This window comes from Helianthus annuus, chromosome 3, assembly GCF_002127325.2.
Source record: "Helianthus annuus cultivar XRQ/B chromosome 3, HanXRQr2.0-SUNRISE, whole genome shotgun sequence".
Taxonomy (NCBI): Eukaryota; Viridiplantae; Streptophyta; class Magnoliopsida; order Asterales; family Asteraceae; genus Helianthus; species Helianthus annuus.
Genome location: NC_035435.2, coordinates 169,133,889 through 169,205,977, shown reverse-complemented (window position 1 = coordinate 169,205,977; position 72,089 = coordinate 169,133,889). Strand labels below are relative to the sequence as shown.

The 72,089-nt window shown below is 33.1% G+C and overlaps 5 protein-coding genes across 6 annotated transcripts; 1 reads left to right on the top strand and 4 right to left on the bottom strand.

Moving 5' to 3' along the window:
• Window positions 1–6,296: 6,296 nt before the first annotated feature.
• On the top strand, window positions 6,297–8,276 carry LOC110930734 (60S ribosomal protein L37a). The gene is made up of 5 exons (XM_022174096.2): window positions 6,297–6,414; window positions 7,429–7,468; window positions 7,681–7,769; window positions 7,877–7,959; window positions 8,047–8,276. Exons 1-5 carry the CDS (start codon window positions 6,412–6,414, stop codon window positions 8,108–8,110), a joined length of 279 nt encoding a protein of 92 aa, XP_022029788.1. The 5' UTR covers window positions 6,297–6,411; the 3' UTR covers window positions 8,111–8,276.
• A 932-nt stretch (window positions 8,277–9,208) lies between these two features.
• Window positions 9,209–12,857, bottom strand: LOC110930735 (phosphatidylinositol 4-phosphate 5-kinase 1). Its single transcript, XM_022174097.2, has 3 exons — window positions 11,834–12,857; window positions 9,990–10,230; window positions 9,209–9,605 (listed from the first exon to the last, which is right to left on the bottom strand). The coding sequence occupies exons 1-3, from the start codon at window positions 12,760–12,762 to the stop codon at window positions 9,435–9,437; spliced, it is 1,341 nt and encodes a 446-aa protein (XP_022029789.1). The 5' UTR covers window positions 12,763–12,857; the 3' UTR covers window positions 9,209–9,434.
• A 19,858-nt stretch (window positions 12,858–32,715) lies between these two features.
• On the bottom strand, window positions 32,716–35,318 carry LOC110930737 (coiled-coil domain-containing protein 97). Its single transcript, XM_022174098.2, has 2 exons — window positions 35,039–35,318; window positions 32,716–33,584 (listed from the first exon to the last, which is right to left on the bottom strand). The coding sequence occupies exons 1-2, from the start codon at window positions 35,199–35,201 to the stop codon at window positions 32,857–32,859; spliced, it is 891 nt and encodes a 296-aa protein (XP_022029790.1). The 5' UTR covers window positions 35,202–35,318; the 3' UTR covers window positions 32,716–32,856.
• A 3,157-nt stretch (window positions 35,319–38,475) lies between these two features.
• LOC110930738 (decapping nuclease DXO homolog, chloroplastic) lies at window positions 38,476–45,658 on the bottom strand. The gene is made up of 13 exons (XM_022174099.2): window positions 45,050–45,658; window positions 43,568–43,818; window positions 43,379–43,444; window positions 43,212–43,290; window positions 43,027–43,106; window positions 42,918–42,941; window positions 42,670–42,794; window positions 41,855–42,071; window positions 41,617–41,670; window positions 40,332–40,378; window positions 39,857–39,941; window positions 39,691–39,754; window positions 38,476–38,919 (listed from the first exon to the last, which is right to left on the bottom strand). Exons 1-13 carry the CDS (start codon window positions 45,504–45,506, stop codon window positions 38,816–38,818), a joined length of 1,653 nt encoding a protein of 550 aa, XP_022029791.1. The 5' UTR covers window positions 45,507–45,658; the 3' UTR covers window positions 38,476–38,815.
• Window positions 45,659–47,546: 1,888 nt separating this feature from the next.
• Window positions 47,547–52,948, bottom strand: LOC110930739 (calcineurin B-like protein 9). Of its 2 annotated transcripts, none has more exons than XM_022174104.2 (9): window positions 52,821–52,948; window positions 51,545–51,692; window positions 51,347–51,429; window positions 51,191–51,250; window positions 49,982–50,090; window positions 49,539–49,591; window positions 49,348–49,428; window positions 48,372–48,484; window positions 47,547–47,922 (listed from the first exon to the last, which is right to left on the bottom strand). In XM_022174104.2, exons 2-9 carry the CDS (start codon window positions 51,621–51,623, stop codon window positions 47,859–47,861), a joined length of 642 nt encoding a protein of 213 aa, XP_022029796.1. In that variant the 5' UTR covers window positions 51,624–51,692; window positions 52,821–52,948; the 3' UTR covers window positions 47,547–47,858. The 2 variants fall into 2 exon arrangements, with proteins under 2 accessions (XP_022029796.1, XP_022029797.1); XM_022174105.2 differs by having other exon boundaries at window positions 52,817–52,900.
• Between the last annotated feature and the right edge of the window lie 19,141 nt (window positions 52,949–72,089).

The following is a 72,089-nucleotide window of genomic DNA, read 5'->3' as shown; positions in this document are numbered from 1 at the left end:
AATTTGACAATCTAGATTGCTACTCTATATATTTCATGCAGTTTGTATTTACATGTAGTTGGTAGTTTCTACGGACCTCATAAATATTACATTTCTGAGAAACATAACAACGTTAATGAATTTTCTAGATCTCTCCATGAGTCTTCTATAATATGTATTTTCAAAATTACGTGTAAAAAATTCTTTTAATGGACACATCGTCGAATTTTTTTGTGCTTTAAAAATACACATCCTCTTACTCATGTATATAAGTTAAGAATTTTTATGTACAAGTTTAAAATGATAGTAACATCTTTGGCTATAACTTTTAAAAGTTAGTCGTTAATCAGACTCCAGCTTATTTGTTTTCTTTAAACATGTTATAATAGTTTGATAGGGGACCGCTAAAATGAGAACCACCTCGAGTTATAAGAACTGTGAGAACTACACCGTACGGGGCGAGGTGGACCAAATTTTTTTTTCATAAACGTAGATGCGTGTATTATAAACACATTTGTAAAAAAAAAAATTCAAAAAAAAATGTCGTGTGTGTAGTTTTGAGCACCACAAGTTTGTGTTTACGGGTACCGTAAATTAAACTGGAAAATTTACGATACCCGTAAACACAAACTTGTGGTGCTCAAAACTACACACACGACATTTTTTTTGAATTTTTTTTACAAATGTGTTTATAATACACGCATCTACGTTTATGAAAAAAAATTTGGTCCAACTCGCCCCGGATCAAGTAGTTCTCACGATTCTTACAACTGGAGGTGATTCTTATTTTAGCGCAATTCTATTCTAGTTTGATAAACATTAAAAAGTGAATATGTTACAAAACAAAACAAAATTAAATTTATAAACGTTGTTGAAGATAAATTTACGACAATAGTTTCTCTTATAATCAAGTGGGATATATTAATATTTAAATTTTATATCAAGATAGTTGGTAAACATGCAACAAGCTGCGTCGCTACCCATTTTTTAATACAAAAACTAAGTCTTTTAAAAACTACGTCCATAGATCTCGGGTCATAACATTACTATGTATGACCATTTAAACTCGACTAAGTTGGTTCACAGTCTCTTATTAAAACTAACATACAATGTTGGTGACACGATTTACATCGGTAAGGATAAAGGAAGATCTAATAAAAAAAACTCTTATGTCTAAAGTAAAAGGACTAGCTAAATTCTTTAATAACAAATGTATTTGACATCCTCACTTTCTTTTTTAGTTTTGTTAAAGTAGTTGAGTTAAAGGAGTTGAATTGAAATGGTGTTTGATATGTTTCTTTTTTAACTCTCTTGAAAACTATAGTATTTGATAAAAATGCATAATGCAAAATATGTGGACTCAACGGAGGAGAGTTAATTCGTTTACAAGGATAATAAAAATGCCTCTAAAATATCCGCAATGTGAGCCAATGAGATGGTGGTGGAGTGGTAAGTGAGAGACTTGGTGTTTTAAAGAACTCAAGTTCGATTTCTACCCTCCGTATTATTTTCTACGGCATCTGGTGATGATGGGAGACTAGGCGAATAGGTAGAGATCGCTAGTTTGATCCTTGAACTGAGCGGTCTTTACCTCACCGCACTGTCGTGCCTTCGGGCGAGTGTTCACGGGCTTCGGCCCTAGGTGAAGGTTTTCCCTGGCTCGAAGGCAAGTGTATCCCGATATGATGAATTTCGTCAGTAGTCCATTTAGAGAATTCGTTGGCCGTTAAAAAAAAATACCCGAAATGTGAACAAAATAATTGAAAATGGAAGATACGTCAAGGTCTTCCTAAAGTCTACGTCAAGGCTCGCTCAAGTTACTTTATTTGGATTCTTTTTGAAACAATTATTCAATAATAATTTTCTTAATGTGTTTTCTAGAACGTAATATTGAATCACATACAACATATATAAACTTAAAATTCATTTTTCAACGTAATAAACTAAAATCCGTTAAGAAAGTATTAAGAATACAATAGGTTAAACAATATATAAAAAAAGTTGAGTAACAAAAAAACCATTCCAAAAGTTTGATAAACATTAAAAAAGTGAATATGTTACAAAACAAAACAAAATTAAATTTATAAACGTTGTTGAAGATATATTTACGAAAATAGTTTCTCTTATAATCGAGTGGGATATATTTATATTTAAAATTTACATCGAGATAGTTGGTAAACGGGTAACAAGCTGCGCCGCTACCCCTTCTTGAATAGCAAAACTAAGTATTTTTAAAACTACGTTTATAGATATCGGAGTCATAACATTACTATCCATAGCCCTTTGAACTCGACTAAGTAGGTCCCGACCTTTTATTAAAACCAACATACAATGTTGGTGACACGATTTACATCGGTAAGGATTAGGGGTGCAAACGAGCCGAGCTACTCGAGCTCGGCTCGAAAAAAAAGCTCGAACGAGCTGAGCTTAAACGTGCTCGCGCTCAAGTCCGAGCCTAAAAACAAGCTCGTTTTGTAAACAAGCCCGAGCCCGAGCTTCGCTTATCGAGCTCGAGCCGGCTCGCGAGCCTAATCGAGCTTTCTGTTTATATATTTTTTATTAATATATTAAACATATATTTATATAATAATAATTACCATTTATATAAATATAAAAAAATAACTAAATTATATGTATAATAATAATTATAGTTAATATAAATTAATTAATAAATACTAAACGAGTCGAGCCCAAGCCGAGCTCGAGCTTGAAAAATTACCTTCGAGCCGAGCTCGAGCTCGAGCTTTCATATGTTAAACGAGCTCGAGCTCGAGTCTGGTCAAACTCGGGCTCGGCTCGTTTGCACCCCTAATAAGGATAAAGGAAGATCTAATAAAACTCTTATGTCTAAAGTTAAAGGACTAGCTAAATTCTTTAATAACAAATGTATTTGACATCCTCACTTACTTTTAGTTTTCTTAAAGTAGTTGAGTTAAAGGAGTTGAATTGAAATGGTGTTTGATATATTTCTTTTTTAACTCTCTTGAAAACTATAGTATTTGAAAAAAAATACATAATGTGAAATACTAGTTAATGCACCGTTTGCGTTGCGGGGCGATGACTAATAATTCTCAATCAATTAAAAAAACACTATTATAGTTTTGTTAGAAAAAAAATAAAACAATGACAAGACCGTAGTTCTGAGCTCAGGGAAAAAGTGTAGTTTGTCAGGATTAATGAGCGAGTGTTAGGGAGCTCCTTGACATGGAAAAAAATTAAATCCAGTCAACTAATAAAAAACGCTTTTATAGTTTTGCTAAAAAACTAAAATGATAGCAATACTGTAATTTGAACTGAGGGCAAAGTTGTATTTGTTGACTTGGGTAAAATCGTAATTTGCCAAAAGTTAAAGTGATGGCAATACCATAAATTTGAACCAGAGACAAAATCGTAATATAACTTTGCACCAACGACAAAATCATAATTTTAAGCTGGGGACAAAACTATATTTTTAATTTGAACTGGGGCAAAACCAAAATTTTGAATTGAGGGAAAAATCGTAATTTTGAGTTGGGGGGGGGGGGGCAAAAGCATACTTTAATTTTAAACCGGACAAAAACATAATTTTAAACTGAAGGCGAAATCATAATTTTTGAAACATGGCGAAAATGCGAAATCATCATTTTTAGTTTGGGGCAAAAGCAAAAATTTATTTTGATCTCGGGCCAAGAATGTAATTGTAATATGGGGATGAAATCATAATTTTGAACCGATGGCAAAATCGTAATTTTGAGCGAGAGACAAAAACATAATTTTATTTTGAAGTGGGGGCGGAAACGTAATTATATTTTAAATTAAGGACGAAACCGTAATTTTAAAACGAATATAAAACAATAAAACGGTTGGTCGAATAAGGAAGTGCCACGCAGCTGCGTGACACTATTCCCCCAAACTTTGTTTTGTATATGTAGGTAATGTGGACTCAACGCTAATTCGTGTACAAGGATAATAGAAATGCCTCTAAAATATCCATAGCCAATGAGGTGGTGGTGGAGTGGTAAGAGAGAAACCTGGTGTTTTAAAGTACTCAAGTTTGATTTCTGCCCCCTGCATTATTTTTTGCGGCATCTGGTGATGATGGAAGACTAGGCGAATAGGTGGAGATCGCTAGTTCGATCCTTGAACTGAGCGGACTTTACCTCACCGCACTGTCGTGCCTTCGGGCGAGTGTTCACGGGTTTCGGCCGTAGGTGAAGGTTTTCCCTGGTTTGGAGGCGAGTGTATCCCGATGTGGTGAATTTCGCCAGTAGCCCATTTGAAGGATTCGTTATACGTAAAAAAAAAAAAAAAAAAAAAAAACCGCAATGTGAACAAAATAATTGAAAATGGAAGATACGTCAAGGTCTTCCTAAAGTCTACGTCAAAGGCTCGCTCACGTGAATTTATTTGGATTATTTTCGAAACAATTATTCAACAATAATTTTCATAGTGTGTTTTCTAGAATGTAATATTGAATCACATACAACATACATAAACTTAAAATTCATTTCAACGTAATAAACTAAAATCCGTTAAGAAAATTTTAAGAATACAATAGGTTAAACAATATATAAAAAAAGTTGAGTAACAAAAAAACAATTCCAAAAAAAAATATTTACTTTCTGTTTTAATTAAAATAGTAACATGTAAACAAAATATAGACACATGAAAACAAATATATAACACACGCAAGAAAATAATGTTAAACTTGATTGGCTCACATGTCTCTATCTAATGATAGTCATGACCTAATAAGTTGAACCAACCATTCCGTAATCTTCGTGTAAATGCCTACATTATCATTCAATGGATTGGATTAAAAGAAAAAGTACAATCTACTCCCCTATATATATATTTTTTATAAACATATTCTTCGGATATGATTAAATAACATAACTTTCGAAGATATAAGAACTCTCTGATAACTTTCTAATGATTTCATTAAGATGTTACATTTGAATCAGCCAATATTAAGTGTGTTTGGTTCATCACAAAGGCACCTCCGAATTATACAACAAACCTCTTACCCATTAACAGTGTGTTCTCGAGTTTTCCTTTCATTTTCTTTTTTTCCTTTCTTAAGTGAAACTCGGGAACACAACTTTTTTTATTTTCCTTTCTTTTCCTTCCTTAAATGAAATTCAGGAACACAAACATATTTTTATTTTCTTTCAATTCCTTTCTTTTCCCTCTTTAAGTGAACTCGGGAACAAAATGTAAGTTTCAAAATGATGCTAAATGAAAATTTTACTCGTTTGTCCCTTCAATTGTGTTCAAAATCCTCACTCGACCACTCACGCACCACCTCCTTAACCCACGATCACTTCTTCTACCACCACATCGGCGTACTTTTATTGGTTCAGCACTTAGTAGTTTAGAGTCTTTTATCGAGTCAAACCTCTTACTGTCGTATTTGACATAACCAGAGAAATGTCACCCAAAATATGCTTGTAACAACCAATACAACATGCAAAATGTTGTTGATAACCCTTTTTAGTTGTTCCTGTACGAATAAGAAAATTAGTTAAACATAGGTACCCAAGTCATAGTGGTCCTGGGTATTCCTGAAGCATCAATATACGACGCTTCATGTAAGCACACATCCTTATTTTCCTCAAAAACTGAATATGCTACTTCCTTTAGTTTTGCTTTACAAATTTTAGTTTCTTTTGCTAAAACTGTTGGTTTACTCACAATGTTTGATTTAGAAACTAATTTTACTATTTAAATGAGTTGCGTTTGTTTTTAGCAACATTCCAATCACCATCGAATGATTTAATTATAGGATGGGTATTTTTTATTGCCATAGGTTTTTCAACCTTCATTGGTTTCAAATAAAATTATTCCCTTACCCTCTAATTTTTCATATAATAAGGCTTATAAGGACTATGAATGCATGGTTACTTCTTTGCGTAGGGGGCAAAGCCTGAACTTTCTGACCACGACGATGATGATGAATGTGAATGATAAGATCAGTCATTTCTGAAATGATTTTCACATCTTCTGTTTGAAGCATTTTCAAACTTCCTGTTCTTCTGTGCACGTTTTTTGCTCGTACCTTTTATTCTTAGGTGACACGCATATTTCTCAAACAACAAACTTAGTTTTTGGAACCTTGTTGGCGTTCCCATTTACCCTTCACTCTTTCATGATGGGTCCTAAGAGCATTCACATTCATTCCTTTATACCCATTCATATAATTACACTAAAAATCATTATTTTTTTTTAACCTTGGCTAGTTATACCCAAAATTCCAAATCAGCCCAAGTTACTTCGGGCCAGATAGAAACGGATTGCAGCTGCAACAGTCCTTGGGCTTCTTTCGGCCCAATAAGAAAAACCTCCATAAATTTGTATAAAACGAAGAATTTAGGGTTTCAGTTCATCGTCGCCGTCAATCGCCGTTGCTATCATTCTCTGCAACTTTGTGCAATCGTCTTCCAATCTAGCGAAATGGTACACTCTCCTGATTACTATTATTGTTATTATTCTGTCAATTTTACAACAGAGTAACTTGTTTGATTTATTGATAGGGTTTTAGAACGTTTATATTTGGCTACAGTTAGATTTTGAAGATTTATTATTTTGATATATCTAACCATCATATTGTTGAGTTTCTGAAAGAAGTAACAATCATCTAGGGCTTAGACTTTGTAAGAAGGACTGCAAGTAGAATCATTTGATTTGGATTTGTATTTATGATCATCCCTCTGATTTATAACCCTAATCTTGACTTTGATTTATTATTTTGATCTTGACTCTTGTTCATAACCTTGATTCTGACTTTGATTCCATAGTTGTCAATAGCTATAGCGAATAGCGTAACGTATAGGTCGAAGGTCGCTCCAGGGTGCGGGATTTCATTTTTTTTTTATTTTTGAATATGAATAGCGACTAAATATAGCTATAAAATAGCTGGATTTTAGTTTTTTAAAAAATATATATGTAAAATAGCGTACATACCAGGGTATTTTGATATAATTTACATATAAGAATATTTTAAAAAAATTTGTAGTGTATCGCTATTTATAAAATAGCGTCCGCTATTTATCGCTATCCGCTATGTAGCATATTGGTACCTTATAGCTATTTGTCGCTATTTGCCATTAACAACTATGTTTGGTTCATAACCTTGATCTTGACTTTGATTTATAATTTGTGTTTTTGGTGTTAAAAATACATGAACAACAATTTTTATATGTAAACAGTGAAATTTTTTGGTGGTTTTTTTAAAGTATATTTTTGTCATTCTACATGTGTATGCATATTAAAGAAGGTAAATGATACATCTTGCTTAATAAGGTTTGTTCTTTCTAGACATGATGTGTTAGAATGTGATTTCTTTAACTTGTCTTCTACTTTTTTTGTTTTAAATTTCTAACAATTTACTTTGTCAATTTATATAAGCTCGATACATTTTTCTTTATACTAAACGAATTTTGCTTTTTTACTTGCAACTTTTTAATGTAGACAAAGAGGACAAAGAAGGCTGGGATTGTTGGAAAGTATGGTGAGTCTCTTGATTTATCGGTCAAATGAACATGCAAAGTGTTTAAGAAGATTTGATTTAGCTTTTACATATGTTAAAAAACGTAGTTTATGCATTGACATTGCTGCATCATATACTTTTGATAGGCTGTTAGGCACATAATTGCACAAAAACATTGTAGTTGTTCTTGTTTATATTTTTTTACCTTTCTGAACTTTTGCAATCTTATTCAGGTACCCGTTACGGTGCTAGTCTGCGAAAGCAGATCAAGAAGATGGAGGTCAGCCAGCACAGCAAGTTTTTCTGTGAATTTTGTGGAAAGGTAACCCTACTATACCTGCATTATTAAAACTGATTAAAAAGACGATTTTCTTTTAAAAATGTCCGTTCTTTTTGCTAACCATGTGCTTTTAATGAAATATTAAACAGTACGCTGTGAAGAGGAAAGCTGTTGGCATTTGGGGCTGCAAAGACTGTGGCAAAGTCAAAGCCGGCGGTGCATACACGTTGAAGTATATATCAAATCGTCACTTTTTATTCAGTTTATTTAGATCACATATGTTTCCATCTACTGATATTTTTGTTGTGTTAAATAACAGTACTGCTAGTGCGGTCACAGTCAGGAGCACAATTCGAAGGCTGAGGGAGCAAACCGAGAGTTAGTTATAACTTAAAAGTGTTGATGTTTTTTCTCAATATTGTTAGTTTCATCAGTTTTGTTTAATCTGTGTGCAATTATGAATTATCCAAGAACACCTGAATGTTTTATTTCGAATCTTTTGATATCAACTTTTGCAGACATGGAATTATTTGTCAACTATATTTAATATCCGCCGTGTTTCTTGTACTTCGTTTAATCAATACTCACCTACAGTTTTGCCACTGCAAACTTTAATGATAATTTTTCAACCAAGTTGTATATATTTACTATTTGTACTTGTAACAGGCTGTGTTCAATGAACCAGTCACCTATTTTTATTAATGAAACGCGTAGTTGCGTTTAAAAATAGGCTCCTACTAAATATACACCAATTGGATTTTTTATATACGACTTGTATATCTGTATATGAGTTGTATAGTTCACAGTGGCGGATCTGGAAAAAACCTAAAGGGGCAGCGTTTCTATAAAAAGGGGCAGCAAAATAAAAAAAACGTCAATTTTTTTTCAAAATTTACACTAGTTTTACACTACCGCCGTTGCCCCTTGTTCTATGCTAGGTCCGCCCCTATAGTTCATATAGAAAAAAAAATATATGAGTTGTATACGACTCTTATACTTGTCACGGTGTCAAAAGATTCATCAGGAGCACGTCCCTAAGCTAGGTCCGCCCCTGATAGTTCATATAGAAAAAAAAATATATGAGTTGTATACGACTCTTATATCATAGACCGGCTACTTATTTTTTAAAACAATAATACTAACGATTTTAAACGTTTATTTAAAAGCAAGTAAACTGTTTCGGCGGGTCTAACCAACCTGGCAAGATTGGTCTGTCGCTTGTCGACTAGTCGGATTGCTAAGATATTCATGGTTATTGAAATGTCTTATATTTCAGATAGTGTCACTGTCAGCTAAGGTTGTTTTTTTAAGGAAATCCATAGATTCACAATGTTTTCTTCCTAGGATTCGTTGTACCAAAGACTCACGAGTTGCTAAATTCCTGTGTCGTTAGCTCATGTGGAAGTGATACAATACAAGCATGCATTAGGTTCCATTGTGGGTCCACCATCACGAGCCACATGGGGATTAATAATTATTAATTAATAATTAATCAACTGTTATTAAATAAATATCTGGTGCACATGTACTCATTACAAGCCAAACACACATTAACAACCACTATGTTAAATTACAATTACAAATATATATACACTTACATTCAACTTTACACATGAACCTAAAAACCAAAGCACTTTGGTGCATAGACCTAACGATACAGTTATCTCGATCGCTAACTGGGTTAAACAAAAATTCCCGACAAACGGTTCAGACAATGACTAGCGTAGGATCATCATGGTGGTGCACACGCCGCTGCACCGCCTTAACTGCCACCACCCTCGCTGCATTTGCCGCCCTGTTGGCTGCTGCCACCGCTCTATTCACTTTCTCATCCACACCGGTTTTAGCCATTGCTTTCTCAGCTATTCGTCTGGCTTCCTGACAAAACAACAATTAAAGACGATGAAAAAACTTGCGCCGGTAATGTGATTTGGAAAAGAAATAGGCTATGTAGTTGATATCACTGATATATCGGTTATTGGTCCCCTGATGAGATATCAGTGCAAAATATCGATCAGAGTATTAGTACCGATATTATCAGCGATACTGACCGATATTTGACCAATATATTTCCGATTTTCCCGATATCAGTACCTTTCTTCTTAGGAGAGTATACTGAATTATTAGTGTTAAATTGCTATATAAATTCAGCATGATATTAAATTACCGATATCCCACCACGATTACGATATCTCAAATATCGGTCCTTGACCGATAACCGACTTTTTTGCTGCATCAACTACTTAGGAAATACGAAATTACCTCAACTGCTTTAAGAACTTTGGCATGACAAGCAGGCATAGGATACTGTTGATTGGTGCTAAGAACACCGTCTTCCCAGTGACCAGACTGAGTGTCGCCGTGTCTGAAAGTATACAAACCGAACCCTTGTCTTTTTCCTTCATGCCAACCACCTTCATAACGATGTCCATTTGCAAATTTATATACACCGAAACCATGCATTCTGTCTGCAAAATACTCGCCAGCATACTTGTCACCGTTTCTGCATTACCATGTAATCACATAAGCTCAGTCAGTATTTTGTATAGGAATATTCTTTTTTGAGTTAATTACTGTTTTCGTCCCTGTGGTTTGTCAAAAATCACTATTTCAGTCCATTAATTTAAAAACTGCGATTTCAGTCCCTGTGGTTTCGCTTTCATAACCATTTCAGTCCACCTCGTAACCATTTCAGTCCCTGTACTTAACAGAATAATGGATTGAAATGGTTACGAAAGTGAAACCACAGGGACTGAAATCGCAATTTTTCAACTAATGAACTGAAATAGTGATTTTTGACAAACCACAAGGACGAAAACAGTAATTAACTTTTTTTTTGTGTAATAATTGACATAATGTGAAAAAAGAAATAAAAAATTGTACTTGACGCTTTTGTACAATCATGATCACTTTTAAAAATAAAAAAATATTATTACAAGTGTTTGAAAAGTATTACCTTTTTTAGGAATCTAATCTGAATAGTAAAGATCAGGCACCACTCAATTATATCTTTTCACAAGGACTATGAAATTTAAATGTCAAATGACAGGTGAAAATGGTAAAATAAAGAGTAAATTACGTTTTTGGCCCCTGTGGTTATATCACTTTTACTATATTAGCCCAAAATAAGAATTTTTAACATATCTGCCACCATGGTCTCTATAACTAACCATTTTGGCCCCCATGGTCCCTATAACTAACCATTTTGGCCCCCTTGATCTCTAGACTTAGGGGCCAAAATGGTTAGTTATAGAGACCATGGGGACAGATATATTAAAATATAGTAAAAGTGATATAACCACAGGGGCCAAAAACGTAATTTACTCTAAAATAAAAAACAATAAAGTTTGTGACATCAAGCTAGTTGAAAGTTGAAACAAACAGAAAAAACATAGATGCAAAAAACATGACAATACTATTGACAATTTTGTCTAAACTTGCTCATTTATTACTATGAAGCATTTTTGTCATATTTTAGCAGGAACCATGGTTTGTTAGTTTGCAAAGAATTGTCTAGACCGAAAAGACAAGGCGTTGTACCTAATCTACCAGGTATATATGATAAATGAAAGAAACCGTATGTTTGATATCGCTTACTAAAACCGTGTATAGGCTTATCACATTTAATACAACAGATAAACAAGATTATATATGCTTGTTCAAGGGTAGCGTATGGTATCTTGTTCGGTAAGTGTTCATGAACACGTATATTTCCTTAACAAACGAACACGAACAAGTTACCGAACGTTCACAAACATAAATGAACAAACGCGACCTCTGTTCATGTTCGTTCATTTAACCAAACGAACGAAATTTCTTGTTCGTGCCCGTTCATTTATACCGAACGTTCACAAACATAAATGAACAAACGCGACCTCTGTTCATGTTCGTTCATTTAACCAAACGAACGAAATTTCTTGTTCATGCCCGTTCATTTACTAAACGAAAGAACATCATGCCGAACAGTCACGAACTGTTCGCTGGACGTTTGGTTCGTTTGCAGCCCTACATCTCTTCGTTGCTTATTCGAACTGATTATCAGATCTGCACCTCAAAAATCTTTAATTTTAGCCAAATCAACACATAAACAAATTCTAAAAATTTACCTGAAATGATAATGACCAAGCCCATGTTTAACACCTGCTTTAAACTCTCCAAAATACTTGCTACCATCTTCACAAGTATGAACACCATACCCATGACACTGACCCTTAACCCATTCACCAGCATACATATCTCCAACATAAAACCTATAAACCCCAAACCCATGTCTCAATCCTTGCCTATATTGCCCTCTATACCTGCTCCCTTTAGCCCATGTTTCAACACCATAACCATCATACTTCTGGTCAACCCAATCACCTTCATATCTACCATTCATGTTGTAGTAATACACCCCACTTCCAGAACACTTTCCTTTATAAAACTCACCCTCATACACATCCCCATTGCTGTACACCTTCACCAGCAACCCAGAAACTGTGTTCTCCTCAAACCGGTTCTTTGAGCCAATTGACCAAACAACTGGTGTGCGTGTTTTTGATGCGTTAAAAAAACTCAAAATTGGGAAACTTCTAGCCGCAAATAACCGAATTGAAGCAAGATTAAGAACAGATAGAAGACTAATGGCAATGATTATCAAGAAAAGTAGATAAAGATAGAAGATTTTGTGATAATTTAACGAAAAAAGGTAGATTGAAGGAAAACAGAGGAGGATAACAACTCTTGAAGGGGTTTTAAGCTTCAAGAGCTTTGAAGCAACTGCCTTTGTGGCTAAAAGAGCTTCGGAAGATGAACAACAGATTAAAGACTTGTGGGTTCTTCTATTATGGTGGTTTTTCATGAGGTTAGATTGATTTTGATGGTTGAAAAACAGAGGTTTTTGCATTGTGGTTTGTGGGTTTTGAAGTTCATTGTAATTGGATGAGAGTTTGATTTGGGTTTTGAAATTGGGGTTTTTTGAATCGGAATAATGTTGTTGTTGTTGTTGTTGTTGTTGTTCAACGAATTGAATGATGGGTTTCTTCTGACGCATTTACAAGTTAACAATCATGTGTTGATCTGTGTGTGACTGTGTGTGTGTGTGTGTTTTGAAGATGGGGACGAAGAGGCAAAAACACAATGCACGAAAATGGACGGTTGAATATATAAAGTAAAAAGATGAGGGGTTTCAAGTCATTTCATAGAAGTTGACGGAGTCAAGTTTGTGATTTTGAATTTCGAGAATGAGTTTACTTTTGTTTTTGGGTAACACCTTGGTTTTTATGGTATTGACTAAAATGAACCTTGTAAGTTTAGGGATGAGCAAAAACTAGTGATTAGAGCGGTCTAATTAGACCATGGTTTTATAAACTGGCTGGTTGAACCGGTTAACCCGGATGCTGGAAGCTTGGTTGACATGAATCATACTGGTAAATTGAGGGAACGACAAAGAAGTTATAGCGTAGGTAAATTGGGTTATACTTATACCGGTTTAAACAGGTATGACGGTACCGGACCAAAGGTTAAAATTTGGACTTTTAATGTTTTATGCCCTTAAAAAGGCGACGGTTTGACTTCTTAGTAAAACCTAATACCCAAAAAGGTAACGGTAGTGATTTTTTGGATTATTTTTTTTATTATGGATTAACTTCTGGGATATTATTATTATAGATTCATAGGGCTAATTAGTCAACCCGGTTGAACCATTTCTGAGTCTGACTGGTATGATTTAAACACTGGTTTTTAAAACATTGAACTAAACATGTATAATTAAAAAAAAATGGTCTTTCAGTCACCTCCCAGACTAGAAGCTGGCCGTGAAGGTTAGAAACTGGACTGAGCGGTGTATAGTGTATACTGTTTAGTGCTTACATCACATTCGTTGGTGGGTAAAAGTATGTGCTTATAAGGGTGTATATAACCTGTCTAAATTGATAACTCGATTACTCGAACATCGACTATGCGTATGATATTCTGTCGTCGACCATAAATATTATGATATGAACACACTTAAAATGTTCTGATAAAAGATGTCAAATTTGCTTTGTAACCAAACAAGTTATTATAGCCAAATTGTTTCGTTATAACTTATAAAGAATAGAAAATGAAAATTGATTTTTGTTTTAGTTTTGGTCTATAACCGACCTGTCGATTCATACTCATCCCTGATTGCAAACAACTAATTTCTTTCAAATAAATACAACTTTTGGTTTTAGAGGGGGCTTTTTAAACATTTAGAAAACACCATTAAAGTTGCATTTATGGGTGTCCGGGTTCAATTTTCAAAAGCAAACTACAAGTTAGACATTTTCAAGGTTAAGATTTGCAATCAACTAACTTTGTCCAAGGGTGGTTGGTTTTTTAAGCGAAGTCAAAGTTAGTTGATCTAAATAATTTTCAAAAAAAAATTCAAAAGCCAAATTAGAAGATTTCTTCATTGATACTATATCTTTTTCAAAATATTTTGCTTCTCATCATTTGGTTCACATACCGACCATATTGAGCACCAAAAAGATCATAACCACCACATACACACATAAAACAATCACAGGGTGTGCTTAAAAGCAGTGGCGGATCCAACCCTGTTTTATAGGTTCATATGAACCCACTCTGTAAAAAATAGAAAAAAATAGTGAGAATCTTATATCATATCATATGAAAAATTTAGTGAGAGTCTAGCAAAACGAACCCACTAAGACCACCCGTAGTGGGGCATTATTTGGGCATTATTTTCAAAAAAAAGCCCCCCCCCCCCCCCCCCCCCAATTACATAGGGCGTTTTTGGGCATTATTTTTGAAAAAAAATTGGATTGGCGTTTTTAAAACAACGCTCAGTATGGAAGAGAACATGTTGACTGGCCAATGGGAGTGGTCCACTAGTAGTTTCTTTTTTTTTTAACCTCCTCTCTATAAAAAAAACAATTGTTTAATAACTGGAATGGGCGTTATTGGGCATTATTCCCACTACGCCACTTTTACAATAACGCCCAATAATGCCCCATGCTGACTGGACTGCCACATGTCGCAAAACGCCCCATGGTGGGGGCATTATTGAGCTAAACCACTACACATGATCTAAAAAAGTTTCTAAATTCGCCACTGGTTAAAAGAATTCCACTTTAGTGATATGATAAAGAGTATATGACACATGAAATCTAATTTTGATCAAACCCATCATACCAACTTCACCATCGATCCATATGATAAAAAATAATATCAAATCAACACATTTGGGGTATAATGTTATATAGTTAAGGATTAATATCATAAAAATCAAGTATACTTTTATAATTTTTTTAAATGGTAAATGTTACTCACTCTTAAACCACACCGAATTATTTCCATCTGGCTTGGGATTGAGGGCATGTTCGGCTAAGTCTTTTGAAACAAATTATTGACTTATTGGCTTTTTGAAAAGGCATAAGCTACAAAATGATGTTTGGCAATGAGGGTGTATGTGAGGGGAAAAAGTCAATAAGTCAATAAGTTGTTTCAAAAAGCTTAGCCAAACATGCCCTGAACCCAAGACCTCTAACTAAGAGACAAGAGTCTTTACCAAGTAAGCTAGCCCCACATTAACAATTTTACATTTTTGACGCAAAAGTTCCTCAACATAATTTGGGCAAATGAAAGTCACTTCACATGTAATAAAAACTAAGAAAGCACCGACCCATTTTTGTTATATTAGAGTTTCTATACTAGTTTAGAATGCATGTACTTGTAAATGGTATTTAAATTAATTACTCGTTACCTCTTAAATTCGTCATAATAACATTGTATATTAATTATTATGACGAATTTTTCACTATACGTGAACTTTATAAATTAACTATCGCTATACAATGTTTTATGTTAACGTGAGAAATTTTTATTCGCTAAATCTGTAACCTTAATGACCTGTTTTATATTATAAGTTAATTTATAAAGTTCACATATAGTGAGAAATTTTTATTCGTAAATCTATAACTTTAGTGACTTGTTTTATATTTTAAGTTAATTTATAAAGTTCACGTATATAATAATTACAAACTAAAGTTACCAAACATAAAATACATATTTTTAGTAGAACATTGGAGTGACCATTGTACATTCTTCAATAATATTCAATTCATTTCATGCATTAGTTTTTTGACTCTGGAGTTAGGACTTTAACTTAAGAAATTTGAACGTGAGAAGGATGCATAAATATTTTATTCCTTTTCCTTTTTGGGAAAAAGAAAGTATTGTTTTTAATTTGAAAAAAAAGTATTTTTTAATTTGAAATTTGACCCAAGTTTACTGAGTTCCAAGGTTGAAATTACAAAGTTCAAAATAGGAAAGAAACCAACAAAACCCACTAATATTATATGTACCACCACATACATCTTTATATTTGGTGGTAGCATCTTGCTACAAATAATAAAAATTTTGTCGGCCGTTCCAAAAAAAAAAAAACCACATACATCTTTATAAAGGGGTGGTGATTCATTGGTAAAGGTAAAACCTTTAAACACCTTGAGATGGGGAGGTATTGGGTTCAATTCCCACAGACGATAAGAGTATGAAATTTGCCATTAAAAAAAACTAGTATTAATGTATTATATGTATTAACACATACATGCTATTCGATTACTTTGTAAAGTTTATGTTAATAATTTTTAAGAATTTGATTTTACATTACGTATTTTATATCACGTACAATAGAAGATCGTAAAAATATTTATTTTTTACTATGTTTTACTACTATGATCATGTGGGGTCAGAAATTATGTCCTTATTAATCCATCATGTCTTTCTTGTCCTCTTTCGGAAGTAAACCAAACAACTTGTTTAAGATCACATGTTGAAGAATTTGAAATATCTAATAAAATGACACAAGTAAATTAAAAAGAACATCGAACCACAATAAAATATGAAAAAGATACATGAAATTACAGATAGTACGTGAGCTTGTGTCACGCATTATTATTGCTTCATCCCAAAATGACGCATTCACTTGATACACGAGTGAATATATGAGATGCGATTGATGATCATGTATGTAGATACATTTATGTATTCATACTCGAAAGAAAATTTTACACACAAGCACAAGACTCTAAGGTCACGTATCTCATCTCTAGAGAGGTGATTTTATATATGTTAATTCATTTAAATATTATTATTATTATTATTATTCATAAAAGCAGTCATACTGAAAACTCTTATTATTGAAATATCAGACGTCTTTGTGAAAGAATTTTTTAAGTAATTGTATATATTTATTTTCTTTTAAACAAAAAATTGCAGTATAATCTTGGAAAACTATACAACTATCCCAGCTGGACAATTATTAAAATTATCATTCTAAAGCTAGATGCAATCACACTTGGAAAATATTTTTATTCAGGGGAAAATGTACCTTCACAATTAAACAATTTTAAACTTTTAAATTAACATTAAACAATCTTTGGTAGCTATACAACTACGGTTTTCTTTCATAAATGGAACATATAGAAAACATAAGTCTCTGACAATCGTCAACGTAGAGATCCATCCATCTAACAACTTATGTTTAATCTTATGATATTATATGTACAAGGTATAAATTATTCATCAAATATAATTATTAAAAAATGTTTTAAGTTTTTCTTTATATAATTATAAATGGTGTTTACGGTTTGTTGTTTGACAGTTTTCATTTTTCAGGGTAAATGGTGAGTCAAAATCGTCAGTAACAATTTTTGGTTATTCGTAAATAAAAAAAATTACCGTTAAAAAATCAAATGAATCGAACCAAACCAAACTGTTGCGATTTCATGATATTGTTATTTCATATTTGAATTAAAACGATTGTTCATTAAGATATCAACTATTATAAACTCATGATTGTCTATGGTATCTCTTTTCAGCTCAAAATCAATTGAGAAAAAAATCACGATTTACGAAATCACAAAAGCAAATCACACAAATAAAATTGATCTTAATGATTGTATGCTGTACGAGCAAAAATGCTAGATGGTAGTTCCGTTAAGCTTAATCTTATGTGAGCTCAATTCTAAATATAAGTTTAAATTTTTGCCCATTCTAAATGTTAGATTATGTTTTATATAGCTGTCTTTCGGTTTAAACTGCAAATCAAATTGTTATCTAACGTTATACTTGCAAGGATTTGAACATACACCATTTTATGAGGGGAAACACCAAACCACTCGACTACTAGTTCAAGAGTGTTGATGTGTGTGTGTGTGTGTTTATAAGTTAATGTACAAATGGTCTTAATATGCAAAAAATCTTAACGTGATACGTGAAGGAGAGATTTCTTTTTTTTTTAAATTTTTTTCCCATCTTATTAATCACGTATTTTAGTAAAAAAAACGTGATTTTACACTAATAGAGTAACTCTACAATTTTGTAAAGTAATTATAATTACTCTACAGAATTAGATAATTACTCTACTACTGTAAAACCACAGTTTTTATATATTTTGCAATTAAACATAATTCTTATGTAGATAGTGGAAAATAAAAAATTTCCAACACTTCTCACATTAGATTATTTTGTATGTTAAAAAAAGACTAATTTCTGTTTAGTCTTTACACAATATATTTATTTATATTTATAAATAAAGAGTCAAGATCCATAATACATGGCGATGACCGTTTGAGATTAACTACTCCATAAACACAGAATATTCCATTGGGTGTGTTCTTTCTTTTTACAGAAAGTATCACGTGCCATACATGTGTGCGATGTGTTCCATGTTTTTAATTTATTTTCTTTTAGTTTTTTCCCCAAAAATAGGGTTTATACATAACATTGTTGTTAAACAGGGAATTCGTGATTAAAATTTGAATTTGCCATCTCAAGTGAATATAGTATTGGAAGATTTTAATATATAGTGTTGTTTAAATAGCAAATAACCGACAAGGGATGGTATAAACATCTCTTAGACTCTGAGGCTTAAAGGATTCAGCAAAACAACAAACTGTTAGCCTTAATGCAGGAGGGGGTCTCCCGCATTTGAACTCCGATGTGAGAATAATTTAGTAGATGTTCATGGGGAATAATCGGAATTGAGAGAGTGTGATGAGTTTAAGTGGGTGAAGGAATTCTGGAATGTTACATGAGACGCCCAAAGCATCTATATATATATATATATATATATATATATATATATATATATATAGTACGTGGACCCTTTTCAGCCCAGCTGGCTTGGGCGGCAAGCTCAGAGGCTAAAGGGGTTAAGAAGGAATTCTCATTTTCGGGTTGAACAATAAGACTTTTTTTTTTCATTTTTAGGCGAGTGAGGGTTTTATCTACCGCATATTAGATCTTCCTTACTCAACCATGTGTTGCAACAAACATGGGGACTCGTATTTGGTGGTCAGAAGACATAGGATGTCACTGTTGACATGGAATGTCACTTTAGACACGTCTCACCATGATGGATGATTTTGAGCCTTTAATCATTCGAGCTTATGAGGTAAGCGTTAGAAGCTGGTAGGCCTACCTACGTCTTCAAGTGTAGTTTTATTTTTCTGATAATATTAATTATTAGTAAAAAGTCCGAAAATATAGTTATGGTTATTTTTATTATCTATATCTCGATGTGTATTTTGTTGAAAACTAGGTTGTATCTATAACAAGAATATTATAATATTACGATACCAAATATAAAATAAGGTATTTTTAATATTGCGACACCAAAAATGATTTATTTTGGATACAACTCAGTTTTTGAAAAAACTATATTGAAATATAGGTAATGAATAAACAAAAATGTGTATCTGGATTTCTAAATTTGCATGAGAAAAAACTAACTTATGTGTTGAATAAACAAATAAGAAAAAACAGAAACAAAATATGAATGTTACTCATCTATATTATATAATAAAAGAAACTATTTGGGAGACACTTTTCATCATGTTAGGTCATGTATTTTTTGATTTCCCGTCAATCTCTTGTGGATAATTATTATTTAGTTTAATCTCTACTATTTAATTGTAGATAACTCTCCTACTAAATATTATTTAGTTTAATCTTTTATACTTAGTTATTGATAATTATTATTTAGTTTAAATTTAATGTATACTTCTCATTTATAACATTATTTATTTGATATTCTATATCATACTATCTTCATTGTTTATATTAACTAACGTGTCATATAACAGCTAGAATTTTTAGTTTGCTTTTACCCAAATTATTATTTCTTTTTGTCAGACACCTACCTTTTTATTTGGGGTAAATTACACTTTTCGTCCTTTATGTTTGTAGCGGATTGCAATGGATAGCCTTTAACTTTAGTAATTACAGGTCCTTTATTTGGAAAACATATTGCACGTTTCATCCTTTACCTAAAACCCAGTTAAAAAATTAAGTTAGTTCTGATCACGTGCTTGACACATGAGGGCATTTAAGTCCATTCACCTACCAACTACCCCACCATATAAATTTTCCCTTTTCTCCCCCAAATCCCTCATTAGGTTTTTATCCTAACCTCTGCAATTCCTAAAAACAAAACCTAGACACACACAGAACACAAAAGTCAGGTGAGGAGAATCAGAATCATATCAATAATGCAATGGATGCTCAAAACGACGTCGATATGATGGATACCGACGCTCCGGCGATGCCACCTCCTCCTTCGTCAAGTTCACCGGAATCTTCTTCACTTGAAGTCATTAGAGGATTACTCACAGTGGCTCGCCAACTCATTAATCAAGGCAAACCTTCTGAAGCTCTTCAAGCGGTAATTTCTTATTGATGTTCACTTCATGTTGTTTGTTTTCTCTGATTTGAATGATATATGTGAGTGTTTGTTGTTGAAAACTTATATAATCTGAGTGTTTGATGTGACTAAAGAACATGGAGTGATGCAACCTAGTTTTTAGGAGTTGCAGGTTTGGATAAAAACCCTAGGGATTTTGGGTGAGAAAAGGGGGAAATTTATATGGTGGGGTAGTTGGTAGGTGAATGGACTTAAATGCCCTCACATTCCAAGCACGTGATCAGAACTAACTTAATTTTCTAACTGGGTTTGGGGTAAAGGATGAAACGTGCAACATGTTTTCTAAATAAAGGATTGTGATTGTAATTATTGAAGTTAAAGGCTATCCATTGAAGCCCACTACAAACATAAAGGACGAAAATGTAATTTACCCTTTTATTTGTAATATACAACTTTACTCTTATTCTTTTCGATAATATAATTATTTCTAATAAACTTTAAACTTTTACCATGGTAGGTAGAGGATCCTGTACATTAATTTAGAAGTGTGAGAAATGTATTATAACATTATATATAACACTATATAACACCATATAAACACCGTATAATACTATGTAACACCATATAACAACATATAACACTATGTAAAACTATATAACAAATATAACACTATATTTTGTCTGATAGCATGTCTATGATAGATGTATGGTGTTATATATTGTTATACAGTGTTATATAGTGTTACATAGTGTTATATGGTGTTATATGGTGTTACATAGTGTTATACGGTGTTTATATGGTGTTATATAGTGTTATATATAGTGTTATAATACACTTCTCACACTTTTGAATTAATGTACACTATCCCTACCCTACCATGGTATATATAATGCTAGACATAAAATCGAAAAAATATTTTGGATGGCATCAATAACTTAAGAGATAATATACTTATATGTATAATATGCACTTTTTAATAAAATAATACCAAACAAAATTACAAATATAAAATCATTGATTTTAGTAACATTAACAAAGGCTTCATTTATTTAAAATAATTAAAAAATATATAACTAAAAACATATGACATTATAATACAGTTAACCGATTTATCATCATACAACCTCCCAACTATTCAATCATAATATTTTTTATATTATATTAACTAAATAAATAAAAATTATTATTAAATCTTATCCTACTTTAAATGTCGAATAGAATACTTCTATTTTTCTAATAAAATATTATCCTTAAATTTAAATATTTAATTTAAGATATTTTTAAATAACCAAATTATTTATCACCAAAACCAAACTTTGTATTAATATATTATTTATTTTTATTTTCATTATTAAAAAAATTATATCGATTTTATTACATAATTTTTAAACAAACTGAATATAACTTTCAATATTACTTTATATATAAAATTTTATTACGGTTTTTTTAAATATAATTTATATTTTATCACTCAGATGGCTGTCTATTTGCTTTCAATACTCATCTCCGCAATCACCATATCTATCGCATACTGAGTATATCCGTTAGTTTTTTAAATATATTTTTTTATTATTTGGTATAGAAAATCATATTTATTCAACCCGTTTAATACACAGGGAGGTTTAAAAGATAACTTTTTTTATTATTTGGTAAACTATATTATATTTAATTATTTATTCAACCTCTATAATACACACGTTTTAAATATATAACTTTTTTATTATTTGGTATATAAAATTATATTTATCCAACCTGTACAATACATATGATTCTTATGGATATAACTTTTTTATTATTTAATATATAAAATTACATTTATTCAACTCGCGCAATAAATGAGATTTTTTAAAGATATATTGTTTTATTATTTAGTATATAAAATTCTTTTATTCAACCCGCGGAACATGAGGTTATAACCTAGTTTATTATAATTTAATTTTTTTTTTCAACAATAAATTTTTCCACCAACGCCTTAGTTTCATTTCAATCTTGCATTTGCAAAAATTTGAACCCACAACCTCATATTTATAAAAAGGATAATTTAAATACTAATAAGTTTTTCTTAAAATAGTAAACACCCGAAAAAAGTGCAGAATCTATCGATAGAAACACCAATTTTGTAGAAGAATTCTTTCCTTACTACATCACATAACCTAACTTTATCTAATTATCTCTAGATCAAGTGGTAGAGGGCTTGCATTTCTCTTGAGAAATACAAGCTTGACTCTCACTTGGTGCAGAGTGAGGCACTGGTGGGCAATGATAGGATACCCAAGGAAACCTGGGTTAGATCCTTGAGCCAAACGGGTTTTACCGGTAATTCTACTGTCGTGCCTACGGGCGGGTGGGTTACCGGGTTTTCCCCGGAATTGGTGGTTGACTCGGGTTACTCTCGGAGTACTCCGTTTGTTTAGTGGGTGCCCCGAGAGTGCTCGGGATTGATTCTGTTAGCCGTTAAAAAAAAAAAAAAAAACATAATCTAACTTTGATGCTCTAAATCATCGTAGTATTGTATAGTAAGAAAACCTTATCTTTTTTTTTTTTTTGAAAAACAGAAAACTTTATGTCTTCATCTAACTTTAGCTTTTCAACGTAAAATTCTACAAAGAATAAGGTCTGTGGCATACCTAGATATTTTTCTATTGAGTCAAAAATGGTTTAGTTGTTTATCGTCAATATTAAAATTTTCATATGTTTCGGATCACGTTAAAAAAAGATAAAACTATATCAAATTTTAAATATGCAATAGTTTTTATTTTTGATGATATTTTCGTAGTTTTTTTTTTTGAACGTAGTATTTAATGATATATCTTTTTGGAAAACACGTGATTTGAATATATATTCTCTTGGATTTTAGAATGCCTTTTTGTCATCATATGCTTTAAATAGTGATTTGGGTTTGTGTTTTAGTTGAAAATCTGATCATTTATGTTTTCTGGTCATTTATCTTCAAAATTCTCTTGGAAAATACGGTACCCAATCCATTATCTTTTACAAGTTAAATGGATAGTGAGCTTAGGGAAAAAGCCTTGTTTTGTGGGACACTAATTTGGGTATATAGCTTTTGAAGAAGAAGCCAAACAGACATGGGTTGAAGAAGCCTCAACACATGGTTTTGGTCTCCGGTTATAGTCATATGGGGCCTCATAAACACCAACTTATATAATTACATTAAATCACATCTCAAGAAATTATGTATTTTGTTATCATGACATTTGATCTATTATTAAACATAAAAGTAAAAGATTGAAAGTCATATTTTTACTTCTTTTTTTAGAAAATCATAGCCATGTTCTTGGGGAGATATATTTATTTATGTATGTCAAAGGAAAATCAGAACTATGGTTATGTGATACCAACCCAACCCCCCCCCCCCCTCAATGGCTACAACACGTGTTTAGTTTTACTCGCATATCATACTTAATATTAATGCTTGCTTACATAAATGCATGTTATACGCGACTATGATCTGTGTATAACATGTATTAATGTGAATAAAGCCTGGTACGCAGTTAAAATGTACTAACACAACGTTGAGATAAAAATTATCATGACTATGATGATTTTTGTGTTACATCACTGTAAAGTTGTAACACACATCACATATTTACTTCTACTCGCCGATCATACTTAATATTCATTCCTGCCTACATAAACGTACGTTCTATGCGACTATGATTTGTGTATAACATATATTAATGTGAAAAAAGTCCAATACGCTGTTAAAAAGTAACACAACGTTGAGATAAAAATTATCATGACTGTGATGATTTTTGAGTTATATCACTATAAAGGTGTAACACACCATGGAAAAATAACCACTTTTGTGATCTTGTCTTATTTTTTAAAAAAGAATACAAACCATTTAAATGAACTCTGTGTAAGGGGTGCTCACCTCTTAGGTGAGTCCCCCCTCTTACACATAACCAACCCGAAAGTGCCACGTCAACTCCCCTCTAACACTCCCCTAATACCCCTTTTTGATGGCGGCACTCCCCTCTTAGGTGAATTGGTTTTTTTTTTTTTTAAAAAAAAGGAAACTTTTGATTGGTCAAGCTCTCCCTCTATCCTCCCTCTCTCCTCCCCCCTCTTCGGCAGCTCCCCACCGTTTTTTGGCCTCTCTCTCTTCACCGAACATGATGGCGGCACCTTCACCTATGCGGCAAGAGGGTTACCGAATGGATTTCGGTGGGCACCCCGCCCACCCTTAACAAACATAGATTCGTTTATCATCTATTTATATTTAATATATAAAACTGTTAGTTCTTTAAATGTTAAAAGGCGTTACTAAATTAATAATTGATATGTTATGAATGAAAAAGTGATGGTGAAAGTTGGAATGTTTTTCCTGAAACAATATGATGAAGTAGACAAGTGACAGGCAAGTTGGAATGGCTTTTTCTCTCATCCTTCTACATCAAGGCTGAGTAGATATCCTCTTCTTTCTCACTTCCATAAAGTTTTCACACAAACAAAAAGTTGTTTACTTATTTTTTTTATATCTTTCTTGAATAAGAATAAAACTACAAGAAGAGAAAATTCGTGTCATGTCACCCACAATATCTATCACCTATGAGTCTATGACCACCATGGTCGCTAGTTGTCGTCCACCACCGTTCATCACTCTTTGTCACCGCCCATTGCCAGACAACTTTTTAACTTTCTAAAGACTTTGTAATCGAGTTTTATGTGTATTTTTCCCGGAAATAAGTGGGGTCATATATAATATGTCCTTATGCTTACTGTTTTGACGTAATTTAATTTTTGAAACGAGTCGAGTAAAATATAATACGTTTTCATGCTATTTTTATATATGTTTTTAGTTATACGTTTGACATTAATTTTTATCGGAACGCTACTGCAATGCGCGGGCAATTTACTAGTTACTTTAAATATAGAAAGGAAAACGTGTGAAAAAATAAATTAGAAAAGTAAATAAATTTCATCGTATATGAACATGTGTTCTTTTAACAAAACCAGTTAGTTAAAATCAGAAACCGACAAGGTCATTGGTTTATATTCTCCAGCTAAACCGTCCTCTAACAAACAAGAACCATGTTGAATCCGATTTAATAAGGATACATGTGTTTTATTTTATGGATTGGAAGAATCTCAAGAAATTCAACACAAAATTTAAACGAAAGAACTAGCTACACAACTTGAGAGATCTGTCAATTGCCAACCGGCTGACAACTTTATTTAGTAATTAAATACATCATTATCAACTATTACTCGGTAAATTCTACCAATAACAAAACAAAGGTAGGGTCTGAGGAGGGTAACATATAGACAGCCTTATCTTTACCCCATTGGAATAGAGAGGTTGCTTCCAGTGAAACCCCGGCTCGATAGTAGTTTTGCATCAAGCCTTAGACATAAGACACATAACACTCAGAAATTGGGACAAAGACCGATTAGTGCATGTACCCCTTTGTTTTTCAGCTATCAACGCAACCACATGATGCATGATTAACCATACTCAGCTTTTAACGTTATTTTCACGAAATTAGTAAAATAACGTTAAGAAACTCCACACAAATATATATTTAGATACACATAGGGTGTGGATATTTTGCAAACCACCTTCAATTGAGCAAACCATGTAAACTTTAGGTTTCGAAACTTTTTTTAAATAGGCATGTAATATAAATAATTTTAAGCATTTTGAGCCAAGAAAATTAAAAATAGTGCCGAGTAAATATTTAAAAAAAACAAAAAAAATGTTACGGTTTTAAGGCAAAATAAATGTAACACTAGCAAGTTACAATTTTTTTGCCTGTAACCCGTTACATTCTTAAAGGAAAAAAAAGTTCGTTTTTTTAATATGTACTTGGCGCTTTTTTGATTTACTTGGCTCGAAATGCTTAAAATTATGTATATTACGTGCCTATTTTTCTCATAAAAAAAGTTTCGAACCCTAAAGTTTGCAGGGTTTACTCAACTGGGGATGGTTTGCAATTTAGAATCAGCTGATACACATATACATAGTTACAAATATGTAAATGTGTAAAAGCTAAACAATAAAACTGTAAATTAATCATACACATAATGCCCATGACATTATAGCCTGGTGGTATCTTGGGGTGTGATAAGGCTTATGACAATTAGGTCATGGGTGGTGGATTTTTTTTTTCCAAATTTATTGTGTTTCCTCCTAAATTAGTGTATAGACATTATTGCCTAGTTTAAGAGTGAATTTCAAGGATTGTCCTTTATCTTGATACCCATTTTCAGGCGCTGTCCTTTTTGTTCAAAATTGACGAGTTTTGTCCTTTATGTTTTCATATCATACACGTTTTGTCCTTTAGGCATAACCCTGTTAGTCTTTTCAGTTAAATTTGGTCATATGCTTTGCACATAAGGGCATTTTTGTCAGTTCAAAGGTTGTAGAAGTTTTGAGCTGTAAATTTGCCATTGAACTTACCTTTGAATTGACAAAAATGCCCTCAGGTGCAAAGCATATGACTAAATTTAACTGAAAAAACTAACTGGGTTAGGCTTAAAGGACAAAACGTGTATGATATGAACATATAAAGGACAAAACTCGTCAATTTTGAACATAAAAGACAACGTCTGAAAATGGGTATAAAGATAAAGGACAATCCTTGAAATTCACTCTTAGTTTAATGAATATGACCAGGTGGTTCCACTAATAGCACGATGATAATCCAGTGGTCTGTCACTAATTCAAATTTGTTGTTAAAAAATCATCCACATAATATTTAGAAATTATAACAGAGAAATAAACAAGTTCACAACAATATAATAAAACAAAAAAAAATGTTATTATTTAAAATTCGCCCAAACTCGTTGAAATGTGACGATAATTTTAATTTATGACTTTATTTTTTATACATCACATCAAATTATGCATGGTTCTACACTTCTACACTACACCGTCAATATCGATAAAAGTGAAAAATCTAAAGTTTCCATTTGACCCATGAACCATCAATAACTTTTTTTTTATCAAAGATGATTAGACCATGTGTAGTGGTAGAACCTTATAATGCCCCCACCATGGGGCATTATACGACACGTGGCGTCCTAGTCAGTAAGGGGGCATTATAGCAAAAGTGGTGTAGTGGGTATAATGCCCCATAATGCCCATTCAATCATAAAAAAAAAAAAAAAAAGGAAATCAAATGTCAGCCCCACTTGGTCCCTTTCTATTGGTCTAGCCCATGTACATGTCAGCCCATGCAAGAGTTTTGGGCGTTTTCTTCAAAACGCCGGCACCTTTTATTTTTCAAAAATTTTGCCTTATAACGCCCCATGTAATGGGGGGTGGGGCGTTATAGGGCGTTTTCGGGCAAAAAAATTTACAAAAAACGCCCCATTACGCATGGTCTTAGTACTTATAAGTTATAACAATTATATATTTTTTCTCTCCGAAAAGTTATTGTAGCTATAGAAGTCCAAATGTTTGACCAATTTAGATTAGAGGTCTTAACCATTAAGTGATGAACCATTAAGAGCCTGTATAATGTTTAATCGTTCAGAGGCAAATGTCTGACCAATTCAGATTAGAGGTCTTAACCAATCAGACTCTGTATAAATCTTAACAGTTCAGAGGCAAATGTCTAAACATTCAGACATCTGCTCGTGAAACAAACAGTCTGAATCATTAAGTGTTGAACCAGTAGGAGGTCTGAACTATTAAGAGTCTCATTAAGAAGTAAACAAACAACCCCTTACAATCACAACCGGTTAGAGAAAGATGGGTCAAATATTCAAAATCTTTAAACAATATTGTCTTAATTATTTACTTTTGGTGGTAGAGGTTCCTGTAAAAAAAAAGGGTTTTTGTGAGAAGGGTAAGAAAGAATATACACAATTAGATATTTGATCTAATTGTTGAGATCATAATGGCAAAATTGTAAATAATGTTTACTATTAAACATATAGATTTTCTATATTAAGGGTATATAGGTAAATTTAACATTTTTAAATTAAGAAACTAACATTAATGCACATGTAACTTCCCCCCGTCTTTTTTAAACGTCAATAACTTTTTATACGTAACTTTTTTTTAAAAAAAATTACATCATAATAACGAACGTTTTTTATATTTAATATGAGTACTATATTGCTATACTTATAGAGAAAAAATATGTTTCGATCAGATGTTTAGTCCATGAATGGTGTTATATACTTACTGAATGATGTTATATACTTGCTAAATGCTGTTATATACTTACTGGATGGTGTTATATACTTGCTGAATGGTGTTATATATTTATGGAATGATGTTATATACTTGCTAAATGGTGTTATATACTTGCTGAATGGTGTTATATACTTACTGAATGGTGTTATATACATGCTGAATGGTGTTTATAGAGATCTTTTAAAAATACAGTTACGGTTATGGAAAGTTTTTAATTAATTGAATTAATAATAAAATTACTTGTTTACCCTTTTGAATTAATTTAGATTTAGGACACATGTCATCTCTACAATATTTCTCACCTTTCTCACACTTTTAACCTTTTTTACAATAACCTTACCCTACTTTCGGTTAAGTATGTATGATATTTTCCTTTATATATATAATATTAATCCTAAAAAGGGTTATATATATATATATATAGAGAGAGAGAGAGAGGGGAATGTTAACGTACATTACGACTTAACGTACATCACGTACGACAGGTAATTACGCACGTTCATTTTAAAATCACGCCCGTTGTAACTCAAAAATCCAAAATCACGCATGTTGAAACACAATAATCACGCATATTGAAAACATTAATCACGCATGTTATAGAACAAATCACGCACGTTGTTGTACGTGAAGTACGTTAAGCCGTAATGTACGATATACTTTTTCTATATATATATATATATATATATGGTAGGGTTCATGCGATAACCACTGCGAGAACCCCGCGAGAACCAATGTGAACACAACAAAATAAACCCATTATACCACAAAAAACCTAAAAAAAATCACCCCCCAACCCAAGCTAAATGCTAAAAACTAAAGCATAAAGCTAAACCCCCAAAAGACCTTAAAAAATCTAAAAAACACACAATTTTTTTTAAATATTTTTTTTACAAAAAGCGCTAATTTTAGTATCCAAAAAAATGTAAAAAATTAATTTTTTAAATTTTTTTATTAACGAAAAGTAGCGATTTTTATAAAATATATATATATACATATATTTATATATATATATTGTGTTTTTTAGATTTTTTAGTGGTATTCACACTGATTTTCGCAATAAAGGGTGGTTCCTGACGAATTTTTCTCATATATATGTGTGTGTGTGCCAATAACAATAAGATTAAGGCAAACAAAAAAAAAATTAGGAAAAATTGAGGTCTCAAGAAGAAATTAAGAAATCTATCTATATCCCTAAAAGTCCATAGTAACGAGGAACTGAGTAAATTACAACTAGTGTCCTTTACGTTTCTATCAAATTACAATCGGTGCCCTTTAACTAAAGAAATCACAGGCTCTGTCCTTTATGTTACTGGTTTTTAACACGTTAGGTCCTTTAGACCTAACCTAGTTAAGTTTTTTTTTTTGTTAAGCCTTACTATGTGCCTCTCACATGAGGGCAACATGATCTTTTCATTTCAATTTTATATTAAAAAATAAAATAAATAAATCTCTTTTATCCCCTCCATTTTTTCAGTTAATTCAAACAAAAATGTAATGCATGTTTTGGAATTGGATTATAATCAAAGTAAAATATTTAAATAATGTGTAGTCTTATCTTATCTTTTCATTACCCGATGAAAATGAAACGATATTTTGGAATTAATCTTTGTTTTCTTATCAAACCAATCAAAAGAACTGACCATTAGAATGGTCGGCTCATATGCAAACAACTTCTTATAAAAACTACGACGGGATTAATAAACAAAGCTACAATGATGTTGGAAGCTTACTATAAATTTCATTGATATCGTTTTGTACTAGTGCTTGTCGTATGTAAAAGGCACCCATTGCAAGGTTTGATTTCATTCCTTTTTTCTGTCGAGTTTTTTGATCAAAGTTTTGAGAGATATAGATATTAGTGATAGTTTCTTAAATGAATATGAACAATAAGATGTTATAAGATGCAAGGGGGAAATCGAAATTCATGTTAAATTGAGAACAAAAGACCATGTTGCCCTCATATGAGAGACACATAGTAAGACTTAGACCATGCGTAGTGGTTTGATGAATAATGCCCCCATCCTGGGGCGTTTTCTGCCATGTGGCAGTCCAGTCAGCATGGGGGCATTATTGGGCGTTTTTGCAAAAGTGGCGTATTGGAATAATGCCCAATAACGCCTCATCCAATCATTACACAATTATGTATTTTTTTAAATTAAAAACTTAAAATACTTCATTAAATTAAAAAAAAAAATTACAATACTAGAAAATTACATTGTAAAATTTTAAGTTTTATAAAAGATCCAAATGAGGCATTTAATAACAAAACTTTAGGGACTGATATAGCATTTTTGAAACTTGAAATATTAAAGATATTGAAGTTTAAAACCATAGGGGCCTAATGTGTCAACTGAGCAAAGTTTTAAAACAAACCACCCGCCTCCATCCCTTTTTCTTCTTCTTCGTGATCTGCAACTTCTCCGGCTGAAATTCCGGCAAACCCCAAAAAATCCGGCAAACTCAAACCTCAAAATTTCATCTCTCTCTCTCTCTCTAAACCCACATGCTCTCATCTGATTGGCCAAAGATTTTCCATTTCGGCGTGTTTCAAAAAACGCCAACCTCCTTTTTTCGCGAATAACGCCACAAAACGCCAAGGGGGCGGCACCCGGGCGTGTTCCGGCATGTTTGGGCAGCTTTTTTGACAAAAAACGCCCGATTACGGGTGGTCTTAATAAAAAGCTTAACTAGGTTAGAGCTAAAGGACATAACATGCTAAAAATTGGTAACATAAAGAACAAAGCCTGTAATTTCTTTAGTTAAAGGACACCGGTTGTAATTTGATACAAACCTAAAAGAACACCGGTTGTAATTTTTTCTATCCTATTTGCCACTCCCATCCCATCACTCTTGTGAACGACATTAATAATGTATTCGTTAAAAATCATAATTCAGAAGTAAAACGAGAACACAGACATCTCGACAGCTAACAGAATTTGAAAATCATAATTTAAAATTGAAACCATTTAAAAGGATAGAAATAAAATCTCAACCACCACACAATCTAGATTCGAATCACTTATGTATCATTTTAAAAGAAAAGGTCATCAATATTGTCTTGATTTCAAGAAAAATCGTAAAAATATCTTGACTATTCAGAGCAGAGCACTAACATTGTATTCGATTTTTTTTTTATAAAAAGGAGGATTGAGATTTGAGAACGAAAAAAAAAAGTTGAATTGTTATTAAAATTTGAATTTGCCTTTTGAGACGGTGAGTTCAATTTAATATATTTGTTTTAAAAATTGTAGTTGTGGTGTAGTAGCATTTTGTTATTTGCTAAAAAAAAAAAAAAAAAATTTAAACTTAACATGAAATTAACTAACAATATCTAGTACTTAAAAAAAAGGTAATTCATTTAAACTATGTATTCGATGATAGAAAGGTTGAAATCAAAAAAAGACGCGTTTCTTTGGTTAAATAGCAAGTCCGAGTATATAATGATATTTTCTAGGAACGTTGGTGCGATTTTATTATTCGAGACGTGATTATGTATCTTAAACCTAGCAATAAAGAAGCCAAATGAAACCAAAGTTTCATGTAGCAATTTATGTATATTAAATCTAGCAATTTATCCATTTTTTTATATTCGAAACGTGATTATGTATCTTAAATCTAGCTAGCCCGTTTTTCTATATTTATTTATATCAAAGTTTTTGCCGTTAAAAAAATTATATGTATTTTGGTATTTTCTAAATAGAAATATTAAATGCCAAGAGTAAAAATTGAGCAAAAAATATTATCAAATTGAAACATAAACTAAAAAGAAAATATATAAGTTGATTACGCTATCTAAATATATAAGAAAATAAAAGCTTCTTTCAATTTACACACCTGAATTCGTGACACGAGGGTACCCCAAATCGGGTATGCTTATCTATAATTGATTTCTTCTGTGTAATATTAATCGATAGGGCCTCATTGGTAAGTGCTACAAGATCTCGTGCATTGGAACCCATGGTTATGGACCCGAATCCATTAGTATGGAACATTTTCTTTTCCAAGTGAAATCCCCTAGTATATGAAAGAGTGAAAAAGTGCTTTCGTTGTTGTGGAACAAGAAGCCTTCGTATCTTAATGCACGTATTTAATTTATTCGGAGCTATTAGAGCGGGATCCACTTTTTGGGGAATATGAGTCGAAGCAATAACAAGAATATTTCTACTTTTGGGGAATATAAGTTCACTACACACTAAAAAAAGTTGTAACGAACGTTGGCTAAGACGAAAGTAATTACAGTAGCATCAGATCAGCACAAATACGAGACTAAAAACCTTGATATATCAAACATCAGCAAAATACTTCTCTTCAGCATCATAAGTAGCTTCCCTCATCCAGTGATCATCCAATGTCACATCATCATCAATACTGGAGTAATTAAAATGTTCATCATCTTCACCTGCAAGAAACTTCTGTTGCATCACATGCGTAAATTGCTCCATTCGATCTTGCATCTCTTCAGCTGATAAACTAGTACCCCCCATCGACCGTTCATTTACTAAACTACCCTTGTCGTTGTTAACCTGTTTCCCGTCTTCGTCATCATCTTCCTCTTCCTCTTCTTCCTCCTCCTCCTCTTCTTCTTGTTCTTCTTCTTGTCGTTCGTTCCCAACCCATTCCCGCTCATCAACGCCCAATCTCTGCTGTTCCCGTCTAATCTTTTCGACCAACTCTGCTTCCTCGGCCCTTCTCAACAATGTCTCGGACCATCGTTCTCCGGGCCGAGACATCTGTCTTCCACTTTGGTCTTGAAATTTCCCGACAAACTCATGGTGCAAGTAGGGTTCTCTATCCCTCATTGACTCTTCAGAAAAGAATTTCCCATCGAACATTAATCTATCCATGAATGCACGCCTCCGGTTCTTAACCTTTGCGGACCTTGACTTCAAATCCTCGGATGTTGGATTAATTAAGCTTCGTAGATGATTTAGATGCCAGTTGATTTCATAATCGTCACTTAGTGTATCGAATTCTTTAAGCTCCTCCAATGTAAGTAGTGATCCATAGCGCTCTGCATAGATCATTAGCATATGTGAATATGAATACTTGTAAATATAAGAGTTTGTTAATCTCACTAATGGGTTTGAGTAAGTAACAAACTTGCGAGTATAAAAAGACAACCAAGTTCGATAAATCAAACCAGTCACGAAAATATTACTCTAATTTCGGTCACACACACACACAGCCTCTTACAAAGACCAGAAAAGAAATGAAGAAACAACAGCATATCAGGATCCGTTTTGCTCATCAAGGACACAGACACACACACACAGCCTCTTACAAAGACCAGAAAGGAGATGAAGAAACAGCAGCATATGGGGATTTTTTTGCTCATCAAGGACTTGCGGATGAGTTTTTTTATCTACTATAGTTGTAGTACTGATCATCTAGCTACTATAGATATTACAGTATCTTTCAAAAGTATATCCTCTGCATGAGTCATAACATACTTCATCCTATGAATTTGTGAGAAGGATGGTTACGAAGATGTATCTCAGATTCTCAGAAGTACGACAAAGCCAGCATCTATTTCTTCTTCCATCTTCTTATGACCCATATCATACAATCAATGTTTGTAATGAAGAGGGATATAAGTCATCCTAGTAAAAACTCAACAAAACATACTATGTAAACGAGGCTCCTGCTAAAAAAGATCTGTCGATTTCGGTTATTGACGAGGCGCCCCCTCTAGTGACAAGTTATACTTCTAAGAATTCCCCTCCCGATGTCACAACACAAAAACAATATGTATTCTTCCTGCAGTCACTAGACGGGTGATCAGTATTATTTGTTGTGTTTGGGTTCAACCGGCAACCATATCTGGAAGAATGTCAAAATCAAACACCTCTCTTCTATCTTATTTAATTCTAGATGACTTTCGAACGTAATGTACTAATGTGTAGTGTGATAGAGAGGTTTAACATCTCATCCATCCCTATGTCCTTGATAAGCATCATAATAATATTCTAATGTTTCTTTCTATCCTTTTTGCCCTTCCTAATAGGTTGTGTCACTTCAAAACCACTATATGATTCCAAAAGAACACTTGAATAATAATATCTCATCAATCGTGTAGAATGTTCTATCTAAACAAATCAAGCTGCAGCCTGCATGATCTATTCAACCAAACAATAAGATATTATTGGCTTGATACTCTTCAAACAGTACATAATCTAACCACAACTTACACACCTTACAGTATTTTACCTTTGAACATCAAAACCTAATAGAATTCTATTAAAAAAATAAACAATAAGCTTCAAATTCGAGGCAATCTATATTCAATCATAGACTTTAAGCATGAGCTAGTGAGCTATAACAAGTGAACAAATCGCAATTGCTAGTCGCTAACGTCATGCACGTATTATTATATCAATCATAAACAGTTAAACACGAAGAATCAACTCTCAATTAAGCGATACTAAAAGAGAAAACTGGAATTTGATAAAGCGAATTAGAAAATACCTAAGAAAACAGGGACGTTACGAGAGTAGAGATCACGGAGGATAGATTTACGTTGCGAGGGAAGGAGAGCGGACGGTTGTTGAGCCCTAGGGAAGTAGAGGTTTTCCAGATGCGATAATCTCTCCATGATTGACTCCATTGATACGCTGCTAGTAGCATCCATGTTCTTCGTTAGGGTTCCACCGTATGTAATTTAAAAAACTCAACCGTTTGATCGAAAAGTTACATGGATTGAAGTCGGTTTCGTGTTTGTGTAAGTCGGTTTATGGTTAACTAGAATTGGTCAAAAGACACAAGCTAAGCGTGTGTAGATTAATAATTTTGTGTATCGAGTTAAAACTTAAAACGTTTTGTTATAGTTTCACATTTTTTTACCGTCACGTTAAAAAACGTATGTATTGTAATTGTTTCACATTTTTTACTAATCATCATCTATGGTAGAGGATCCTGTATATTAATCTAAAAGTGTGAGAAATGTATTATAACACTATATATAACACTATATAACATCATATAAACACCATATAACACGATGTAACACCATATAACACTATATAACAAATGTAACACTATATTTTGTCTGATAGCATGTCTATGATAGATGTATAGTGTTATATATTGTTATATAGTGTTACATAGTGTTATACGGTGTTTATATGGTGTTATATATCATGTTATAATACACTTCTCACACTTCTGGATTAATGTAGAGGATCCCTACCCCCATCATCTATTAAATTAATATTTATGTTGTATAGGTTAGAAAAGTGTGTATAAGGATGATTGGTTGATTCAAAAAGACTTTTTCTCTATCGGGTTTCCTAAATTAAGTAGTATTAAGCACCCCGCGTTACGGCGGTAGCGAACACCAATGCCACATTATTGTTAGCGACCACCAACACTGAAGTTGCGGCGTGTTAATGCGAAGAAACTAAACCGAAACGTAAAACATATAAAAGAATAACTAAGTCGATCTAGGACCCGCGTGTTACGATGAACCTGTCTAATGGGAAAAAATAGACGACGTAAAAATGTCTAACCACACACGCACGTTGCGCTTTGTTAACTCGCAAAATTTAGAACGAAATGTAAAACAAAAATTTTGCGAAAAACGAAAAGTATAGAGGACCAAAGTTGATAGTAAAAAAAGTTGTGAGGTTAAATTGCAAAAGAAGAAAAGTTATGAGGTGAAAAGTAAAAAAAACAAATAGTTTTGGATTAAAAGTAAAAAGTTCAAAATTTTTTTGAAAAAACCCCAAAGCATAAGTTACAGCGCCTTTATGCCTAAACATGTTGAAAATTATAGTATTGGGTAATTCAGACTCCTCAGAAGGGTACCCCATCGGCTCCTCCTCATGTTGTGATCCCCAAAACGACCATGCCCTTTTCATGGTGAATCACGTCCCTATGTGGGGTGTTCAACGCCCCTCAGGGTAGTTGGTATGGCTTCGAGGAGGGGAGTTGTCGGGCGGGGAATGATTCTGGGTAGTGGATCGGTGAGTGTGGAGTAGGAGAGAAGGGGTGTGGGCGGTGAGTATTCATCGAAGTGAAGAAGAGTGATGAAGGAGAGAGATAGAGGGGGGAATGGGCAACCAATCAAAGTGAAGAAGAGTGGTTGTTTAAACCATTCTTAGTGTTTGATTAGAAAATGGGGAGTGAAGGGGGAGTTGACATGGCATGTGATTATTAGGTAGAGAAAACTCAAACACCCTAACTCAACCCAACTATACCGTCCACCCTCACGCATCAAATCCTCCACGTTGGTTGGGGCATTGTTTCATAACGCGTAGACTTATTACTTGTTATAGTCTTTTTATAACAACCTTATCACGTCAATTAAGAAACACAACGCATTTTCTTATTAATATTCCATGTGGATGAAATTAAAGTTGGGTAACTAAAAGTTTGAGAATTACTTGTTTTATGGGATAGGATTAAATACATAATTTTCTTAGAAAGTCATAGGAAGAGTATCAAACGGACTTCGATTGAACTCATTCAAACGACATCGGAATCGTCTCATCAATTCTAGAATATGAGATTTTTGGTTTTCGGTTTTGAATTTTTAGCTTGTAGGTTTTAAAATTTTTGTTTAGATCACTGTGTCTTTTTATTTAGCATTGTGTCATTTCTATACTTATGCATTATGTCTTTTTTTTGCGACTCATTGTGTCTTTTTTCCTCAACATTATGCTATATTTTTCAGGATTTTGTTATAGTTTGCTCGACATTGTATTGTATTTTGTGATCCATAGTATCTTTGTACCCTTCTCAATTTTAGGAGACTTTATATTATAACTTTACCCTTACTTTATTAAAGGTTTTCACGTTTGTCTAATATGATCCAAAGAAAAATGCTTATAGATGAATTTAATACACTTATTTTTTTTAAATAAAAGAGTAAAATACTATTGAGTTCTTGTATTTTGGTGATTTTAACAACTTGAGTAATACACTTGTTTTTTTTTTTTTTTAAATAAAAGAGTAAAATTTGAGTCCTTTTATTTTGGTGATTTTAACAACTTGAGTTAATTCTCAAATTTTTTATTATCTGAGCACCTGGTTTTCTAATTGCACATATTTGAGTCAAATTAACTAACTCTATTAGATTTTGTAAAATGACTAAAATACCCATACGATTAAAAAACAACCGGATAAGAGTTGTGCATCCAAGAATTGTACCTATGTGTAAATGACTGAAATACCATTATAGTTAACAAATTTTTTTAGTGGTGTTAGTCAATTGGACTCAAATAGGTACAATTAGGAAAACAAAGTGCCGATATAGTTAAAATTTTGAAAATTTGACTCAAGTAGTTAAAATCATCAAAATACAAATACTTAAATAGTAATTTACTCCTTATAAATAATCCGAAACTAAAACAAAAGTTTATGAAAATATTTTAATCTTACAAGTTAAACTCCTATTTCTTTGATGAATATAAGGCACGACTCATGCCTAAAATAACATATTTTTAGCAAGACCAAGTCAATAGCTTTTAAAAAAACTGTAAAAATAAAATATGAGCCACACTATAAGTTGTATACTTGTATCTAAAATATAAGCTCTTGACACAAGATAAGTTGCAAAACACTCTTTGCCTATTAGTCTAGTGGCACCAGTCGTTTATCCTTGTCAAAATGATATGAGTTCAAGTGTCACAAAGTGAGCAATAGATGAATCGTATCGTATAGGTATAGTTTAGAGGGTGGTCTTTGCCATTTAAAAAGGGGTTATTGGATTTTATCACCCCCAACTTTCGACCTTTTCTTAGCCGAAAATCTAGCGATACAGCTTGCCTCATCGCAAAATCTTGCGATTTCCTTTTTCCAGCCGGTAAGAATCGCACAATTCTTTATTATAAGCGGTCCGCCGGTGTGAAACACGTCTACATGCATAACTGAAGTGCACATACACTATAAATAAAAACTAAATAAACCAAAACACAAACAATGCAAATACTAGCAGAAACAGCAGGAACAAAAGTTAGATTCGCCGTTACAAGTACATTAAAAATGTCATCAGATATTCGAAATATCAATAAGCCGTTATCCTATATGTATCTCTATCCATCCTGCTAAAAATCGACACGCCCATAACTGAAAAAAGCCATTTTTGGCTTCAGGGCATTCTTCGATATATAGTTATTTTTCCCTTAATGATGATATACAACAAAAGAGTTGCATACGGTTCGAACAAAAGCCTTAATTTAAGTAAACATTTTCTTCAATGTAAAATCCAATCAAAGACCACGGTAACTTGCATAACGGCAAAATTCACAACTGCTGAACATGATCGGTTATTTCTTGTGGACAAGATTGCGCCTGTAAAAGCTCCAAACGAGTAAACGGTGCAGCGAATTGTAATATATAGTCTTCATCTGCAATGCCAAACGATAGGTTGGAAAGAGTTGACGATAAAACATACCAAATTACGAATAAATATCTAATATCTAACTTATAATAAAAGACTCCAAATAATGCCACATGGCATTCTCTCCTTCAACCTAATAAAATTTATTTATAATTATTTAATTACATTCTTTTAATATTAATAACTAATATATAGATACCATTTATTTTTATCCTTATCTTTATCTAAGATTAATAAATAACTTCAATTTTGTAATTTAGACCCTTTGTTTTTTTACTTTTAACCCAAAGCTTTTCATCTTTTGCAATTTAATTCCAACTCTTTTTTATTATTAATTTTGGTCCACCATACTTTATCATCTTTCCCAAGTTTTTCGTTTCATTATAAATTTTGTGAGTTAATGCACCGCAACGTGCGTGTGGGGTTCAACATTTTTTTCGTATATTTTTTCCCGTTTGTCTGGCCCGTCGCAGCACATCTATTTTTCTCCGTTTAACAAGTTCGACCAACACGCAGGTCCTGGATTAACTTAGTTATTTTTTTTCTATGTTTTACGTTTCGGTTTAATTTCTCTGCAACGAGCGTTCGTGATTCAAAGATTTTACGTCTGCTTTTCGCTGGGTGTTATTTTTTCGTTTTTATTTAATTTGTTCTTACGAGCTTTTCCGGTGTTGGTGATCGCTGACAGTGGTATAACATTGGTACTACTTGACACAGTTTTACAACAACCGCTGCAACGCAGGGTCTTAATACTAGTAACGAAATAAAGAAATCTTACTCTCTTTAACGGTGCCGTAAAGCCAACATAAAACCTCATCAGCAAACGCTAAGCAGACTCCTCCCTGTTGATCAATATTGATGTCACGACATGATTGGGGCCCACCCTTAAATTTTTTGGATTTTTTTTTAAATCGTACTAAACTATTTATTAATAAATCGCTTACCTGCCAGTAATTTTTCATTTTTACCCTGTGGGTTATATCTTTGGTTCTTAACCTCTCTGTACGCACAAGCCGGCCAGCATCGTCCCTACAAGACGATAAAACTTTTAGCGACAGTCTTGAATGAAAACTTAAGCTAAATATATTTTTTAGTAAATTACGTTTTGGCCCCTGTGGTTATATCACTTTTACTATATTAGCCCAAAATAAGAATTTTTAACATATCTGCCTGCCCCCATGGTCTCTATAACTAACCATTTTGGCCCCTAAGTCTAGAGATCATGGGGGCCAAAATGGTAGTTATAGAGACCATGGGGGCTAAAATGTGGTTAGACTTAGGGGCCAAAACGGTTAGTTATAGAGAACTTGGGGGCAGATATGTTAAAAATTCTTATTTTGGGCTAATATAGTAAAAGTGATATAACCGCAGGGGCCAAAAACGTAATTTAGTCTATATTTTTATATCAGCATAATGTACCTATATCCAATGACGATAAAAGGAACGCCCGCAAGAAACGACTGAATCTGTAATGCAATATATAGATTTAGTTGTGCGAGTAGTAGTAAACCATGATAGAAGCAAAAATATCAACAGTTCGATTTTTTTCGAACCATTAACCAAATGTTTTAAATACCCTTCAATAATAATAACTTTAAAAAGCTAACATCAATATAATCGACTTTTATAATGATCATGTGCAAGTAGTTTTTAGCTTTAAAAAGTTTAATAAAATAGTTCACGATTGTCACCGAAGGAAGTGAACATCATTGCATCAAAGTTTGATACCCATACCGATTCTCATTTACGAGATATGTGAACATTCTTTACAATTACATATTCTACCACCCAAGAGTAGTTAATTAGCGTTAAAACTACCAGGGGAAGGTTCATTGGGGAACACTAAAAAAGTGGGGAACAACGGGGAACCGACTCAAACGAACTCCGATTGGACTCGTTCCAGCGGCGTTGGAACATGCTCGTCGAACCCTAACTAAGATCTCTTAACCCTAAACCCTAACTCATAAACTCTAAACCCTAAAGCTAAAAAAATAAGGCTAAAACCTAAGCTAAACCTTAAAATCTTAACTATAAACCCTAAAAGCTAAACCTTAAAGGCTAAACCTAAAGCTAAACCCTAAACCCTAAAACTAAACCCTAAAGCTAAACCTAAGGTAGACCCTAAAGCTAAACCTAAGGTAGACCCTAAAGCTAAACCTTAAAAGCCAAACCCTAATATATTTAGGGTTTAGGGGTTATGATTTAGGGTTTAGGGTTAAGAGATCCTAGTTAGGGTTCGACGAGCCGGTTCCAACGCCGCTGGAATGAGTCCAATCGGAGTTCGATTGAGTCGGTTCCCCACTGTTCCCCACTTTTTTAGTGTTCCCCAATGAACCTCGCACAAAACTACCATCCTTGCAATGAAGTAGTTGATTTACTAACAATTTCTCTAGAATTCCCCTAAGTTTACAGTGCACACACATGCATAAGTTTATCCAACTCTTATCCATGTGCACTTAGGGAGTCATAACTCTTAAATCATGCATTTATATTAAGGGTCATCTTATTCACACAACCCTATATATTATTTTCACACCCTTTTTCACTCTCTCTCTATATATATCTATGTATATATAGAGAGAGATAGAGGGGAGGGGTGTGGGAATATTAACCCCCTATATTAATTAGCTACAAATGGTTGTGTGAAACATATATGTTAATGAACTACAAATGATTGCGTAGTAGAGATAGAAGTACGAAATACCCAAAACTTGAGCAATTTCTCCCTCTCGAATCTTTCCTCGGTGTGATAATCCAACTGCAAATCGGGATTTTAAAAGTCAACAATATTCACAAAGAAAATCTTTATAACTATATTGAACTCCAAATCCGCAATATAAATATAATATTTATGTTATCTTAAGTTCGAATATTTTAAAAAACGTATCTTTTCCTCATTTACTATTTTTGGGAATTACTTAAAATGAAAAAAGGTGACGTACCTCACGACTTGTTTTTAATTCCACATAAAATCTCCTTCCATCGTCAGTAGAATCGCAGCAGTCCATTTCAGCACCCATTAAAATCCGATGTGCACCTAATTTAGTTTTAATTACAGCACAATATTCAACGTTAGCGTCAACATGATGTATCCCTTCTCCGTCGTCTCTTCTTGGATCTTCGGTAGCAAGTGTCTCGAAACAATATCCCCAATAAGACCTAAATACAATGCCAAATTAACGTCCATATACAATTAAACTCTAAATACTAAAAAGAGAATGTCTCAAGTCAATAAAGTCTAAAAAACCATAGTTGTTAATAGCGAATAGCGGACGACAGCGACAAGCAACCTATACGCTACGTAGCGATAGCGAGGAAATAGCGGGCGCTATTTTATGTTTAGCGATACACTAGAAGAAAATTTTAGAAATATTTTATATGTATATTATATCCAAATACGGTGATTCCATACGTATATTTAACAAAAAAAAAAAAAAAAAAAAAAAAAAAACCTAAAATGCAACTATTTTATACGTATAATTTATCGATATTCATATGAAAACAAAAAAAAACCTGAAATCCCGCTATTTACTCGCTATGGGGGCACCAAAATCAGATAGCGCTGAATGAGCGCTATTTAACAACTATGCTAGAAACTAAAGAAAACGTCATATGTCAATAAAATCTAAACACTAAAGAAAATGTCATGCCAGTCTACCTTAATGTTAATGTTAATGGGTAATTAAGCAGAAAAATATGAACGTAAAAAGATGATCAAAATAATAAAAAGCCAAAAAAAAAAGATTTTGAATAGTACATTCGACGATCCCGCTCGCTTCTTGGCCTTTCGGGCAATTTATGCACATCAAGATACACAACGCCTTTTCTTTTATGCACCCCCATTTCCCAAGGTTCATGCCTTAAATAAGCAGTAGCCATTATCTGCCAACGAACATATTAATTTAAATATAAACCATTTTAATTATCTTTACATTAGAACAAAACATGAAGTCCAAAAGTAAACAAATCTACAGTTCTATACAGTATGTTAAGGCAAGAACTTACCTTATTAAGATTGTTTCTGTACGTCTGTAATCAAAGAAAAAAACAAGTAATTACATTTTGACCAGAAACCGAAGCGGATAAAAAAACGAAAAAAAAAAAAACAACTCACCACAAAATGCATGTTTTGTAACGGAATATTTTTGTTACGTATGCAAGCGAGAAGATCACCAAAGCCCTGCGAACCCAAATCTGGCGCAAAAGGAAATTTTGATATCAAATAGATTATTTTGGCTATTTATTTAAATATTTATTTTTGTTCGTATGCAAGCCTTGATCACGACAAAATGAATGTACCTTTCTTCTCAATGAAGGTATCAAAACCTTGGTTCAAATCAGCCCCTATATCTTCTGTAATAAGTCGCTTGAAAAGCCGCTGATAATGTCGAACGTGTAAAGTGCTTGAATAGATTAAACTAAAATTATATAAATTAATGAAATGTAAAAAAAAAAAAAATGCTCACCAAACTACTATCATCAAAGTATACTTCTCCACCTTCCACACGGCTATAGCAACCAAGTTCGGATGGCTAATTGACAGCGTCCAAAAAAAAAATCAAACGTGTTAATAAAAATATAAAATATTTGAAGTGAAAAAATAAATTGCAAAAATGTCACTTAAAAAACACAAAAATCTCATGTCCATATATTACCTCTTGAAATGCGATAACTTTCCTTGACAACGTTTCTTCACTCTTTGAAAACTTGAGTTCGGAAACAAAACGTTCGTCATTGCGCGGAGCGTAAAACTTAGACCCGTAACCGTAATTCTGCCTCTGCGGCATTGGACCAGGCCTAGGAAGAATCCCAGCTCCTCCCCTGTCGTTTTGCCAACGCCCACGCCCGCCAAATCCTCCCCTGCTCGGGTTATTGTTCGTATTGCGTGGCGGCGGTTGAGGCAAAACTGTACAACCAAATAGTTCAACAAGAAAATTAACATAAAGCAAAACAAAATATAGAAAATTAGAAATACAAATGTAGCCATACAAGATAAACCCGAAACAGATTTAGATCAAAACACAAACTATAATAATCTGATAAATCAGACAATCATTGCAACTAGCCAACTACAATTCAGTTCAAAATTCATATAGCAAAAAAAAAAAAAAAAATTAAAAAAAAAAAAAAAAATATCAATGCTTTTTATTTATTGGGTCCTAATAAAGCCACACCCCAAAATCTTAATTTCACACCGTGGCCGTATAACGTTATACGGCCTGTGTAGAATAATCTGACATGACAAATATTGGGCCGTATACTTGGTTTTAAATTGCGTGATGCACTCCGATGCGTTTAGTCCAAAAATCTGATGCGCGATGCGTGATGCGAGCGCATCACGCATGTGATGCGTTCTTTATAAAAAAAATAGTTAAAAATTATTTATACATAAAAACTTATAAAAACATACTTAAAGTAAAACAACTGACGTAATTAGAAGGTAAGAGTTGTGTTTTTTGGTTCAAATCAAGCATACTAAGATGTTAATTATGGAAAAAACCGAACACGTTTCATAAAATTTGGAAAAAAGCGCAAGAAACAATGTTGCGTGCATCAGAGCGCATTATGCGATGAGCGCATCATGCGAAATGCGCGCAATATTCTCGCATCACGTAAACGCATCGCATCAGCTGTTGCGATGCGCTCTCATTAGCGCATCAAGCATTATGCGCGCATTTTAAAACCAAGGCCGTATATAATGTTATACAGCTCGTATAGATGGAGAAAATATTAGGTCGGATAACATTCTATACGGGCCGTATAACATTATACCGCCCCCGTATACATGGAGACAAAAAAAAATCTTTTTTTGTGCAACAATCAGTCATACGGCCCGTATAACTCTATCCGTATAAACGTAGGGGTGTGAAAATAAGATTTTAGGGGTGTGAGAATAGTGGGAGCCTTATTTAATTGCGTACAATTCATGCTAAGTAATATCATCAAAGATTCAAAACTAGCAATAAAAACATCAACTTTATACATTTCAAGAACTTACCAAAACACTATTTTCCACTTTAAATACTGCAAAAAGATTCAATCTTTAACCAAAAATCATACAAAAAGATTCAATCTTTAACCAAAAAACATGCAAAAAAAAAAAAAAAAAAAAAAAAAAAAAAAAAAAAACAACTTACCAGGAACAGGAAAAGGGCTAGAAATTTCTGTCTTAACATACTCCTCATTATCAGACCCAAACAAATCTTTATCATCATCAACAACATTATAATCATCATCATAACCACCACCAGCCACTTGATTATTATTAATATTATTACTATTATTATAAAAACTTGATCTAACTTCACCATTATCCTCATCATCCTCCTCCTCTTCTTCACCGCCACCAGCAGCAGCAGCACCACCACCGCCGCCGCCGCTGACGGAGCCACCGCTGCTCTCACTGCCACTGCCGCTACCACCGCCGCTGCTGCTCCGATTAGAAGATGACCCACCTGAAGAAGATGATGACGACGATGCTGACGTGGATGATGACGAGTTGTTGGATTGTGGGCTGTCTTGTTTTGTGTGGGTTTCTTCGTTTTCGAATTCTAAATCGCCGAACAAGTCAACATCTTGTTCTGAGTAATCCATTTTGGGAAATTTGGGGATTTGTTTTAGGGTTTTGTGTGGGTTGATGGATCGTTGGGGTAGGGGTTTGTGGGTGTTAAATTGGGGTTTGATTTTGTGTGAAATTGGTGAAAAGTTTTGGGGGTGTTTTGTGAGTAATGGTGGATTGAAAGTTGAAAGTTTTATTATGATGGTTTTGTCAAGTGTGGTGTCACGTGGAGATCACGTGACTGCTTATTGGGCTTGTGTTATTGTTAAGAGTTGTCTAATGATACCACTATTTAGGCCCTAAACATGTGAAGTTGAATAGCAAACAGTATTATAGTCTAGTGACATTTTAAGGGTGTGATAAGGCTAATGATCATTAGGTTAGGGGTTTGGGTGATTCCTTCTGAATTGGTGTATAGACATTATTGCCTAGTGAAGATGGATACAAGCCGTTCATATATTTGTTTAAACTCTCATTCATTATAAAGGTCTGGTCAATATAGAACGAAGAAACGATGATTGTATGTAGTGTTTTAACTAATATACATTAAATAAGCTATCAGTTATCTAACTATATAACAACATAATTGTTTTTGTGTTCCACTATATCATGCGAACACTATGTATAATTTGCTTATTTGGTTATGTACTTATAATTGGTTATGTATTAAGAGACCCATACATGTAAATGGCAAATTTTATAAAAATAAAATTAAAAAGCGTCTGACAGGTTTTGGACATAAAATATGAAAATGTAATGAGCTAAGCACACTATTTTAATATGGTTAAAATGTTGTAATTAACCATACATTAAAGATGATGTTTGTTTTAATATAATAAGTTTAATGTAAAATGAAAAAAAAAAACGTATACATTTATTTAGTCCCCCCCCCCCCCCGCGCGTAGTGGGGCGGTACATCACGCAGATTTGGCCATGGCGCCCTATAGCGCTCGGCCACACCACTATGGCCGGCGCTATGGGTGAGAAAAATTCAACCCCCGTGAAAAAATATTACGCCATGCATCTTCCTTCTCCACTCACACACACACATATATATATACATACATATGTACGTATAATTGAAGTGGTTATATAACCCATTTACCACTACACCCTCTTGTGATATAAAACCCCCCTCTTATTTTTTCGTCACTTGTCGCATAACGCCCCTAAAGGGCTTTATGACTACACGTGGCCTTACATGATATATTTTCTTCTCTTAATCATGACATATCTAAATAGATCGAAATCATATCAAATCAACATATTCTGAAACAACAATCATGATTTGATAATATTAAGAGAATAAGAAAAAAGTTACCATTTTTAGCATCATAAACCCTAATTTTGTCGCTCCTCATATAAGCCTCAGAAGCATAAACAAACAATTCTAACCGATATGAGAATTGCATAAATTCATGTACATATTGCTTTACCTATAACATATAGAATGCTTATATAACCGTATAATTTTCTATCTTGTTTATATGGCTTGTATTTCATAGATGTGTTTATATAGTTCTTATGGTTTTCTACTAACTAATACTATGGTTTTCTACTAACTAATAGTAATACCGGAGAAGTTAAATGAGTCTGAAAAGACAAGAGATACAATATAGTTGAATGTTTGACTTTTTATATAAATCAAAATGATATTCACTTTTATTTGACATTAAACTTGTTGTATTATATTGTAAAAGCGTTATTTTTTAAAGTATTTTTAGTTAACATGATACATTATAACCATATTAAAATATTATGTTTAGCTCATTACATTTATGTGTGTAATGCATTACAAAAGTGTACTACTTATTACAACGGTGCATCCAAATTTCTAGATGCACTGTTATAATGAGTTTTCATTGCCTAAGTACGCTTTTCTGTTCATCGATGAGTTTAATCGTGAGTTTAACAAATCACAATTCTTACTTCTTCGTTTTACATTGACTAGGCCTCTATCATGACATAAGAGTTTAAACAAATATGTGAACGGCTTGTATCGTTAATACCAAAACATATCCACATGTTTCATGATTATATTTACGATATTCACAACCTTATCATGACATATTTGATCCAACTTAATTTACACAATATCATTTCTTCTATCAATCATGACATATCTAAATAGATCGAAATCATATCAAAACAACATATAATGAAACATCGATCACGATTTGATAAAAATAAGAAATTAAGAAGAAGAAGAAAAAAAAAAAACATTTTGAGCATCATAAACCCTAATGTTGTTGCTCCTCATGAAAGCCAAACCAAAACTGGGCAACATAAGAAGGTACAAACAATTCTAGCCGATCTTCAACACATGAACCGATTAAAAAGAAAACAAGACCAATCAATAAAACACTATTGCGCGCAATCCATTCTCATCATGTAGCAATCTCTTCAACTTCGGAATTGAACACAAAGCTTGGGAAAGTTGTTGTGATATCCCTGCATTTCAAATCATCCGTTTCGTAAGACATTCTTCGATAATATATATATATATGTCATTTAATACAAAACCAAACTTTAAGTAGAGAATTGTAAGAACTGCGTAAACACATACAACTATAATATTATTCAATATAGAGTAAATTACGTTTTTGACCCCTGTGGTTATATCACTTTTACTATATTAGCCCAAAATAAGATTTTTTAACATATCTGCCCCCATGGTCTCTATAACTAACCATTTTGGCCCCTAAGTCTAGAGATCATGAGGGCCAAAATGGTTAGTTATAGAAACCATGGGGCCAAAATGGTTAGACTTAGGGGCCAAAATGGTTAGTTATAGAGACCATGGGGGCAAATATGTTAAAAATTCTTATTTTGGGCTAATATAGTAAAAGTGATATAACCAAAGGGGCCAAAAACGTAATTTACTCTTCAATATAATATACCTTAGATACGGAAGAGTCATTATCTTGAGCAATGAAGGGTTTTGGGTGACAAAATTATGCCACTCTGATTTGTCTATCTTGCCATCCTTGTCTACATCCGCTTCTGAAAACGTCTGTTTAAACAAAAATGGAATTACGAATCATGCTTGTATTAAACAGTTAGTTTTCTACTCTTGTAATGTACAATATTTAAATTTTTATGCGTCCGGAAAATCGGCAATTGTACTTGAGCAGTGTAATCCCCCAGCGCGTTGCGGCGGGAGTACGGTCGTTATCGACTCGAATCATTATGGTATTGGTGCAATGTAGACACTCGTTATAAAAACCAAAAGACAAAACCCAATAAATAGAGTCGTTATAAAAAATTCTATCGAGCCGTAGATTAAAATACGCACGTCGCAACGACATATTCGATATTGTATATAACATCGTATCTTAAAAGCTATAAGATGATATTTATATATATAGAGGAAGGTTAATGTACATTACGGCTTAACGTACATCACATACGACAGGTAATTACGCACGTTCATTTTAAAATCACGCACGTTATAATTCAAAAATCCAAAATCACGCATGTTGAAACACAATAATCACGTATATTGAAAACATTAATCACGCACGTTATAGAACAAATCACGCACGTTGTTGTACGTGAAGTACGTTAAGCCGTAATGTACGATATACTTTTTCTATATAGATATATATATTATATAATAATAATAATAATAATAATAATAATAATAATAATAACAATAATAATGTATATATAGTAATGTGTTGATAACCTTATTATAGGTTTGCTTTCTTGCGAAAAAAATAACATTTCCCAAAATATCCGTCCTTAACAAGCGATAACGGTCACTCTCTTAAAATGGTCAATCTTGTTTTACAAAAAATGAAATTCAATAATTGGCAAAAAAAGATTCTATTTAAAATGTAGTGTGAATGTCACAAAAGGCAAAAGTAAGATTACCTTATCAAGTATTATCTCAATGGTTTCATCAGCCAGCTTCAGCTCAGACTCGCATAAAAGTGCGATTAACATTTGCTTAACCTGATGGATAACAAAAAATAATACACAATATTATTATTATATTGCCTTTATACATGGTAGTTGCTAGGATTTTTAGTTAATATTTTAATTGGAAACTAGTAGAAACATACCTCATGACGCTCTATGAATCCTGTTCCATCCATATCGTAAAGCTTGAAACAAACTGAAACACAATATATGAGTATTATTAAATAATATACGATCATTCATGGGCACGGTTGTAATTTCAGTTTTACTTTTAACTACCATGCTATGCAGTGAATATCGGTGAGATATCGGTTATATCGGTCCCCTAGTAAAATATCGGTGTCAAATATCGGTCAGAATATCGGTACTGATATTATCGGCGATATTGACTGATATTTGACCGATATAACCGATATATCACTGAATTATTATTGTTAAATTGCTATATATGAAAATTTTGCATTATATTAAAATTACCGATATCCCACCGATATCTCACCGAGATAACCTATATCTCAAATATCGGTCCTTGACCGATATCCGATATTTTACCGCATTAACTGCATAGCTACCATGTTAAACTTACAACTAATTTTGTCTTCTTGAGGGGCATTAGGATGGAAAACATTAAGTGCTCTAACAAAGTCGCCGAAATCAATAACCCCCTTATGCTTCACATCGAAAAGATCAAATATCTGCACATGGAACTTTTAAAAATTTAGATAATGTTTAACAAACATTAAAAGGATGTTGGTCCTGTAAATTTTTAAAAGAAAGTATCTCTACAAATATAACAAAAATATGGAATCTAATAGGGTGCATTTGTTCGTTTTAAACCTTTAGATGCTTTTAGCACCTAAATTTAGGTGCTCCTTTACAGGAAAGCATAACATTGGTTTCTCGAACTTGTTTTCATAAATGATTATATACCAAAATAAGTACAGACGGAAAAATAAAGCATTTTAATTGTTATAAGAATAAATTACGTTTTTGGCCCCTGTGGTTATATCACTTTTACTATATTAGCCCAAAATAAGAATTTTTAACATATCTACCCCCATAGTCTCTATAACTAACCATTTTGACCCCTAACTCTAACCATTTTAGCCCCCATGGTCTCTATAACTAACCCTTTTGGCCCCCATGATCTCTAGACTTAGGGACCAAAATGGTTAGTTATAGAAACCATGGGGGCAGATATGTTAAAAATTCTTATCTTGGACTAATATAGTAAAAGTGATATAACCATAGGGGCTAAAAACGTAATTTACTCTTGTTATAATCATGCACTAGAAAAAGAATATTTTGAAAAGGTAAGGTATTTTTGTTTTTTGTGAAATACGACTGTGTTATAAAAAAGGAACTAAGTTGGAAAATTACGGTGTTTTAGTTATTAACCAATCTCATTATTTGTATGTGGTTACATGGGTCACTATAAAAAGAAATGAAGACGAAACTCATACAATGAAAATTAGATGGATGAAGTTAATAAATGAACTATTAATAAATGTAACCGACTAGCCGTATCCAAACATATCCAATACTCAAATATCGCCGTATAGGAAAAATAATTTGAAGTGATGAAATGTGTTCCGCATGCAAGTAAAAATCTTAACAAGCATAAAGTTCAATACTTGATCGTTATATTCACCAAATAGCTTCTACTCTAATACAAGTTCTCACCTAATTATTGCAAATGCTCCAAAGATGGAATAATAGACAATATAGATTTATTAACGAAAACTATAAAGTTATCGGATTACATGACGGAATATAAAATGGGGGAGCAACATACCCTGTTCGCAAATAGATTCTCTTTCTTACGGTTTTTGAACAAAGCTAGTTGGAATTCTTCCTGTTAAAGGTAATTACATCAAAGGAAACAATATTAACATTGGACCACATAGTAACATAACACGAGGAATTTTAACATAATGAACACATGGATTACCTTATTAATTAATCCATCGTCGATTACAGAACTACTTATGCTCTTGAATAGCTCAAATAGAGCTTCAACTTCACTGACACTAACTGAGATACAAAAGACGATTACGGAAGCTAACGTTAGAAAAACTCACTATCGTATATGGACAAGTTCGTTAAACAATAATGACATGACATGATTAATAAAAAATATTCATCTTACAGGCTGTTTGAGAAGCGAGAATAGTCGGGTTCTCGTGCCCAGGAACCGGCTTTCTTACGGTAGATTGAAAGCAGCCCATTTAAAGAAAGATACAAAGAGCATTACACGACTAGAACCATCATAACCGTCTCAAACTTAACTGCCATAACTGCAAAACCCAAACTAATCGGTTAATCGACAAAAATAAAAATCGAAAGAAGTGTCGGTTTCACCATGGAGTTAACATAATGGAAACAAATAAGCATACTACATCGAAACACATATGAAGATGTTCAATAGACACTTCAAATGGATTTATAAAATCATGTAAAAATAAATAAATAAAAATTGAAAAACTAGCATGTTAAACTTGTTGTTAGTCTCAAATTACATATCATACACTTCTAATTTATCCATGAGATTCTAGAAGTAAATTGTTACCACCCAAACAGGAAAACTCAAACCCAAAAGATGGTCTGGTGGTCTATTAATCCCACGTTTGTTGCACATACAACCGATGTGGGACAAGTCCGATAGCTCACAATCATAGTTGTTAATGGCGAATAGCGACAAGGTACCTATATGCTACATAATAAATAGCGGGCGCTATTTTATAAATAGCGATACACTAGAAAACAATTTTTTTTTAAAAAATATGTATATTACATCAAAATACCCCGATATATACGCTATTTTACATGTATATTTAACAAAAACCTAAAATCCAGCTACTTTATAGCTATATTTAATACTTAAATCCCGCTATTTATGGCTACATACCTGTAGTGACCTTTGACCTATACCCTACGCTATCGACAACATGTTCGCAATGGTTTCAATCCGTAACATAAACGATTTCTCATTTAAGTACACACAAGCAAACTCCTTTCCCAATGTTACCAAACACAAACCCTACATATGACCAACACTTTGTAATCTCATTACACAAAATTACAAACTAAACAAAATCAAATTCTAAGTTTCACAACTTCACTCACTATCATCCACCGCTAGATCTGAAAAAACCCTAAACAATCCCAAACATAAACCATCTAAGCACCAATTCACACAAATTTACACAAATTTTCACAATTCAAACAAACATATCGAAATCAAGTAAAATCAAACACAAATCCTGCAACTAGCTATCAAACATACTCTCAAATCTGCCCTAGAAGAGCGAATTCACTTCAAAATCAAGCAATTACAACAATTCAGAAAGTAAACACAACAATCAGCTGTAAACTTAATCAAAATTCGATGATATGAAAGAGGAATCGAGAGAATGCATACTTACTGAAGGATTAAACAGGTGTAAAACAGAGGATTTGATGGAGAATTATTATGTAGAAAGAAGACCACACAATGAGAATTGAGAAATTTTGGGTGAAAGGAGCCACGGGGTGTATTTATATGAGGGGTCACGGGAGGAGCACGTGACGTGGGCTAGAGTGAATAGTGATAAGTTTTGTTTACTTGGAATAGAATATACGTTTGATAATATTTGACGTGTATGTCAATGGTTTGAAATTTGAATAAACAAGACTACTACTAGTATTATTGTGTTCAAATTAAGATCGTTTCTAGAGATTGGATAATTTGTCAAATGAATATGATAATGAAAGTATTATATGTGGAGTCAATAGTAATTTATTTATTATTTATATACGTAGGTAGTGTTTGGTGTAAAAGAATCGTAAGTATAAAATAGAATGGATCATTCTGAATGAATAAAAAAACATATTTGGTTAATTATGTATCAGTGGAATTGTCATTCTATAAGAAATATAATTCCTTCCATTTTATATTCCTTGAGAAGGGGTATCTTTTTAGTTTCTTCAAATAATGAAAAGAATTCTATAATTCTGACGGATCACTGGAGTATCATCGTGTCATAGCGGAACCACCCGATCATATCCATCTTCACTAGGCATAATGTCTATACACCAATTCATGAGGAAACCCAATAAATCTGGGAAAACCCCCTTGTGGGAATCGAACCCAGGATCTATTGGTCTCAAAGCTTTATCCCACCCCCAAAATGCCACTACGCTATAAAGCCATGTAATAATTATAATAATATAATTATTATATTATATTATACTATATTATCTCGTATTATATTATTGTATTATTAAATAAAAAGAAATATGTAATTATTATATTATATTATACTATATTATCTCATATTATATTATTGTATTATTAATTTTATTGTGAATGCTATTATATTAATTTTATCATTATCTATAATATTATTAGTATTGTTGTTATTGAGATATTTTTGACATTTTTATGACTTGTATTTTTATTCATTTGTCTTTTTTTTCTATCAAACAAAATAAAATAATGACTTATTTTATTTGTAGGAGGGTAGTTAAACAACACAATGGAATGTTAATGATCCATTTTATTCTCTTGACCAATTGATTCTCTTGTTTACTCCACTGCTTCATACCGAACATACCCCTACTTTGTTCTAATTAAGTTGTGAGTGAAATTAGGCGTTTTAGAAAGAAAAATAGTACCACTACAATCCACCCATTATATATGGTGATTAGTGGCAATGGAAAAAGAGGTTTGTGGTGGATGTAAAGGTGGCGATGATGGTGACAAAGATGGAGGCGACAACGTTGGCGGTGCCAAGTGGTATAGCCAGAGGCGATGGCGGAGGCGACTACAAAGTGGTGTTTGGGTGGCGACGATGGGAGCAGAAGCTATAATAGTGTTGGATAAGGAGACGATGATGGTGGTGATTATGTTGGTGGCGCTGGGTGGTCGAGACAGTAGCGATGGTGAGGGTGTCAACGGTGACGACGATGTGGGAGTGGCGTCGACGGAAGTAGCGATAATGGTGATTGGGTCAATGACAATGAATAAGTGGCAGAGACAATCAATGATCATTGATGATGTTAATGCTCTTAAACCCTTTTTATGTTAACAAGTTTTATAACACTTATGCGCTTTGTAATTTGCTTATAACCAAATTGAAACGTTGACTAATTAAGCTATAACTCAAATGAGCTTATATACAATGAATTTTGCCCACTCATCCATGATTTGAATATATAGGTCATGATTGTCAAATATAGTTTGAATTAAGTAATATGGTTTTTATTATTAATAAATAATCACATGGTAGTGGTTTTGATTCCAATTTCTTTATAATTGTTTTGTCGATCAAATACATCGTAAATTTTAATTATTTATTAGATTTCATTTATTTCAAATTACAAATTCAACTCACAAACTAAATTCTAAATCTAATTCCATTAAATACTAATTTCTTTGTAAATTTTACTAACCTTATATTCTCTAAATTGAAAATAAGTGTATAAAAAAAACAAGAAGATCTAGAATTGTTTCGGTTGATATCAGTGGTTTAAAAACCGGTAAATACCGACCGGTTATTCTGGTATTACCGATGTCGAATGCAAATAGAAGATGAGTCATAAGAATGAAATCGTATAAAGATGCGTTTGATTAGATTGAAATTTTGTAGTATTTATTTATCATACGAATCTACATATAAATATAAAGGAAGATCACAAAAAAAAAGCTTGTCTTATGTTCATCTGACGAATCTCATGAATGAAAAAAGAAAAGTTGTCATGAGTGGGGTTTGGTTAACTTGCAATCATATGACATAACACGATTCAATAATTTTTACTATAAACCACCCATTTCATGCATCTTTAAAATGGAAAATGTGTGAACAAGATACTCATGGAACAATTCAATCCAATGTAGCATCGTCCTTAATTTCACCCTTTTGGAATAATTCAATTCAATGTATCATGAGTAGGGTAGGTATATAATTAGTGGTATTAGTATTTTCTTTATTTGATTATTCATCATTTTTTAATAAATTTAAAATTCTAGTTTATATTTATCAACATCGTTACCGATTTAACATTGTGAGACAAAAATCTTAGGTTTATGTTTTGCTTTTACCAAAAGGCCGTTGCATCCGTGATATACTTACCATCACATAAGAACACAATTGTTTATCGACTCTTGTACTAATCAATATTGTTCGTTTTGCAAACACTGAACACACACTCAAATTTATTTTTTGATTATACAAGCAGACTTCCTTGTATGTCGTGGAATTACTCGCCAAGACATGTTTGATGGTAAAGTTCTTTTTATCTATAGTCAGTTCACTCAAAACACTTTGATCGCTTTTAAAGTCAGAACATTTCTTTCAAATCTATGTTCACGGGCGATGGAAGATTTAGCTGATATGTTACATATATATTATATAGAGATACCGAAACAAATGACAAAATCAAGTTTTTATGAAAATGATTGTTAATTAGATGTAATGAGTTGTTGAACATCACGGTCATGGGCCGCAACCGAACAGAAATCAATCTTTGTTATGTAACGAGTTGATTCTAACCCCGCGCGTTGCGGCGGGATATTGATTACAAATTACTCTAGTATTAGGGGACTGGGGCGGTGACTTTTGCTCTGTGATAGGACAAAGTTCCACGCGTGATACTTCAATTTTTCCACCGCCACCATGAATGTTCCACGCGTGAAGAACAATTTCCGTGAAAGAATTCACGCATTATGGATTGTGAGTGATGGAACATGTGAGGGGGTGTGAGGGTTTATTGTGAGTGTTGTGAGTGTTGACCATTGCTACTAAAAAAGATTGTGAGTGATGGAAAAATAGTTGATGACATGGCGAAACTTGATTGGGTGTTGTGAGTAATGAGTGATGACCACCCCCACCCCACTTAGTATATGAGAAGTGAAAATTCTTATGTTTGTGCAAAACTTTTGTATTATTTACCAAACCTCTAGCCTACAACACCTACACTAAAACATTTTTCTTAAAAACTTAATTCGCATTTGATGCTACCAAACAGTTAAAGAGTTTTCCACAGGCAAATACGAAGAGAACAAATTATTTGCATTTAGTGCCACCAAATAGTCGAAAGAGTAAGCCTTGGCTTTTTTCACTTTTGAGCAGAAATGTGTAACTGAGCCTTTTTTTTTGAAAAGATGTAACTGAGCCATTTAATCCCACACACAACAACATCTACTTTTTTAATGGTTTGATATAACTCAAAATATTTTGGATGAATTAAAATTATTAGGCACCTAACCAGAGAGTTTCAAGTCTTTAAGTCTTACAAACAAATTTGATTTGAATTTCCATCACATTCAGACCATGCTTCTGTTGGAACATGAGATATTTTTTTTTATCATTCACATTTCTCATGGATTTACTTACGGTCGCACAACCAATCGACTGTAGCGACCTATGGTTCAACCAGTAATGTTTTTATTCATAGAAGGTTGATTTGGCAAATGGGGGAACAACATATGAAAAAATATAAATTATAACTTAAAAAAGATTGATATTGAAGTTAAATAAAACACAATAGTGGAAAAAAAAAGAAGTGCATTATATCCATAGAATGCATACACTTTTGGAAACCAAATTGAATGGATGGATCTAGCAATTTGCATATTACTACATCCTAATATAGGAATTTGCATATTGATTGAATAGATTGAAAAGAGTTGAAGATGTTGAACGTGAATGATGGATTTAGAGTTTCAAGGATTATGAACAGGATTCGGGGATACAGGATTTGGGGATTTGGAGTTGGATGTAATGATTGTTGAAACAAAACCATTAAATTAAAGATTTTTCCGGTAAAAAAGCGAACAACAGAGGCGCCAAGAACATTCCAGGAAAATATAAAAATAAACACCCATTCAGTTCAGCCTTTTCGTTGTTCCGCAGTGCATTTTTCCGTTGAACAAACTCGGGTTATCGATGGAATCACACCGCAATCAAAGAACCGGTGCCAAAATTTGTCAAATCAATTTACCAAAGTAAAAGTATAGATTAAAGTTAGAATAAAACTGTCAAGAAATTTAAGTGTGCAAAGATTTCGATCAAACTCAAAGGAATGACATTTAATGCTAACTTGAACATGGCGGTCATGAAGAATGAGAATTCTCTAAGAAAGAATATGTTAATTCTTTAAAATCCGCAAAGCAATACGGGCATGGGAACCTGGGTCGTATCTCTTCTTCAACCGATCTGAAAAACCAACAACAAATCAGACCTAAACGATGAGTAAACAACATCCAAGATCGTCAAATCGCTAATATCCATACATAAAAATCCAAACTTTAACAACAATTTCATAACAATAAGCAAAAACGACGACTAAATAACATCAAAGATCGTGAAATCGCTAATACCCATCAACATAACAATAAGCAAAAACGACGACTAAATAACATCAAAGATCGTGAAATCGCTAATACCCATCAAAAAAAATCTAAACTTTAACAACAATTTCATCAGAATAAGCAAGAACTATTGACAAAAATCAATATACCTAAGTCAAAGAATATGTTAAATTAGAAAAGATTCTAAATGATTCGTCAAGAAATTATGATTCTACAAAAATTTCGATTAAATTAAGGGCAGAATAAGCAACAACTATTGACAAAAATCAACATGCCTAAGTCAAAGAATATGTTAAACTTAGAAAAGATTATAAATGATTCGTAAAGAAATTCTAATTCTACCAAGATTTCGACTAAATTAGGGCGGTTACTAAATAATATAATATAATATACTAATACAATTGGGGAACCGTGTAAAATAAAAAATATCCAGAGACGGTTGTGAGGTAGAATCGAACCAACGTCCTTTGTGTAAGGAAAAGGCGCGGCAACCGGCCAATCAGACATGACTTTGTGATATTTATTCCTTTTAATTTCTATGTATGAGGCGACGCGTCTGCTCATGTTTAAACCAAGGGGTGTGATGCTTAGAGCAAGGGGTGTAACACAAGTTGGTAATTGTATTAGTACGAGTTAATGTCACCCCGCGCGTTGCGGCGGGATGTTGATTATGAAAGCCTTTAGTATCACTATACGGATCTAGCCTTCTTTACTGGTTCTCTGTAACCCAACTGGTTTGGATGTTTTAGTGAGAACTTATATATAGAAGTTATAGAACTTCTAGTGAAAACCTACATATGAACCTATAGGAAAAAAATCGATCAACCACCGATTAAATGGTCTTGAGTCAAGGAAGAGTTTAAGAACACGATGGTTCGATCTGATTAAATCGGAAAAACACGGCAGATCGATTTGATTTAATCGGAAGAACACGGTGATTCGATTTGTTTGAATCGGAAGAACACGGTGGATTGATTTGATTAATCGGACGTGCATGGTGGGATTATATGGGTTGCTTGAGTATTCATGAAATGGGGTGGTGGTTCATTGGCAAAAGCAAAGCCTTTAAAAACACCTAGGTTGGGAAGGGGAAAGTCTTGGGTTTAAGTCCCATAGACGACAAAGGATTAAAGAAATTAGACGTTAAAAAAAAAAAACTCATGTGAACACATGTAATGATTGGTGTGATTCAATTCAACAAATATTAAAAAGTTGAATCGGTGTTAATAAATGGAAACGATGGTTCGTTATTATTCCATTAAAACAAAAAGTAATTCTAACTCAATGGTGGTTCACAAAAGTTCAAAATTGAATGAATCGGTCTTAATAACGAAGCGATGGTTCATTATCCATTCAAACAAAAAACTAATTCATATCAAGATGATCCTCGTAGCACTGCTTTAATAGTGATGTTAAGATGCCTTACCAAAAATCCATACCAACTTGGAGAAATCAAATTAAATGATTCTTCTCCACTATGTCCAATTTTTCCTTGAACACAAAACTACCACCAATTCTTTGCACATAATTTTAATATAGCCTTCAATTGATGATTGCAACCACTGCGTTCAATTGTCATTGATCGATTTTTTCTGCTTCTTGCATTCAATTGAGGGCTTAAGAATGGGATATAGAGATTTTAAAGAAAGTGACGATTAGAATCGGTCCGTAATATATCATGCGGCAGTTGATATTTAAAAGAAAAGGAAATTAGATTGAGGAAGATTTGAAAGAAATTAACTATCGAATCATCGCGTCACTTGGTACCGGCGTCGCATATGTGTTGAACATACGTGACTACCAACCCAACGGTTTGTATTTTTTTAAGTTTTCTTTCTAGTTGTTATATAACATCGCGTTCGTAAAAAGTTGTTTTGTGTAAATATATAATATATTATCCTAATCGACGCGACTTTTAACCGAAAGGGTATGACTCATTATATATAATTTTTTAACCGACGCGACTTTTAAACGAAAGGTATAAAATAATTGTCTAACCGACACGACTTTTAACAAAAAGGTATGACCCAAGTTTATAATATAATTTTCTAAACGACGCGACTTTTAAACGAAAAGGTATGACCCAAGTTGGTTAAATCACACCTTTGTGAACGGTACGGAATAAAGTCAATTCACATCTTTTCGAAGGGACGCGATGTTTAAACAAATAAGACATAACCCAAGTTGTTTTTTGTAGTTATATATAATGTTTAAAATGAAAGGGTGTGAGTGACATGAACTAAATGATGTGACTTTTAAACAAATGAGACATAACCCAAGTTGGTAATTGTATAAGAGTATAATATAATTAGTTATAGCCAAAAAAGAAACAAACATTGGTTGTATTTATATCTTTGTGAAGAGTGACATACGTGAAGTTTATTAACATGAAAAACCGAAAAAATTTACAAAAATATAATTAACTTTTCAAATCGTTTGAGTGACTAATTGGAACAGATTGAAAAATTAGTTATATTTCTATTAAGTTTTACAAAAGAAAAAAAAAAAAAAAAAAAAAACCCTTCATTTTTTTGTTTATGTTATGTCCTTTAAAATTACTTGAGCAAATGCGAAATGGCCGTTATTAACAAAATTGGGTTTTGTCTAATCAATTTGCATATGTAATAAACTACTTTCTAGCAGGCGTGCGTTGCTACATCGTATTTCACATTTAATTTTTGCATTTTTCATTATCAATTTAGTTCATTATAATATTGGTATAGTACGACACATATGATTTTTACATATGATTTTTGCATTTTTTTTTCATTATCGATTTAGTTCATTACGGTATTGGTACGACACATCTAAACTTTATTAGATGTAAAAAAAATTGAGGACTATAAAGTAAATTTTAAAGTGTAAGGTTTGTGAGGTAAATTATTAAAGTTAAGAGTTATAGTTAGACACTTATAATATTGGTATAGTACATCCAAACTTTATTCATGCACGCCGTTGCGCCATTTTTACATATAATTTTTGCATTTTTTTCATTATCGATTTAGTTCATTACGGTATTGGTACGACACATCTAAACTTTATTAGATGTAAAAAAAAAACTTTGAGGACTACAAAGTAAATTTTAAAGTGTAAGGTTTGTGAGGTAAATTAGTAAAGTTAAGAGTTCTAGTTAGACACTTCTAATTTAGCAAAAAAAAATGCAAAGTGTAAGGTTTGTGAGGTAAATTATTTAAGTTAAGAGTTTTAGTTATACACTTCTAATTTAGCCAGAAAAAAATGCAAAATGCTTGAGACGGGATTTGAAGCAGGTCTAGTTGTTTAATAGCTAGTTATACACCACTTCACTCTTTTGTGTTATAATATGTTATCAAACTAGATGACTCTGACTGTGCGTTGCCGTAGGTCGTGAATTGAATTAAGTTGGTATCGGTTCATTTCGTCACAATATCGACATATTTTGTAGCAAGCGGAAAATAAAACACAAAAACAAAGTCGTAATATAACCAAAACGATATCTACATGTGTACGGTTTGAATGGAAAATGATGCAACTATTAAACAATTTCGATATTCATACATTTTTCAATTATCTGTATTTTAATGTTTATTTTTAGTATTTATATAAAACAAAACCTTTAATACTTTAAGTTGTGATTTCCTTTTTGAGTGATACGTGGCTAAGAAAGGAATTATCCATAATTTTGCTGTCATATTTTGCAAAGACGTTAATATTTCAGGACTGTTTTGCAATTTATGATGGCTATAATCCTTTTGTCATTCTTATGTGCCACCACCACCGATTTGTACTCCAGTTGCCGGTATCCTTTCCGCCTGGAAGTCATACTCACGCATAGACATGGCTGCCTGTAAATTCCTCTGCCGGTATTTTCTCTCTTTTCAGAGTTCTCTACAACACGCTTCGAAACTTGTACTCCGTCTCCGACCACCGCTTTCCCTCTCGGAGTCCAGGTGAATTCTAACATCATCTCCATTGTATCCTTCTGCTTAATGATTTCATTTATAAAAATATCATTAATATTGCAAATTAAGAGCATAAGGTTCCATTTTCGAGGCTCGAGCTGTCGTTTCTATTGGATCGGTAAATTAAGAGGATACGGTTCCCTTCGAGCTGTTGTTTCTATTGGATCAACTGACGATAGTTGTGTATGTCCGGAGGAAGAAGAGAATGAAACTAAACCTATGTTGCTTAATCTTTTCGGTAAGTTGCCTTTAGTCGAAGTCAAAAAGCAGCGTTGAAGGACTTGTAGATGGCAGAACTGTAAATAATACCTTAACTTTGTCCAATCAATATCATGTTCATAAGAAGCTACGTTATTTGTTATTATATAAACTAGTTGTACACCCGTGTGAATACACGGGTTTGTTTAATAACGATCGAAATCAAATACTAAAAAACATATTATAATATATTATTTAAATTCTTTGTGTTTAGTTACATCTATACTATATAATAAAAGAAACCACTTTTGGGACACTTGTCATTATATTAGGCCACCTCTTATAAATAATTATTATTTTAATTTAATTTCTTCTAATTAGTTATAATATTATTAGTTTAATATCTTATGGATATTATTAAATAAATTAACAACAAAACTATTTTATTACTTTTGTTCGTTATAAAAGTATGACATATAACTACCTTACGTATTTTTCAAAATTTTCGATTTTTGTCATGTTCCATTCAAGCTTTATCCATTTAAAAAATATCATTCAAAAATTCAAGCTTTAAAGCCTTCTGAAATTGTCAATTTATATTTTTAACATCTATATCTATACTATATAATAAAAAAAAATCACTTTAGGAACACTTGTCATTATATTAGACCACCTCTTATAGATAATTATTATTTTAATTTAATTTCTTCTAATTAGTTATAATATTATTAGTTTAATATCTTATGGATAAATATTATTAATTTAATTTCAGTGAATTTTATATATTCATAAATCTTAAATATAAAACGACTTATTTCACTCTTCCATATTTAGACCATGCACACTTTACTTTGTTATTTCACTTTACTCCATATATAGACCGTATACTCTACTTTAGTTCAATTTCTTTATCGTCTATTTGGTTAACTTTATACTCGGTATTTCATATCCACCTCCCATTTTGTAGTGTTGTTTGTCACATTTTTAGCGTTGGTTATCGATCCTTGATATGAAAACAAATTATGTTATCAATTGAAACAACCGATGATGTGAACATCTATCTATACTGTATAATAAAAGAAACCAAACACGTATCATTCGTTGGAGACACCTATTTTTGGGGTTCTCCGCCTTTCTTTTATATTTATTATTTAGTATATAAATTAATTTTTTTACTATTATTAGTATTTTTATTATTTATCAAATATATTGATTACTTAAAATTTATATATAAGACTTTATCCAAAATGTATTTCTTTAATACACTATTAATTCAAAATTATATTTATTTAATATACTATTAATCTAAAATTACATTTATTCAACTCGTGTAATACATAGAGTTTTTAAAGATCTAACTTTTTTATTATTTGGTATATAAATTACAATACATGAGGTTCTTAAAAATATAATATTTTTTTATTATTTAATATATAAAATTACATTTATTCAACATGTGTAACAAATGAGGTTTTTAAAGATATATTGTTTTGTTATTTAGTATGTAAAATTACATTTTTTTTCAACCCGTGTAATACACGGGGTTATAACCTAGTATCTTTATAAAACAATGTTAAATACAGTATGTGTTAGTGTACATGTTTGATATAGAAATAAACTAAGTAGTTTATAATGTGCAAAGTTTTTTCCTACATCTATATGTAAAATATGATGTGAGTAAATAATTGCAAGAACATCACATTCGCATTATAGTTATGAATTGACAACAACATCAGCTATAAGTCATATGTGAACGGAAAGAATGTGATGGCTCAATTGGTTGTTGTGATTAGATGCAATGAGACCTAACAAAAAGAATGTGATGACTTAAGTATAATTATAAGCTTATTAACAAATGTGACCATATTAATTTAAAATTTAACCTTATGATAACCAAGAGGCAATCTTGGTATAGTCTGAAACATAAAGCATCCTTGAACATGGGTCACCGGCCAAATCAAAAACTAAAAACCAGATTATATCCCTGCACGAAAAACAAAATCGATAAATTTAGGGAAAATGGGTTTGAAAGATGATAACCCAACAGTAGAGGATCAAATTCTACAGCTCCGATAAATGCATGGGTGTTCTCAAATAATGGTTCATAGATGTTTGAAAACCGACAAAGAACGACAAATGTCCACAGTGCTGCTTCGTTGGACATTTGTCGGTCTTCAAACATCTAGGAAGCAATATTTGAAAACACACCTGAATTTATCGAAGCTGTAGAATTAGATCCTCCACTATTGAGTTATCATCTTTCAGTCACATTTTCCCTAAATTTATCAATTATGTTTTTCATACCTCCCAAAGCCACCTATCCGCCTGCAAAGAGATCGAAAAAGCTTGAAGTATAACCTGTACTTAATTATATGGCACTGGATTCTAACTAATTCAAGAATCTAAAAAACAGATTATAATACACGGGTGAATACACGGGTATGTTTAAGAACGATCCAAATCAAATACTAAAAAACAGATTATAATATATCATTTAAATTATTTGTATTTAGTTACATATCTTTATAAGTAACTTGATTTGTAAAAATTGTAGAAACCAAAACGAAACGGAGTAGAAGCGAAGGTTTAAAAGTCAGGAACCGTGACTCGAGGCGTTTTCCCTTCACCTCACGAGGCGTCCGCCTTGACGCGGAATTAAAAAATAAATATAAAAATTATTTAGTTTTCAATAATAAAAGTTACATAAATAACACTTTGACCATCCCGGGAACATCCCGGGTTAGGAAAATTTAGTTTTCAATAATAAAAGATACATAAATAACACTTTGAACCTCTAAAGTATCATCTTTCCCTTCTCCACCATAAATTTTTAGTTTGGTTTCACCATTGCTGCCCACGCTCCGACTCGAATACATTGATGATGAATAAGAGCTTTCACCAACCTGCAAACACAAACATTATAAACTTGAACATTATTGGATCTGTTCCGAAATAGGTATACAAATCGACCAAAGGTCAAGAAAAAGACTAAATAAGTGAATTTTGATACAAACATCACCACCACGAGAGAGATAATGGCCGCCATACCTTGATGAGTAAATATTGACACCATCACTACGTCTATAAGAGCCTGCACCACATGACATGCCCTGTCGACTGCTGCTATATCCTCCTGTGGTTGATCTTCCAAGTCTGCCAATTTTAAGCAAAAACAATAAACAATAAATTTTTCCAAAAAGGCAGGCATAACAGGAAAAAAAATAAATAGATAACTACTGTCGTCTCTTTTATTTTGGCCAATAAAGAGAGATTCCATTCCACAAAGCCTCCTTTAGCAAGAAGTTATAAGGAGGCAAAGAATACAACAAACAAAACAAATGGAAACAAAAAACTACAGCCAAAAGATACACCCGCCAACATCCCTACATACTACCAGGTCTTCAAAATTACTCCACTTCTCTAGCGTCAGCTCGTTTTTCTTGCCTCTTTTTGCAGCCCAACAGTACGATCCGATCTTCATCATTTCGACAACCATCTGTATAGATGTAACAACAATTATGCACGATCACTTTTCAAAACCTTAATCAACAACACATCGTCAGCGAAGGTCATTGATAGTGAAGTTGCAAAACATTTGTAATTTCAGAATGCAAGGCTCAGATTGTGAATAAAGATGATAACACCATAGCTGCAAGAGAGGTTGCATGATCAACTGCCATCCTACAACCTTGTCATACCATAATGCTATATTCATCCAATTTTTACTCAGATCTACAAAATCATCATAGCCTCATTTTGAAAGGACTTTTGTCAAATGCACTTTGCATTCATTTTTATTCACCATCACAGTCAACACTAAATGATTTACTAAACTATACAAATGATTGCAAAATGTCAGACCTCGCGTATATTCAGGCCGACATTTCCTTCATCGGAAACGCATCTAAGTTACCATAAAGTGCCCGGAACCCTGGCTTACTACCAAAACCCTCTGTGGAAGCGTTGTAAAGGAAACCCTAGAGTTTGAATCGAAATCGCCTGTGATGAAGAATATAGAAGAAAGAGAGAAATAGAGAAGAAAGAGAGAAATTTGCGCTATAAGTTTGAATCTAGAAGAAAGAGAGAGTTGATATGATTACTTCTGATGTGCATTAAATGGCCAAACAACTCCCCATGCATTTTCAAATTTTTCCTCATAAAAAAAAAAGAAAACTTCTTCAATTTAATAACAAATAAAAAACAGATTATATATATATATATATATAATATTATAAAAAATTCGGAATTATGACATCAGCGGAGTCAATGTGGCATACCTAATATAATGACACGTAGGCAAAATTACGTCACCATTTAAGCTCCTTTAATAGATAACAATAGATAGATAGATATATCACCACTCTGGGAGCACCGTCAAACATAGAATTCTTGGAAAACACCATAGTTTTAGTCTCAGGTGAGAACCATCTCATCAACATCATTGACTGAATATCGCGTGCTATTAAAAAACGTTGTCTTATGTGACAGCGATGGCATAATCATCGGCCGAACATGGATTACAGCAAACGCTACCTAGCACAGCCGCGAACGGCAACCGGCAACAATGCTTTATATGTTGCAACAATAGGCCAGATCTCACCATCGTAACCTCAGATGACAAAATCATCTTCATCGGTCTGAATAGATACGTTTAAGTTGTTTTGCGCATTAAATGTACCTGTGAGAAGTAATCAAATATCCATCTCTCTCTTTCTTCTTGACATTTTAATCTACAAAATCATCATAGACTCATCTTGAAAGGACATTTTAATATACAAAATCATTATATACAATATTATTTTGTCAGAATGCCAGGCTCAGATTGTGCATAAAGATGACAACACCATGGCTGCAAGAGAGGTTGCATGAACAACTGCCATCCTACGACCTTGCCATACCATAATGCTATCACCAATTCAATTTTTACTCAGATCTACAAAATCATCATAGCCTCATTTTTCCGTTGAACATAAAAATGCACTTTGAATTCATTTTTATTCATCATCACAGTCAACACTAAATGATTTGCTAAAGTAATACAAATGATTTGGAAATGTCAGACCTCACATATATTCGGGCAGACGTTTGCTTCATCATAGTTTTAGTCTCAGGTGAGAAGGATCTCATCAACATCATTGACTGAATATCCCTTAGGTGACATCGATCTAATTATCATCAACCAAACATCGATTACACCCAACGCTACCTAGAACAACCACGAACGGCAGCCGACAACGATTATGGCATGTTGCAACAACACGCCAGACCTCGCCATCATAGCCTCAGATGACAAAAGCATTTAAGGTGATCAAAACTGAACCGATCAATTTTCAAAATAAAAAAAAAAATCATAACTGAATCTTAATGTAACAACACATACAGGGTCAGTCAACACAGTTCAGATGATACAGGTTCAGGTAATAAAAAGAAACTTTCTGTTGTAGAAACAACCAGTGAGAGTGTTTTGGTGGAAAACGTGGAGGGATCGGTGACATTGTCGAGGGTTGTTAGGAAATGCTATCACTTAGCATTTCCTGACAACCCTTGACAATGTCACCGATCCCTCCACATTTTCCACCATTTTACACTCACTGATTGCTTCTACAACAGAGGGTTTTTTCTTATTACCTTAAACCTGTATCATCTGAACTGTGTTTGACACATCCTTTGTGCCTTCCTCTCTTCCTTAATAGCTAAGAACGTGACACGTAGGCAAATCGAGGTCACCCTCTAATCTCCCTTAATAGATAGTATAGATTGTGAAAACACTACATGTAATCAAAATCCCCGAATTAGAACTCTAATTTCTAAAATTAACCAAATTACTACAAAAAGGTAATTAATTTATATAAAAGTGGACACTTCTAATTAGATAAAACATTTAATTCATTCAAATTGTACCGCAAATAGCAATCGAGTCATCGCTCAATTACTTTGTAGTCATCGGAAATCAACATAACAGAAAAAAACTAAATTTAAATTAAGTAGTAAACAATTTGAAAATTACCCTGAATCCTGAATTACAGAATTACAGAATCCTGAATTCAATCCGTTACATAATAAAAATAATAACATACGAGAGTTTTAATAGAATTAATAACAGTTTTAAAAGAATGACCCTACATCTTTTATATAGAACATAATCATACCAAAACATGAGGGAAAACGATTTTAGCAACTACTTATGAATCATACCCAATGTCACACCCCAACCGATGGCGGAAACATCGGAGTGAGACGAAATAGATTGCAAGAGACTTCATAACACTAATTGTGACAATATTTAATTCAACCATTTTTATTTCATAGATAAATTGTCAAAGCATTACAAGAAATTCAAATAACAACATTGTTCAACATAACGTAACAAAATTTATACAACACTTTAAACCTAAACGTCTAAATGAGTATCTAGGCATCTTTGCTAATCCATTTTCGTAGCATCATCAATCCTCAACCTGTAACATGTTTAAAATACAATTCAATGCAAAAGCAAAGGCGAGTATACAAGTTTAAGCATAAGTATAAGTATAAAAGTTTTAAAACGAATTGTAAGACCCAGTTTATAATACTAGATTTACTAACATAGGACCTTGCATTTCGTGCCAAAATTTAGAGTTTACAAAAAACTTTCAAGATTTGAAAACCATAACTAGTCACAACATTTACGTATTAATCCTACTAAACAATATTCAAGACAAAAACTACAAGTGTTTACATAGTCTTAAAACAAAAAGATCAAGTGACGAAGCGTTGAATCGTGTGTTCGGTTCGACTTGATTGCTTGATCATCATCCTACTACTTGAAATACCTGGAAACTGAAAGTTTTAGACAACCATTAGTAATATGATCCTTGAATTTTAACATGATCGTAACTGGGTTCGAATTCATGTTCGAGAAATCAAAATTTAAAAGAAAATTTAACATTTAAAACTGGGCTCTACCGTAACTTACGGTAGCACCGTAAGTTACGGTGGCCGCTGGAAAGTTCTGGTCTGCCGTAAGGCAGTAGAAATGCACCGTAACAATTTACTGGCTACCGTAAATTACGGTAGCCACCGTAATTTACGGTAGCCACCATAATATACGGTAGCTGCTGTACATGCTTTCTTATTTTTGCAGTTTTGCCGATTCATTTCCTGCATCAATGTATTTCATTTTCGATCAAGATTATTAATTAACTAAGCTAATTACCCATACCCGGATTTTTACCAATGTTAACGCTTGACTACCCTCACGAGGGATTGCCTACGGAATAGTCTACAAGCTTGTTTCTAAGGCTTCGAGTTTGCCCTTTTTATGCTACTTGTCATGCTTAAAATTTCTGAACCTTAACTCCCATATTAAGAGTTAAGTTTCTCAACTAGCTTAGCGTGTCCGCTACACGGCTTACGCTTGGCTTATAACCATTCATCATATTTACTCTTAAACTTGTTTTGACCCGTTTGGATGCCGGAATTTAGGCACCAATCAAGGTATTTCAAGAATCCATTTTCTATCACTTGTTTTGACCCGTTTTTACTTGTTTAAGACGCAAAGTCACTTTCGTGACGTATTGGTCTATCTTGTTTACCATGTTTCAAAACTACCACATAAAACTAATAAATAATCTTAATGTAACGAAACGGTAATTTCGTACCTTTAGAGCACACTTTTCCCACGCGTATTCCCTCCGGCTTGTCCGCTTGATGATCCGGACTCCTTGCCTAGAGATTTCAAATTTATAATTTGTTTAGAACTCTTTTCATGAGTATTAACGCATCATTATGAACAATAATCAAATCTGCGTTTTCATCCTATTTTTAACATCTAAATCCGCACTTAGGCATTTCAACAAACACCTAGCGGGTCAGATTTTCTCGTAACTATTACCAAGTTCGTGACTTGTAATTATCATCTAATTTACTTCAATTAATCAACTTTGCACATATCTTAGCATCAATATTTCAGAAATTACTTCCTATGATCAAATTATACTAGAATTATCATTCCAAACCCTAGTGTTCATCATCATCTTGTAAAACCCATAACCTACCTTCAATGGGTTCATGGAATTTCCTGAATTTGGACATGAATTCACATGTAGTTGTCTAGGTTTTACTCCTAGACACTATATCATCACTAATCTAACCAAATCACAAACATGCATCAACAAATTTCAGATTTCCTAAATTCATGAGAATTTCAAGTAGAGAATTCTCATCAAATTTTACATACCTTTTAATCCTCTTGCGATGAGGATCACAATTAAGCTCGGATTTCGTTTTGGGCCAGATTTGCACATTCAATTTATGAGATTTATGGATGTTAGGGTTTGAGAGTGGGGGTGTCGCCCCTGCTTGTTCTTGATCGACCAAAACCCCAAATGGGGTGTTTGGTTTTTGTTTTTGTTACATCTAGTAACTTAAGTTTCAATTTTGACATTATTGGCCCCTCCACTTTTGTTTAACATACAGTTTTAGTTATTTAACCCTATTTCAAGTTATTTTTAGACTTGTAATTAACTAGGTTATAATTTTCCTAGTTAGTAAGTTCTTGTTTATTTACGCTTTATAATTCTAATATAAAGTTTTATATTTTCAAGGTGTTACAAGTCCACCCTCCTTAAAAGGGTTTCGTCCCCGAAACCGAATCACGTACCAAATAAAATGGGGTAGAGACGTCGCATCTCCTCTTCGGATTCCCACGTGGTGTCCAAACCTTTCCTATGCTCCCACTTGACCTTGACTTGATTGATTTGTTTGTTTCGCAAGCGCTTGACCTTTCGATCTAAAATTTCCACTGGTCTCACCGCATAATTTAGGCTATTATCCACTTCGATATCATCGTAATGGATATAAGTTGTTTCGTCCGCTAGACACTTTCGCAATTGCGACACATGAAATGTGCTATGAATTCCGCTTAGTTCCTCCGGTAGTTCAAGGCGGTAAGCTACCTTACCTACCCGCTCGGTGATTCTGAATGGCCCAATAAATCTTGGGCTCAATTTTCCCCTTTTTCTGAATCGGATTATCCTTTTCCACGGTGATACTTTCAACATTACCTTATCGCCCACTTGAAATTCAATTGGTCTTCTTCGTTTATCCGCGTACGACTTTTGTCGGTTCTGAGCTGTTTTTAAGTGAATTCGGACCAAATCGATTTTCTCATTCGTAGTTCGGATTATATCCGTAGGTGCTAGTCCACGTGGACCCACTTCTCCCTAACATACCGGGGTTCGGCATTTTCTTCCATATAACATCTCATACGGGGCAATTCTAATGCTCACGTGATAGCTGTTGTTATATGAAAATTCGACTAAGGGTAGATGGACATCCCAACTACCCCCGAAGTCGATAATGCAAGCACGCAACATGTCTTCTAACGTTTGTATTGTTCTTTCACTTTGCCCATCCGTTTGAGGATGGTAAGCAGTGCTAAGGAATAACTTAGTTCCCATTTGCTCTTGGAATTCACGCCAAAAGTCCGAAGTAAACCGGGTATCTCTGTCAGACACAATGGATATCGGTACTCCGTGGCGTGCCACGATTTCATTTGTATACACCTCTGACATCTTTTCAGATGTATAAGTCTCACAAATCGGGATGAAGTGAGCACTTTTAGTCAATCTATCTACAACTACCCATATAGCATCAAAACCACGACTTGTTTTAGGCAGTTTGGTCAATAGGTCCATTGTAATTTGTTCCCATTTCCAAACCGGGATTTCTAACGGTTGGAGTTTACCGTATGGCTTTTGGTGCTCCGCCTTGACTTGTAGATATGTTAAACACTTTTCCACGTACTTCACAACATCTCTTTTCATTCCGGGCCACCAATAGTTTTGTTTTAAGTCGATATACATCTTGGTCGCTCCCGGATGAATGGAATAACGAGACTTGTGAGCTTCATCAAGTAGAAGCTTTTTAACTCCACATGTGTTAGGAATCCAAATTCTATTGAAACGTGTCTTCAAACCATGGCTGCCTACCTCGAGATCTTTAACTTGGCCAATAATCCTTTCCTTTTTCCAGTTTTCCGTCTTTACTGCTTCATCTTGTGCTCCTCGGATTTGTTCTAGCAAGCCCGAAGTCACGATGAGCTGCAACGATTGTATCCGTATTGGGGTATAATCTGCCTTTCTGCTCAACACATCAGCCACTACATTGGCTTTCCCGGGATGGTAGTATATTTCACAGTCGAAATCCTTGACCGTTTCCAG

Excerpts from the sequence above, each read along its gene's own strand:
- LOC110930734 (XM_022174096.2), top strand. Across the intron at positions 7,770-7,876 it reads TCTGTGAATTTTGTGGAAAG|TACGCTGTGAAGAGGAAAGC; the intron begins GTAACCCTACTA and ends AATATTAAACAG. Across the intron at positions 7,960-8,046 it reads GGCGGTGCATACACGTTGAA|TACTGCTAGTGCGGTCACAG; the intron begins GTATATATCAAA and ends GTTAAATAACAG.
- LOC110930738 (XM_022174099.2), bottom strand. The coding sequence starts at position 45,506 with ATGGATTACTCAGAACAAGATGTTGACTTGTTCGGCGATTTAGAATTC. Across the intron at positions 43,445-43,567 it reads AAGTTATCGCATTTCAAGAG|CCATCCGAACTTGGTTGCTA; the intron begins GTAATATATGGA and ends GCTGTCAATTAG. Across the intron at positions 40,379-41,616 it reads AGAAATTGCTCAAGTTTTGG|ATTCAGTCGTTTCTTGCGGG; the intron begins GTATTTCGTACT and ends ATTGCATTACAG.
- LOC110930737 (XM_022174098.2), bottom strand. The coding sequence starts at position 35,201 with ATGGATGCTACTAGCAGCGTATCAATGGAGTCAATCATGGAGAGATTA. Across the intron at positions 33,585-35,038 it reads TAACGTCCCTGTTTTCTTAG|AGCGCTATGGATCACTACTT; the intron begins GTATTTTCTAAT and ends TGATCTATGCAG.
- LOC110930739 (XM_022174104.2), bottom strand. The coding sequence starts at position 51,623 with ATGGGCTGCTTTCAATCTACCGTAAGAAAGCCGGTTCCTGGGCACGAG. Across the intron at positions 49,592-49,981 it reads TCAAGAAGACAAAATTAGTT|TTTGTTTCAAGCTTTACGAT; the intron begins GTAAGTTTAACA and ends ATTGTGTTTCAG. Across the intron at positions 47,923-48,371 it reads ATGACTCTTCCGTATCTAAG|GGATATCACAACAACTTTCC; the intron begins GTATATTATATT and ends TTTGAAATGCAG.
- LOC110930735 (XM_022174097.2), bottom strand. The coding sequence starts at position 12,762 with ATGCGTCAGAAGAAACCCATCATTCAATTCGTTGAACAACAACAACAA. Across the intron at positions 10,231-11,833 it reads CTTGGTCATTATCATTTCAG|AAACGGTGACAAGTATGCTG; the intron begins GTAAATTTTTAG and ends ATGGTAATGCAG. Across the intron at positions 9,606-9,989 it reads AAGTTCTTAAAGCAGTTGAG|GAAGCCAGACGAATAGCTGA; the intron begins GTAATTTCGTAT and ends TTGTTTTGTCAG.